Source organism: Chenopodium album, chromosome 6 (genome assembly GCF_948465745.1).
Source record: "Chenopodium album chromosome 6, dcCheAlbu1.1, whole genome shotgun sequence".
NCBI classification, from domain to species: Eukaryota; Viridiplantae; Streptophyta; class Magnoliopsida; order Caryophyllales; family Amaranthaceae; genus Chenopodium; species Chenopodium album.
In genome coordinates, this window is record NC_137839.1 from 4,943,839 (window position 1) to 5,015,927 (window position 72,089).

The 72,089-nt window shown below is 32.2% G+C and overlaps 3 protein-coding genes, 1 long non-coding RNA gene and 2 pseudogenes across 5 annotated transcripts; 1 reads left to right on the plus strand and 5 right to left on the minus strand.

Annotated features, from left to right (window-relative positions):
- Positions 1-1,020: 1,020 nt before the first annotated feature.
- Positions 1,021-2,358, plus strand: LOC145634377 (uncharacterized). Its single transcript, XR_014113408.1, has 2 exons — positions 1,021-1,424; positions 1,859-2,358. It is a non-coding gene; the product is annotated as an uncharacterized LOC145634377 (long non-coding RNA).
- A 1,625-nt stretch (positions 2,359-3,983) lies between these two features.
- On the minus strand, positions 3,984-7,649 carry LOC145634378 (actin-related protein 6-like). The gene is made up of 7 exons (XM_081685795.1): positions 6,863-7,649; positions 5,687-5,906; positions 5,549-5,612; positions 5,045-5,129; positions 4,879-4,929; positions 4,715-4,777; positions 3,984-4,632 (listed from the first exon to the last, which is right to left on the minus strand). The coding sequence occupies exons 1-7, from the start codon at positions 7,561-7,563 to the stop codon at positions 4,503-4,505; spliced, it is 1,314 nt and encodes a 437-aa protein (XP_081541921.1). The 5' UTR covers positions 7,564-7,649; the 3' UTR covers positions 3,984-4,502.
- A 1,056-nt stretch (positions 7,650-8,705) lies between these two features.
- Positions 8,706-10,436, minus strand: LOC145634379 (putative clathrin assembly protein At4g32285 pseudogene; annotated as a pseudogene).
- Positions 10,437-12,982: 2,546 nt separating this feature from the next.
- LOC145637730 (25S ribosomal RNA) lies at positions 12,983-14,473 on the minus strand (annotated as a pseudogene).
- Positions 14,474-27,693: 13,220 nt separating this feature from the next.
- LOC145635672 (topless-related protein 4-like) lies at positions 27,694-38,746 on the minus strand. 2 transcript variants are annotated; one of them, XM_081686999.1, is made up of 26 exons: positions 38,608-38,746; positions 38,271-38,471; positions 36,953-37,132; positions 36,741-36,854; positions 36,479-36,637; positions 36,175-36,358; positions 35,965-36,091; positions 35,218-35,324; positions 34,218-34,383; positions 34,025-34,134; positions 33,863-33,932; positions 33,560-33,633; positions 33,361-33,456; positions 33,195-33,290; positions 32,355-32,482; positions 32,017-32,251; positions 31,756-31,914; positions 31,547-31,639; positions 31,286-31,432; positions 30,607-30,717; positions 30,351-30,530; positions 29,557-29,685; positions 29,345-29,440; positions 28,795-28,983; positions 28,548-28,714; positions 27,694-28,450 (listed from the first exon to the last, which is right to left on the minus strand). In XM_081686999.1, exons 2-26 carry the CDS (start codon positions 38,348-38,350, stop codon positions 28,252-28,254), a joined length of 3,396 nt encoding a protein of 1,131 aa, XP_081543125.1. In that variant the 5' UTR covers positions 38,351-38,471; positions 38,608-38,746; the 3' UTR covers positions 27,694-28,251. The 2 variants fall into 2 exon arrangements, with proteins under 2 accessions (XP_081543125.1, XP_081543124.1); XM_081686998.1 differs by having other exon boundaries at positions 35,218-35,333.
- Positions 38,747-56,320: 17,574 nt separating this feature from the next.
- LOC145635673 (uncharacterized) lies at positions 56,321-65,545 on the minus strand. The gene is made up of 5 exons (XM_081687000.1): positions 64,944-65,545; positions 64,425-64,678; positions 64,211-64,292; positions 63,436-63,468; positions 56,321-57,897 (listed from the first exon to the last, which is right to left on the minus strand). Exons 1-5 carry the CDS (start codon positions 65,312-65,314, stop codon positions 56,892-56,894), a joined length of 1,746 nt encoding a protein of 581 aa, XP_081543126.1. The 5' UTR covers positions 65,315-65,545; the 3' UTR covers positions 56,321-56,891.
- Positions 65,546-72,089: the final 6,544 nt, after the last annotated feature.

Below are 72,089 nucleotides of genomic sequence, written 5' to 3' on the forward strand. Positions count from 1 at the left end.
TATGGTACAATTAAACAAGTTGCAAAGTAATTACCTAATAAATGGATATGATATATTGTGACACGTCGACGCGAGTAGAATGCAGTAGAACCAATTTTTTTTTTTTTTTTTTTTTTTAAAGATTTTATGGGTTGAATAATGATTGGAATTTGGGACAAGTAAAATGAAATGGAGATTGAGATCGGATATTTTTTTTTTTTAATCGGGTAATCAATTTATATAGAGCAAGTTGTTACTACATGCCACCTCAGGTGGATGATTCACATCACTAGAAAATTTAGATTTTTTTTTCTACCTTTACCTATCTACTTGCATTTTGTACCACACTAGATTATAACAAATTTATTGTATACTAGTAACAAAACTAAGAACACAACCAAATCATATATGAAGTATTTTGTAATAGTGTCGGAGAATATTACGAGTATTCCTTCCATCCCAATTTACTAGTAGGCACAAACTTATTTACAAGTAGATCAGAGTGAACAAAATTAAACTAAAATGAGAACGAGATGATTGTATGTAACTTAGGCTAAGACCTCATTGGTATAATTAACAACTTCTTAATTTATCCGTACATGCATAACGTATAATTACAAATATATGGAAATGGAGGGAGTAGGTACTTAAACCAAAATCGAAAAAGAGAGGGAAGCAAGATAAGAGAAAAGGAGGGAAACCCATGAATTTAATAAAAAGCCATTAAGCAGTATCATGTTTTTGCTCTTTGATTTGCCAAGCAAGCAGAAATAATAATGGCAATCACAATAAATAGAACACCCCTGCAAAATATTTATTACAACCATCCAATATATTCACATTATTTACTACTTATGCAGTCTTATATTTTAAATTTATATCCATATAACATATTTTCAAATTTTCAAAAAATTTAGCAATTATATATATTTATGGTACAAGTCAGAAAATCACGTAAAAAAGAAGTATCTCTGCATGTATTTTAGTTTGAAAAATGAATATAAATTAGGTTAATAAGTTTAGTTTGAAAAGCGTGAACATTTCTTGCTAGTAGAGGTGTTTTTCTGTGAACTCATTTTCTCTTTTGCTATACTTTCATGTGAACTTGAGTTAACCAACTTTTTTTTATGTGTGATTTGCTTCAATTGTCACCACTTCTTCACTTCATAATAAATCCCTTTATATATATTCAATCTCTATTCTTCACTTTCTATTGTCACAACCATACATCAAGCTACATACTATATATGTACGTACATAAAAGTGAATCGAATTGATTAACGTTTGAGTAAAAGAGACTACGTAACAAGTACAAGATCGAGTAGAACAAGATTATTGAAGAAAGAAGATCATGAAGAGATCGATTGCTCTAGTAGTTCTTCTCATCGTTCTCCTTGTTTTGCCAAATATCACCGTTTCTAGACACATCACTAGACCTCGTTTCTGTAAGTATATACAACGCTAATTTAATGTTTTATACAATAACCTATACTTACATATATATAGTTGTTATATAACTCATTTGAATTGTACTATATAATGTAATTATTATGAAGCATGGTATTTTGTATGTGATTATATATAGTATGATCTTCTCCAATCATTACTTTGCATGTAAGCTGATTAAATTAGCTAATTCGATAAAAGTAAGTGTTACAAACTTCGAGTTAAATTAAAGTTCCCTAAATATAAAGGGTATATAAATTTAAAAGTGATATAGTTAATTATAGTACATATAGGTCAATAGGTCATGTTATTACATACGTACTTAACATAAATTTATATACTTAATTTCTACATACTACATACTTAGTATTAAAATAATATATTTATTATTACTAACGTACTTATATAATTTTTTTTTTCCCTGTCTAAACAGATCGCAACGGTCACCGAGCCGCACAAGGAAGAATGAGAGGCAACATGAACACAAGAGGTAGACCAGCAATGAAGCCTAGAGGGCCAGGACCCGACACCGTTGAAATCGCTGGCTCGAGCTTGCCCGATTGCTCTCATGCTTGTGGTTCATGCTCACCATGTAGGCTAGTTATGGTGAGCTTTGTATGTGCATCTAGAGAAGAAGCCGAGACATGTCCAATGGCTTATAAATGTATGTGTAAAAATAAGTCATATCCAGTTCCTTAAAATTAATCTTTGTAGTATTTTTGTAAGAGCTAAATCTAAATTCTTGTCAAGCACTAGCTAGCTACTAGTTTAATGTAACATAGTTTATTCTCATTTTTATTTATTTTCTTTTATTGATTATATAGTTCTCTCTTTTAGTAGGCCATTGATGCTACAAAATTTTGTTTGCAACTTGTTGTATGTAAGTTGTAAGGGAAACATTATGTCAATGGTAGCATAAAATTTTGTATGCAACTTTACTTTGTTCCTTAAATAATTTCTCATGTATTTTAGACATAAATGTTGCACCGATGTTTAAAAAAAAAAAAAAGAAGTCAATGTTAATTAATAAACAAACATGGGTAAAGGCTACACATACAATTGTTGTATGTGGGCCCTACATACAACCACAACTTGTCATGTTTTTATTGGCTAAAATTATGGGTCCAAGTTCCATTTTAACGTGTATTGGAAATTAAACAACTTTGTCACAAATTTAAATAGCATGTAATTACAATCAATATTATATTATTATTAGTATTGAATTCAATACAAATAAGATACTCATACATAATACGCAATTAATATGGTTGATATGGTCCAAAACCAATTTATACAACCCTCGTCATCATGCGCTCAATTCATCAATTTTGGAGAAATTTTACAAAATTTGTTCAAAAGTCGTGGATCTTAGACTTTAATTTTAAATGATTTTAGACTTTTTGGACACAAAATAGGAAAGAGGCTAGAGTGCATCCATGGGCGGATCTAGGGGGGGTTCAAGGGGGTTCATTCAGATTTTTTGAAAAAAAATTATAAGTTTTGATAATTTTTTTTTTTTAAAAAAAAAAGAAAAAAAAAAAGGTTAAAACAAATTTTTGTGAAGTAAATAAACAAATATGTAACTCTGGCACATTGGTAAGGGAGTGACTAATAGAGTAGTGAGGTTCCTCTTGGTCATGGGTTCGAGACCAGCCACCCTCATTTTTTTTGCTTTTTTTTTTTTTTTTTTTTTTTTTTTTTTTTTTTTTTTTTTGCTCTTGTATTTGGTGAATTAAGCATGAAGAAATATTATGAGTTCTTTATTTTACTTGCTTCATACTTATCTAATATTATTATTGTTTTTATCCTTTAGTACATATTAGTTTCAACAGTCTCCTTATTTCTCTACTCCTCTTAATTATTAAATCTTTATTTGTTTGTAAATTAGTGATAATTAGATTAATTATTGATTTGTTTAATTAGTTTTGATATATTGTTGACGTACAAATTGAATTTAGAAACTTAGAATTAAAATTTTTACTTGGTCTTTTAATTGATAATTAGAAAAAAAAAAAAAAAAATCATTGTCAAATTTGTGTTTATTGGGGACTTAGGATTTTTGTTTTTCGTGTAATATTCATTTTTTGCAATATAATTATAGATTTATCATTTATAGAAGTAGTAATGTTTTAGCACGCTTTCAAAGTATAAAACTCGAAGAATGCTTTTGTAGGGTTTTTTTTTTTTTTTTTTATTTATTATTTTGTAACTGTTTAATCCATCCATTTGTAATAAAAAATTTGAACTTATATATTGAATATTTAATTAATATATGAGCATCGTTTGTTTTTTAAAATTCCAAACCCACAGTTCGGAATTCATGGATACGCCACTGAGTGCATCCCTTAGACTCCACAAGACCTTGGTTGCCCATTTGGGGAGCTGGAAGCCTGGAACCGTCTTTGCAAGCCCCACAAGACTTCAAAATTGTTGTTGATTTTTATTAATCTTTAATTTTTAAAGTCATTATACTACCTTCGATTTTTATTATTTGCAACTTTAGGGTATTATTTGTGAAATATAAATTATTCCAAAGTTGCAAATAATTAAAAAAACAAGCTTTCATGATCCCAAAGAACACTCCACACCTTCAATTTTTGAAATTGGTCTACAAGTGTTAATTAGCCTTTAATTTTTAGACTATTTTAGACATTTTCAAGCCCAGAAAGAAAAGAAGTCACACTTTCCAACCAAAACTCTATGTCTAAACAAGACTATACATATGGCTTTCCAACCAAAACTTTATATACAGTATAAGATAATACATTAATACCCATAACTGAACATTAAACCTCTTCTACATCACCAAAAAAAAATGTATTCTATTTAAGAATTTAACCTCTTTTCAACTTTTTTTTCCCGACGTTTTCGAACCCCGAAAGGAAAGCAAGCTTGGAGCAAAGTCATACGTATAGATTTTTTTTCTAGTGAGAGAACTAAATGATTAATACAATATGACAGATCTATTTTAAGTTATCTAAAATTCGTTTCTATAGGGACCAAGCTAAGAAGATGTTGGGAAGTGGAGTTAGGCCGTGGAGGCCGGGCCTCTCCAGTCACCCTTAGTTCACTTTACTTCACTGGAAGAACCTTCTACTACAACGTGCAGATCCTTGCTCCTCATATTCGGCTTTGGTGGCACACATTGTCTCAAAATCAGGACTAGATGCCAGAAGTGAACCACCTCGCCAAACACCTAATATGGGACTGGATAAGAAGAATGCTATCAGTTAAGTATAATTCAGGCATATTAGTGCTAGGAGATTGTTAAAAATAGAAAGAAAATTACTCTTCTTGAGTGGTTATCTTCACTTGGTAATCATCAGGGACTAATGGTCGAAGCTCCTGTTCCCTACAACGAAATGAAAGAAAAAATCTTCAACATAAATAACTGGCTGTGTTCAATCTATTATGGATAATATAAGAGGCATGGTTCAAGGAGGCAAAGCTTACAATCTCTCAGCAAAATGAGGGAATAAAGTGCTTCCACCAGTCAAAATGATACTGAAACACAGCATTGAAAAGCAAAGTTCATAAAATGCAGTAAAATACAGTAAACAAAATACAATATTCAGAATATTTAACAAAACAAAGAGCTTTGCAGAACTTCGGTGACAACCTTTCATATAATACAGGGTGGAGAAGAGGATTACAAGAGTTAACAGAACGAACAATACACTCCGCTAATCCAGCTTGATTCATCCCTGCAAGAACAGTTGACAATTAATGTTCTGTTCCTACAATCAAGTTTTCATATTCAAAAACCAAAAAGCATGAGGGCTTGAAACTTAAGACCTGAGACCCATCCTTAATCATTGTAAGTTATAACACACGCATACTACCCAATTCCAAATTATCATCATATAAACAACAATGATTCCTTTGAACATAAATAATATAAAAAGACAACCCTATCTCTTCAAAATTGCATTTCATTCTCTCTTACAAGCATTAAATTGATCAAAACCAATTCTTTTAACCATTTCTTGAAATAAAAAAGGGATTGAGCTTGCAAACGATCCTTCAACCATTTGTCAACAATACAATAAGTACATACTTCAGGACAAACCATTGAAATGCCTTATGTCAGTTTTTTTCAAAGTAATATGAAAGGTATACAAACCTAAATCTGCAGGGCGGAAAATCATCTCTGGGACAAGGAAGCGCTCATTGGTCAAGTTAAACTCCTGCAACCAGCAAATAGATTGTAAGCAAGGGATTAAAATTTTTAGACACGACCGAACTGAGATTATTCCTTTACATTTTTAGTTGGATCAACTTTTTTTCTGTCCTCAGGATCCTCCTCTGCATCATCCGAGGGATCTATAGCCTTTTCCTTATTAGGCATAGAGTTTGGTTCCCCGTCATACAGAGTTTGATACCTCTGTGCTTCATTCACATCTTTTACAAATCCTTTTGTATGGATGATTCCATCAGGAAGGACATATGTACATTTAAAAAGGTTGTCCTTGCCAGACTTCCTAAAAAAACAATCAATTTGGTAAGTCATACAAACTACGGAGTATTACATAGCATCAGAGAAAAATTCACAATCAAGAAGATATACAGAAAGATTGAGCAAAAAGAAACCAAGATTATATATTCTCCCATATTGCAAGATCAACATGTTGCCCGAGGTATGTACTAAATTAAGCTTAATTGTAGACGACAAAAATAAGGAATTAAGACATTTATCTGAAAGAAAGTTTTAATGTCAGTCTTTAGCCACAGGAAATCCCATAGTTCCACACAAACTTGATGTCTGAATCATATCAACATAATTCCATCAAAAGTCAAGAAGCTAATGCTTTATGGAATCTGCAAGCTATCCAACCGTAATGCACGATCCTATGCACAATGTAGCTAATTGATCACCATTGTCACTAATGAACACAGCACAGTTAACAACAAACTAATCTGACTTCCTCCTTACTCACCCTTCAACACTTGCAAGTCACAATCATCTCACGAACTCATTAGACCGAAAAACTAATTATACACCCAGCATTATCCACCAGCTAGAAACAGAAAAAACATCCCTATTCTAAAACACCAACCTTCCTCAACCCACTCGAGCAAAAGCAAAACCGAGCAATCGAAGCAATTGTCATTAAAGAGGCAAATATGAAATATCACTCCACCCAACAAAACCCATTTCATTTTTTCTTCCACTAACATTCAAATTCATTTCATCAGCATTTCTACCCAGAAAAAAAAAAACTTTTGCCTTTAACAATTTCTAACTCTAACAAATAAATCCACAAACCCCAGTATTTATCATGTCATCACAAATTCATAGCATTAGAAATTAAGTAATCACATACCATCAACATTGTATAGCTCTACAAATTAAACAATAAACAACAACAACAATGTACACGAAACGACACCGTTGCTCGAAAACTGAAAAAAGGGAATTTAATTTGAATAAACTGACCTAGCAATCTGTAAGTCGCGAGGAACATCAAGAGAAACAAAGCAAAGCTTCTCCTTAACATCATCCATAATCAAAGTTTCATCCATAACATTAATCGTACGATAAGAAACCAATTCCTTCAAATAATTAGTCAAAACTTTACCCCCTAAATCAAGCCTCTTAACCCCATAATTAAGCGTAAAATTCTGGAAAACAGGAGCACAATGAGTGAAAGAAAACCCACAATCAACAACAAGACTACACTGGGTCTTCGAAACGACACCGTTTGGGTTCCTACTCGCTTCATACAAATGAACCAAAGAAGGCGAATCAGAAACATACAAAGACCTGAAATTGAAGTCCTCAAAGACGAGCTCAAAGAGGGGTGATGACGTGGAGGAGAGAGAAAAGAGGGGGTGGGTGAGAAGAAGGGAGGACACGTGGGGGGATGGGAGAGGAAGAGAGCGGAAGAGGTGGGCCCAGATGTCGCGTTGAAGGTCGGGGTTGAGGAGGTAGCCGCGATCAATGGGGCGGCGAAGAGAGAGAGAGGTGGGGTCGGAGGAGAGGATTTCGTCAGAAGTGAGGAGTTTTTTTGAGGAGGAGAGAGAAAATGGTGGTTTTGCGGTGGAGTTTGGGGTGATTAAGGTGGGATTCCGGTCACCTCCGACGCCGATTTTTATGGTTCCGCCGCCGTTGTCGAGGACTATTACGGTTGATGACATTGTCAATAATGAAGATGTTTCCAAGGGTTTTTTTCAGGGGTTTTGCTTTTCTTTCATGGGGTTTTCCCGCGTTGGTTGCTAATCTATAACTTAGTACGAGTACCCAGGAATGACACGTGTTACTTGATATATGTCTCGGTTTGACTTTTACACTTGTTAGTACTCATAGTCTGTACATGTTCAAATCGACAATGGCTGTGTTTGGTCATTACTTCGTAACTAGTAGCTACACGTAATTGATAATACCTGTTTTGACTAGCTGGTTGTATAAACTGGTTGCTAATGTACTCCGTATAACACATGGCTTTCTTCCAAAGTTGAGATTATTTAAAGCGAATACATTTAAGTTGGGATTATTTTTACCGGTTTTTCCTAATACAAGTACTAAAGAATGATACTTGACGCTTAATGTACTACCTCCGTTACAGATTATGTGCAACGATTAGACATTTTCCCTCTCTACTTTATGTCAAATCGTTGCACATAACATGTAACGGAGGTAGTATTTCTCGATTAGACTTTCACACTAATTAGTACTCATAAATCATACTTGTCAGTCTAGTAGATTTTGTACATTTGCATCTTTTACTTGGTACGGACTACGGAGTAACATAAAATGAAAACACAAAGTTATAGATTCCCAGCTTGAATTTCATGTAGCATGTTTGTCTATGAATGGTACTTGTAGATAAATTATCAAAGTTCTCGAATTGATTTATTGAGTATCATTGCTCTCATATACCAGTAACTAAACTTTTGACTTAATACAGTTCGGAGTATTTTTTAAAAGAGTGCCAAAACAACAATATCATCTCTTATATGCAGACAGGATAGAATGATGCACTAATTGAAGTAAACAAATGACATGCAAATGGCACTTTGCTACTACATTGCAGTTTCTGAAAAAGATATTACATCATGTTTTATTTCATTTCTATAGAGTATACAAAGATCAAATCTGTACTAGTGCCGTGTTTCCCTTAACTGTATCGCAACTGTAAGTATGAATTCATCTCAACTATGATTAGACTATCTGTATGGTATAAGAAGTATGTATGTACTAGACAAAAAAAGAGGCATTTTTTTGTGTTCAAGCACTCTCTTTAAAGGCAGTATTTCTTACATTACACCAAGGGTTAGACTTAAAGCAGCCCCAAGTCATTGGACGATGTCAAATGAGGCATCCTTTCCTGCAGACGAGTAGCATTGTCTGTGGTGGATCCACTAAGCACACGACTGACTTGACCTTGCATCCCATTAGCCTCATACTCCTGCCAAATCTTCTGTTCTTGTTGCAGCAATTGGAACTTATTCTCCAGCTCCACTATCTGAACATAAGCAGGAGGCGGAACTGCTAGAGAAGCTGTGAATGGATCCTGATTTACCATATGAACTGACCCTTCTGTACTCGGTAATGCCAAAACCGTAGTCCTTCTCTCCTCATGCCAAGGCAATGCGAGGCTGCTAGCACTCCCACCAGTAAACTGCTTTACTGCACCCTGATCATACATGTCATTTAGCATAACAGCATCAAAACTGTCACCAAAATTAACCTTTTGCTCAGTCAGATTACCAGCTGAAGCCACCAAAACCATCTGCCAGTCTTCATTATTGGAATTAGCAGCTGAAGTTTCCCAATCTGAAGCAATGTGTGATTCAACAATATCAGAAAATTCTTCCCACGGGTTTATAACTATGTCGTTTTGATCCTCGTGGATCAAAGACAATGCCATACATTCGCCTTTCTCCTCAGCCGATGATGCATCACTATTGACCTTCACGATCACCATATCTTTTCCTATGGCATCAGAATCCTGAACATAACCATTCATAGCATTTACATTGTTCTCTGACACCTTATTCATCAGTTCTGCCATCTTCGAACTACTCTTCTTGAAATTCTTCGTTTCATTCATCCTTTTCTTGACAAACTCCTCCATTGACCTTAGAAGTTCTTCACTAATGCTCTCAACCTCAGGATACTCATCAGACGGCTTATCAAACCCGACACCCTTACACCAACCATAGAACTCAGCAAGATCATCAAACTGCTTCGCGACAGTAGCATAAGTCCCATAAGTCTTAACAGAATTAAGATACTCCATCTCCCAGAAACAATCTGACAAGAATGACAGACCACCAGATACATCTTCATACAGAACAAAACTGTCCTCAATCACAGGAGTAAGAGCAAGAAACAGTAGCTCTCTATACTTCCCATTAACGCACCTCGAACATCGAATGTTAAGCACTCGTTGAAGACACCTTTGCAACCTCTCCATCCTACTCAACACCTTCTCAAGTAGTAACTCATCCCTCAAGTGATTTTCCTCCATTTTCTTCTCCCTTTCCTCCATTCTCCTCAAATCATCAGAAGAATTCACTTTTCTTCTCAGCCACATTTCGTCGAACACCATGAGCTCAACTTTCTTTACAAGAAACATCCCAAAATTCCTCACAAAATCAGAGTAATCCCCAGAATTTGAATGCGCTTCATCTCTAAAAACACACATATTACTCAACATTCTACCACTAGCATTAGCGCAAGCAATCTCCTTCACAAAATTCCTCCCACCATCAACAATCAATCGATAAACAAGAATTAAACACTTCAACGCAACAATCCAATCATGGGTTTTCTCAATTCGCTTCGAAATCAAACACACACATTCTTTAACAAGATCTCTTGAAATCATTGTTTTACGCAAGATTTCAGTAAAGTATCTGATTTTGGGGATATGGGTGTCGTGATTTGTTGCTTTGACGATCAAGATATCAAGTTCTGGATCAACATTGTTCGCCATTTTTGCAATACTGATGCTTGTTCGATCCTTTACTACTCCAATTGCTTTACGAAATGAAGTGGGTGCCATTGAAATTTCTTGTTTGATGAAAAAAAATTATGGGGTTTGGGTTATTTTGATTGAGGAAGAAAGGGTTTTTGGAATTTTTTTTACAGAAATTTGAAACAGAGGAAACAGATAGAGCGCGGCAAATGATGCATAAGAAAGAGGAATTGTAATTGGCCAAATTGGTCTCTTTCTTGGACACTCTTGGAATATATACGAGAGCCATGGGTCAATTTAAGTAGAGGTGTCAATGTGGATGTCTGAGTCGGTTGCATTGAGGTCGAGTCGAATCTAATTTCAAATTTAAGTCATTCTAAAGTATTGCATCAATGCAACTCGAAATTTAAAACAAATGTTTTTTGGGTTGGTTCAGGTTTTGACATCTAATTTTAAGGTACAACTACTTGATTTTAGACTTCAACAAAATTAACTATGAATGTGTTTTTATGCAAAAATATGAGTAAATTATGGATGTGTTTAATTAGGAGGTTTTTGGAGAAAAGAAATGTTTAATCGTTTTAAAATTTTATTTGGAGTGTTTTATTGAAGAGATGTTTAAAATATTTTATTTGATCCAAAAATCGGCCCGGAGTTTTTTGAAAGATTTTATAGTGTTAACTACAAAGTATTCCTTCTGTTTTTAAATACTTGTTCTATTTATTTATGCGCGGAGTTTTAAGAGAAATTAGAGAAAATAATAAAATATGGGGATAGTGGAATAGGTGGAATGATAAAAAAAATTGTAAAAAGCAAAAGTAGTGGAAAGAATTGAAGGAGAGAAAATATGAAATTAATAAAAAATGATTTATGTTGGGTCTACTAAGAGAAATGAATTAAATATTGTAAAAACTTTCCAAATAAGGAAATGGAGCAAGTATTTAAAAATAACCCAAAAACGGAAAGTGGAGTAAGTATTTAAAAACGGAAGGAGTAACAATTATTTACCAAACAATATGACGGACACAGCTCATACCCATTTTTTTTCCCAAAAAATAATTTTTGTGGGCCTTGAAAATGGAAAATACCGGGGGGGGGATGCAATAATTGGAAAAAAACAGGGAAAGTTGCTGAAACAATCCCAGAAGATGGGGAAAGGGTTTGAAATAGTAGGGGATGGGTTTTTGACACTTTGATACATCTCATATTACCCTTATTGCGCATTTTTCGAGGTTTGGGATTGTTTTTGACCGGGAATGTGTCAATTGACCCCTGAACATGGTAGGTGAATGAGGGACAGTTTGTGTTAATTAATGATGGAATATGAGATAAGATATACTTTTAATATTTAGATTACAAACATGAATAGTAGTATGATTATTATCTATAAATTATCAATCAACACATCACATCACATCAACCAACACACATGTAAATAGTAGTATGATTATCCATGCTTACACCATAAAATGTGTTCTTTTCCAATTCTAAGCCATAATGTCAAGTCACTATCACAATTATGACATCACTTAATATTATGATTATATGACACCAATTTCCTTACAGATTATTATACTCTTATGATATCACTATTGTCAAGTCATATCATATTATAACACCACATCATTATATATAAAATTACATAATATGACATCATTATTGCCAAGTCATATCACTTCAATATACTTCTATGACATCATTATAATCAAGCAACATCACATAATACTTATATGACATCATTATATTTTAAAATTTCATGAATTTAAAAATAGAAACCGAACTCATTATTGGTACTTTATAGACATCTTTATAGGTGTGTTATGATTTCAAACCACCTTATATGACCACAGGAGTCACCCCACGCATTTAGTTCATTTTTTGAAAAAAAAAATTCAAAAATTGACCTGAATTCGTGTATTATACCCTTCAATTTCGGACAAAATTTCACTATTTTGGACCCGAAAAAAAAATTTGTCAAAATGCTTCCCATGGACTCTAATACACCCCAGGAGTCCATTTGGGTGGGTAAAACCATCTAATATGCTTTCAAACTGTCAATTTACTCGTTTACAACTTGCACCAATGTCATAAACTCGAGGCTACCACGGACATTTATGACAATATATAATGATCATATATGGTTCCAAACAACATTATATGACCCCGAGATGGATCTCGTACATTTCCGTGGATTTTTGACACCAGGTCTAGACACCTCCTAATTAAATTGCTCCGATTTCATGTATTATAGACTTCAAATTTGGCTTCCGTACATCATTTTTTTCACCCAGAAAATTATGCATCTAGGTACTTCCATTGGTTCCTAAAGGACCTTGGGATTCATGGATAATGCCCAGAAACATCTCATTCATCCTTAATCATTATGTATTAAGGCAATAACGACATACCCTCAAACGACAAAATTAAACTAGTTGTTTATATGCCTTGTCCTTGGGTGCACATGTTTTGTGCACATGCCACGCGCCCCCTTGCACCATCCCACATCCCACATCCCAACACTTCGGCTGTGTGACTTGTCTCAATCTAGTACTTAGCATTTTTTAGCATATAAGAAGCACCGTTAACCTCGTTTTTCAAAATATCGGTCTTTTTAGGGAATAAGGTAGGAGGACGAATCGAAGAGACATAGGGCTGAATCTCAATGGATCGTGGTAGCAAGACCACTCTACCACTTACAATACCCCATCTCATATTTAAGTTGTTTGCAAAGGATTCAACCCGCCGCTCGGTGGAAATTATGCTTCAAGAAACTTTCACGGGGCGCATCCATCGCATGAGCTTAGCCTACGACACGTGCCCTTGGGGACGAAGCCACGATTATAGGACAGCAATCAGGCCGGCTAGCGTATGCGTCGCTTCTAGCCCGGATTCCGACTTAGAAGACAAGTCATAATCCAGCACACGGTAGCTTCGCGCCACTAGTTTTTCAACCAAGCGCGATGACCAATTGTGTGAATCAACGGTTCCTCTCTACTAGTTTGAATTACCATTGCGATACTGTCATCAGTATGGTAAAACTAACTATATCATAACGGTCTACAACCCAGCTCACGTTCCCTATTGGTGGGTGAATAATCCAACACTTGGTGAATTCTACTTCACAATGATAGGAAGAGCTGACATTGAAGGATCAAAAAGCAATGTCGCTATGAACGCATGGCTGCTACAAGCCAGTTATCCCTATGGTAACTTTTCTTACACCTTTAGCTTTAAATTCAAAAGGTCTAAAGGATAGTTTAGGCCGCGCTTTCACGATTCGTATTCGTACAAAAAATCAGAATCAAACGAGCTTTACCCTTATTTTCCACACGAGATTTTGTTCTGGTTGAGCTCATCTTAGGACACCCGCGTTATCTTTTAACAGATGTGCCACCCCATTCAAACTCCCCACCTGACAATGTCTTTCGCCCGGATCGGCCCGCAAAGCGAACCTTACGTCTGAAAGGAAGAGTGTTGCCCCACTTTCGACTCACGGAGTAAGTAAAATAACGTTAAAAGTAGTGGTATTTCACTTGCGATGAAGCTGTCACTTATCCTACACCTCTCAAGTCATTTGACAAATTTGGACTAGAGTTAAGCTCAACAGGGTCTTCTTTCCCCGCTGATTAAGCCAAGCCCGCCTTGGTGGTGGTTTCGCTGGATAGTAGACAGGGACAGTGGGAATCTCGTTAATCCATTCATGTGTGTCACTATTTAGATGACAAGGCATTTGGCTACTTTAAGAGAGTCATAGTTACTCCCGCCGTTTACCTGCACTTGGTTGAATTACTTCACTTTGACATTCAGAGCACTAGACAGAAATCACATAGCATTAACATCCGCAGAGACCATCGCAATGCTTTGTTTCAATTAAACAGTTGGATCCTTGTCCGTACTAGTTCTGAGTTGATTGTTCGACACCCGGAGAAGGCCCCCGAAGAGACCATTCCCAATCTGTCCCCAAGCCGGCACGTGACGATCCGATGTCGCCATGGAAGAATCTCGAGCAATCCGTCGACAACCGACGGGTTCGGAACTGGGATCCCTGTGCCTAGCCCTCAGAGCCAATCCTTTTTCCCGAAGGTACGAATCCATTCAACTTCCTTTGCCTACATTGTTCCATCGACCAGGGTTGTTCACAGGTAAACAGTAGTCTCTTTTTCTCTAATACTAATTCTTGTCTTTATGTCTCAAGGTAAATTTAATTCCATCTTTCGCCTTCTTTGGTTATCTTATTAAAAATGGTTACACATACTCGAAAAAATGGTTAAATTTTGTCCTTATTTTCTTAGGTTATACTAGAGGTGATCAACATTGGCCCGGCCCGCTAGTCCAGCCCGATCCGCCCTGAAAATAGGGCGGGTTTGGACAAGCATAAAAACGCATTTTACGGATTTGGCACGAGAAATTGTGTTAAGGCCCGGCTCGGCCCAATTTTTTATTACCTCTAGTTTATACACACGTACTCTACCTTATCTTCTAAATAAATGTTCATTTATCTTATTATTAATTACGACATTGTGAAAGAGCTAGATAACCCGCATCTTGTTTTCGTATAAACGTAAGGTTGACTCGAGGGTGAATTTTATTTGTATTTTTTTGCTCACTTATTCGACCAATATTTTCTTATATTCGTAGTAGTATTGTTTCTTACTATTATTTTGGCATGCAAGAATTATGAAGAATAACGCACAAAAAATATGCTCAACTTCTTATGATAACAAACTAGATTGCACTCTTGCTACTTGTGGAGAAAATTGCTGGAAAAATAAAAATCATACAAGGGTTTATGCATCGAAACTCCAACGAGAAGTGATCGATAAATAGAGATGTTATTGTAACTCTCCTTGTTGATCTTAGGCCCTATTCTCTTCACCTCAAATATTAATTAAAAATAATTTCAGTTCAGTAAAAATAAGTTCAGTTCAGTAAAATTAATTTCAGTTTAGTAAAAATAATTTCAGTTCAGTAAAAATAAGTTCAGTTCAGTTAAATTCAGTTTTCTTAAAGAAGAATTATAATAGAAAATCAGTAAAAAAAATAATTTCAGTTCAACAATAATAATTTCAGTTCAGTAAAATTAATTTAAGTTCAGTAAAAATAATTTAAGTTCAGCAAATATAATTTTATTTCAGTAAAAATAATATTAGTTCAGCAAAAATAAGGTGAAGAGAACGGGGCCTTATACACGGAGTAATATATGTTATACTTATACATACTCGGTAATACTGAGTACTATATATGTTACGACTCTTATGAAACTTTAAATAAATTGCATACACTTTTGACTCTAATGAGCCTTTAAGAAAATCACCTACACTCATAATGTACACTTATTTACATCCTTAATGAAGTACGATTTCTATGGTTGGCAATTTTTTCCCTAGCCTATTCTTATATGCAGTTAAGTAACAAAAATACTAAGTATAAACTTACTTTATTATTTCTAATCCATTCTTTATATTTTGAAATAAACAAATAGTCATTAAGAAGGAAATAATACAAGTAAAAAAATAAACATTCTTAAACTAAACTTTTTATAATGTGAATGATTATTTTCAATAAATAAACAAAAGTTAAAACCTAAGCATTATATAACTTAATGTTAGGAAAAAATAATGGTTAGAACTATTTAACTAAACAAATTAAACACCGTAACATATTTGCAAATTGAACTTCTTCCATTCTACCATCACACTCATTTCCCTCTCCGAGAAGTATCCCTTTGTTTTTAGATGTATCCATTTCTTTTACATTATTTAACTATTCTCGATTTAGAGAAACAGTTAATATGACTGATTATTACAGATAGTCTATAATAACTTAATGCTAAAAATAAAAAAAATTAAACACACCCATTTTTTTCTCCTACAAAATCTTCCTTTCTTTTACATTATTATATTCATATATTCTCAATATAGAGAAACAAAGCTGTCAAAAAAAAAAAAAAATACAGAAACAAATTATATGGTTAATTATAGATAAGATAGCCATATATTCCCACAAGTATATATAAGCCAAGTCATTAACAATTTTATTCACAACTAAAATTTTGATTTCTCAAGTCATTCCGAATAAGATCATATTAAAATAAAAACTTATTTGATAAACAATCTTATATTTTTTCAACATGGCAGGAAGGTCAACAATGGTCTCTTTTTCTCTAATACTAATGCTTGTCTTTATGTCTCAAGGTAATTTAATTCTAAATTCCACAATTTTATATATACAACGTCCATATATATAGAAATAATAGAATTATTACATATCTCCATCTAAATTATATAGAGTACATAATGTTTTTGAGTAGTAGTAGGGTACAAACAGATTCACCTCACAAATCCTTCTTTCACCTTCTTTAATTATTCTCATGCAAAATGGCTAAATTTTGTCTTTATTTTCCAAGGTTTATATATATACTATATATTTGTTTCAAAAAAAATATATATACTATATATATACCCTTCTTCTAAATAAATATTCATTTAATTTTATTATTAACTACGACATTATGAAAGAAATTTTCATAATTTTGAGTACAAGTAAATCTAGGTTTACTCGAACAAGTGTGAGTATTATATGTATTTTTTTGCTCATTTATTCGACCAATACTTCTTATAAGTTATATTTGTAATAGAATTGCTTCTTACTATTATTTTGGCATGCAGCAATTGTGAAGAATAACGCACAAAGAATATGCTCAACTCCTTATGATAACAGACTAGATTGCACTCTTCCTGTTTGTGGAGAAAATTGCTGGAAAAATAAAAATCATGCAAGGGGTGTATGCATCGAAACTCCAACAGGAAGTGATAAATATAGATGTTATTGTAACGCTCCTTGTTAATCTTATAGTTTTGTATACGGGAATTATGTAATATACTCCATAATACGGAGTGGGGAGTACTACATTATGAGCCTTTAAATAAAATGTATGCACTCTCGGCTCTTATGAGCCTTTAAATAAATTGCATGCACTTATAATGTATAATAATTTACATCCTTAATGAAGTATGATTTTTATATATGGTTGACAATTTTTTCCGTGTCCTCTTCTTATGCATCAAAGTAAAAAAATTACTGATAGAGTATAAACTTAGGGCTTGTTCTCTTACGTTGAAATTCAGTTCAGTTCAGTTCAGTTCAGTTCAGTTCAGTTCAGCTCCTAATTTCCTTCTCTTATAAAATATTCAGTTCAGTTCAGTTCAGTTCAGTCAAGTCAATGAGAACAGACCCTTACATTATTTCTTATCCACCCTTTATATTTTACCAATAATTACAACCAATGTATGTGTATGTTACTTTTTGTGAATCTTTTAGCGTATATATTCCCTTGGTGATGAGAAGTACGAGTAGTAAAGTAAGGGAATTGGAATTAGCCTTAGCATTGGAAAACCATGCATGACATATTAACATGGGAAAAATTGCCCGCAATAATCCGACCTTTTGGCCGTTCGCTTAAAATAATCCCACCTATGGATTATTTTTAAATAATCCCACCTTTACCCCCCCCCCCTCTTTTTTATTGGTCCCAACCGGTCAATTAACTTGTTATAGCAAGTTACTTGACACGTGTCGCCATCTGATTAGTCTAAAAATTAAAAAAAACAAATAATTAATTTTAGAAACCACCCACCAGCCAAACCACCATCTCTACCACCGATCCCGGCGCGCTGACCCCCCTGCCACCGTTCCCGGCGCGCCGACCTCACCTGCCACCCTCCCATGAACCACCGTCGAACCCCCTCCCCTGAACCACTTCGAACGCCTTCCTCCTTCACGAAATCTCCCCCTTGAACCACCCTCAAACCCTCACGAAACCAGGATTGCCTCCCTTTGAACCACCGTCGAACCCCCTGCCTCCCTCACGAAACTAGGCGCGTGAACCCCCTTCTCCTCAACCACCCTCGAACCTCCTCCCTCCGTCACGAAATCCGGTGAACCTCCTCCCTCCATCAAATCAGGTGCCGCTGAACCTCCTCCCTCCGTCACGAAACCACGACTTCGGTCCCCCTTGCCTCGATTTCTGCCGCTCAGCCCACCGCTCTCCTTCCCCCGTCACGCGAGCTCCGTTCTGATGGTATATATGGTGGATCGGAGGAGGTGGATTGGTGGAGTATTGTGGTGGCTGGGGCTGGTGGAGTATTGTGGATCGGAGGAGGTGGCTGCTCCTTTTTTTTTTTTTTTTAAATTCATTTTTTTAATTTAAAATTTTAAACAAATTGTATGGTGACACGTGTCTTTTAAATCCAAAAAAAAAAATTACCTTTGTAACAAGTAACCGGTAACTTGGGACCATTGGGAGAAGATCGGGGGTAAAGGTGGGATTATTTAAAAATAATCCAAAGGTGGGATTAATTTTAGCGGACGGCCCAAAGGTGGGATTATTCCGGACAATTTTTCCTATTAACATGTGTATGTTGCTCGAGTTTAGTTACAATTTTTTTGAACTCTTAAGTGTTAGACTTAGGGCCTGTTCCAATTGACTGAACTCGGCTGAACTGAACTGAACTAAACTGAACTTATTAATTAGTGATTTCTAACTACGGATTAGTGATCTTTGATTATTTATTGATTATTTATTACTATACATATGTGTATATACAAATGTACATATTATTATTATTAATAATAATATTATTATTATTATTATTAATATTAATTTTGATTATTATTATTATTATTTATTGATTATTTTTAGTATTATTATTATTATTAGTATTAGTATTTCAATTATTATTGTTATTATTATTATTATTATTTATTGATGATTATTATTATTATTATTATTTATTACTTATTGATTATTATTATTATTATTATTATTATTATTATTATTGTTAATATTATTATTATTATTATTGTTGTTGTTGTTGTTGTTGTTGTTGTTGTTGTTGTAAAGAGAACAGGCCCTTAGCTAGCTAATGAATGAAGATACAAGGTGATTGTGGGAAGGACTAGGAAGGGTTATTCTTGTCATTTTGTCCACCATGAGATGAATTTTCATTTATCACACACAAATATATTGCTAATGCCATCAAACAAAAAGGCTTTATTATTATGAACAATTCTAAGAAACCAACCAATTCAAGCAAAGTCAACAAAATGTTTGTAATGGTGGTGAGTAACAAACACCAATACAGTGTATGTATTATGGTAATTAAGTAATGAATGGCCAAAATGGGTGGATTTAGGTTTGAAAATATATAATGAAAGATTTATATATTTATTTATTTTTACAAAACAATGAAGGGTTATATTCTTGACTATTAATACACAACAAATGAAATTCTGATATAGCCACATATTGATCAACCATACTCATTCTTGGAACTTTATAGCCATTTTAGTAGACTTGTTATGCTTCTAAACCAATGACCTTGAAGACCTAACATATACATTTACATCAATTCTGTAAAAATTCCTAAAATTGATTCAGAAAATATAGATTATAACCTTAAAATTTTGGTCATTTTTTTACTTTTCGGGTCCACAAAGGAAAAAGCTTGGGGTGGCTTTCCATGTACCACACGCGAATATGAGACCCCGAAAAACCATTAGGTTTTTTCTAAACAATTCAATTTATACCTTATAAAATGTCAATTTAGTCAATTATATATGCGCCTCCATCCTTTCGATCATTAACTCAATGTCACTTTGTTTTTTTTGTGACAGATTAGTGGCACCATTTGTTTCAAAATAACATTATATGATACCAACCAAAATACATCTTCATCATCACTTAAATTTTCAACATTGAACCCGAAAATTTTTGAAGATAGGAAAATTTCAAGTATTGAAGCCGAATACATAAGTGATGGTAGCATTAAGTTAACAATATATAAGGCATGCATGCACGCACATAACCAATTAATCTGTATATAGTTCAAAGGAAAGTAAACGGCTCTCTACATCCATCTCTTGCATGTAAGCCCTTTCCATCATTAAGCCAGAGTAATTGTCAAACAGGGCTATATTAAAGTTTATAACAAACTCTGAATTTAATTGAGTACATTTATGTACGAATCTCAATTTTAAAGTGTAGTCAATCTTGTCATGCATAACAGACATAACACATAAAAATGTTCCATTTTTCCCATATTGATAAACGTTGAGAGCATTAAACACTTTATAATTAAGACTACTACGTATATATTATGATGAAAACTCTTTGGACTTATGAAGACGTGAAGCATGAACCCTCTTCTAACGAATGCAGCCAAGAGTCCAAGACTCAATTAAAACATGCATGTGCATTTTAAGTCTTTTTAACCCTATATGCGTTGTTCCCTAGCTACTTCCCTTCATACAAAAGACATGTTAACCTAATTAATCTACCAACACTAAGCTTTTGGTACAATCATTAGCTTTCCCACCAAGACGTCATACCAATAGCACCATAAAAAAACACCGCAACTCTCCAACTTAACATTGAAAAGTATCATCGTCTCTTCTCTTTAACACTAACAAAAATTTTAAGCATTATCATTATTTGAGTAGTCCCGAATCCCTAGTGATTATACTTTCAAGAGAAATCTAAAGTGATTACACTTTCGAATAGAAAATATCTAAGCTTTCAAAATCAATCAATAACGATATACTAAAAGTAAAACTAGAAATGACATGTGTCATTTTCCATTAAATATCCCCCCACACTTTTTTTTTTTTCAAAATCTTTAAGAAAAACTATTATAACCCTATAATATATTTGTTTTCCAATTTGACAATCATATATATATTTATTCCATTACACTCAATTGGATTAATTATACATATATTCTACAATTATGTATTTATTCCATTACGATCATCTTAGATTAAGTAATTATTTACAAAATTCAAAAGAAATAGTATGTAATATTAACTAAAAATATATTATCATCTAAGATTCCTATAATACAACCATGTTTTTTTTCCTTTTATTTGTTTCAACTATACTATTTTTACAAAGTTTATTTCAATTTTTTTTTTTTTTAAAAAAAAAAACCCTCTTTATAACGATAATCGTACACTCTTTGATGGGATTTGAGCTAGTAAATAATAAGAATCTTTAGTGATTACACGTTCAAAAAAATTCTCTAGTGATCCCAAATTCAAAAAAGTTCTATAACTAGAGATTTCACTAATTTATGATTTAATCTTATAATAAAAATTTACAAATCTCATAATTTATACGATGTAAGAAAAAACTTTCATTTTAAACCTACTTCCTTCTATTATTGTTAGATCTCTCGCAGCGGAAATATAGCTTCTACGGAAACTAAATAATATGAAATCGATACTTAACAAATAAATAATATTTTGGGATAGACAAACAGTTACTACTATGAAAAAAATAATAAATGTAAGAAATAATATTTCTTAAACTAAACTTTTTATTATATGAATGATTAGTTTTTATTTATAAACATTACAAACAAAGCATTATATATAATAACTTAATGTAAAAAAAAATGGCTAAAACTATTTAACTAAACAAACACCATAACAGGTTTGCAAAATGAATTTCTTCCCTTGTGCTATTCTCAATTTAGAGAAACAATCAAACAAACGATATGGTTAATTGTAGATAGTCTATAATAACTTAGTGCTAAAAAAAAAAAAAAAAAAAAAAAAGGGTGGCTGAAACCGTTTTGCCATCACACTATTACATTATTGGAAAACCTCCTTTTCTATTACATTATTTATCTATTCTCCATTTAGAGAAACAAAGCTGTCAAAAAAAATAAATTAGAAAAACAAATTATATGATTAAATAGGTTAATTATAGATAGCCATATATTCCCACAAGTATATATAAGCCATTGTTCATTAACAATTTTTTTCACAACTAAAATTTTAATTTCTAAAGTCATTCTGATTAAGTCACATTAAATTTTTTATTTGAAAGACAGTCTTATTTTTTTAACATGGTGGGAAGGTCAACAATGGTCCCTTTTTTTCTTATACTAATGCTTGTCTTTATGTCTCAAGGTAAATTTAAATTCCATATTTAATGATTAATAGTATATACATATTTTAAAACTAAATTATATAGATTACGTAAAGTTTTGAGTAGAGATTCTCATCACAAATCCATCTTTCACCTTCTTCAATTATTCTCATGAAAAATGGCTACACATACCCTAAAAAATGGGTAAATTTTATCCTTATTTTCCTAGGTTTATACAGTAGTATACCCTTTTTCTAAATAAATGTTCATATAATCTTATTATACACAATACCCCAACTTGTTTCGAGTACACGTAAACCTAGGTTTACTCAACGGTGAATTTTATTTGTAGTTTTTTCTCATTAATTCGACCAATAATATTTCTTATATTCGTAGTAGTATTGTTTCTTACTATTATTTTGGCATGCAGGAATTGTGAAGAATGATGCACAAAGAATATGCTCAACTCCTTATGATAACAAACTAGACTGCACTCTTCCTGTTTGTGGAGAAAATTGCTGGAAAAATAAAAATCATGCAAGAGGTGTATGCATCGAAACTCCAACGGGAAGTGATAAATACAGATGTTATTGTAACTTTCCTTGTTGATCTTACAAATTACTTGTATTTTGTTACATACTCCATAATATGGAGTACTATGTTATGACTCTAATAAGAGCCTTTAAATAAATTGCATGCACCCATGCATGGCTCATAATGAGCTTTTTAATTAAATAAATCGCATGCACTCATAATGTATAATAATTTTTATCTTTAATGAAATTTGATTTTTTTGGTTGACAAATTTTTACATATCCTCTTCTTATGCACCAAAGTAACAAAACTACTCAGAGTATAAATTTTACTTTATTTCTAATTCATTCTTTATATTTTATCAATAATTACCACCAATGTATAAAAAAAAAAATTGTGAATTTTTTTACACATATATTCCCTAGCCTTAAAGATAAGAAGTAAAGTTTTATATACGGCTGACCTTATGCATCAAAGTAACAAAACTACTGAGAGTATAAGTTTTATATACGGTTGGCCGCACCGTATGGCCAGTCGCAATATAATTTTATTTTTTCTCTCTCTCTCTCTCTCTTCTCTATCTCCCATTCTCTTTCTTGTTTTCTTCTTCCCACCTAAACACACTCCTTTTATGAACTCTCCTCTATCTCTAACTCTCTCCTCTTTCTCTCTCCTATTTTCATCTTCTCTAGTTAGCCCACTCAAATTAAACAAGTTAAATGGAGCAGCGGTGGTAGGGGGTAAGGAAGCTCCTCGTACTCCGTCGCCAAAAAACAAGCTAGAGGTTTTAAGGCCAAATTTAGCCATGAAAACTCTAGATCTGGAGTTTTTATGGCTGAATTTGGCTTTTTTAGCCATATTTCAATTGAAATTCGAAGCTAATATTTATTTTGAGGTATTTGTTTAATTTAATATTTTTTTTAACAATTTTAATGGTTGTTAGTGGTACGGGAGTTGGTGGTGGTGTGGTGGATCGGAGTTTAAGGTTTTGAGGATGGCGGTTGAGAAAGGTTGGTGTTGGTGGTGGTTACGGTGGGTTTGGGTGTGGGTTAAAGGTTACTGCTAGGTCGGGGGCTACTAGGGGTTATCAGGTTGGTCAGGGGTTACTAGGTCGGTTAGGGGTTACTAGGTCGGTTAGGGGTTACTTGGGGTTACTAGGTCAGTTATGGGTTACTTGGGGTTACTAGGTCGGTCAGGGGTTACTAGCTAGGTCAGTCAGGGGTTACTAAGTCGTCGGGGTTACTTTGTCTGGGGGGTTAGTTACTAGAGGGGTTACTTAAGTGGGGTTACTAGAAGGGTTACTGATATGGCACCTTGCCGCACCGTGCGGCCAACCGCACCAAAAACGTGCCGATATATATATATATATATATATATATATATATATATATATATATATATATATATATATAAACCCTTTAGTAACGATAATCATACACTATTAGATGGGATTTAGGGCATGTTCACATTTACTTAATTTCAATTCAGCTTCAATCAGTTCAGTTCGATTCAGTCCAGCTCAGTTCAGTAAATGTGAACAGGCCCTTCAGCTAGTAAATAATAAAAATCGATCTTTAGTGATTACACGTTCAAAAAAAATTCTCTAGTGATCCCAGCCACAGTCAAAAAAGTTCTCTAACTAGAGATTTCAATAATTTATGATTTAATTCCATAATAAAAATTTACAAATCTAATATTTTATACGATGTAAGAAAAAACTTCCATTTTAAACCTACTTCCTTCTATTATTGTTAGATCTCTCGCAGCGGAAATATAGCTTCTACGGAGTACTAGATAATATGAAATTGATACGTAACAAATAAATAATATTTTGGGATAGACAAATAGCCACTATGAAGGAAATAATAAATGTATGAATGATTATATGAATAATTAGTTTTTATTATTTATATATAATAACTTAATGTTAAAAAAAATGGCTAAAACTATTTAACTAAACAAACACCATAACATGTTTGCAAAACGAACTTCTTCCCTTGTGCTATTCTCAATTTAGAGAAACAAACAATATGGTTCATTGTAGATAGTCTATAATAACTCAGTGCTAATTGCTAAATCTATTAACTATTACTAAAACAGAAGTTGCTGACGTCACCGTTGCTCACGTGTCGCTCTCTCAATAAAAATTTTCCCGCGCTAAATGCAATGACGATGTCATTTTTTTTTGTAGAGCTATCATATTTAAATTTTTTGAAATTTAAATATTGAAAGGTCATACATTACAACTAAAACCTATCAATTTATCGTAGGAAATTGAAACAATTTTAAATAGTACACTAATAAATGACCTCTTACATTGTACTATAACTTTTTTTTTTTTTTTGAAGTAATATTGAACTATAACTTAGACAATGTTGAACGGATACTATATCATAATTTTGATGAAAATAAAAAATTTTGAAATTACAAAATATACGTAATTCTTATTTATATTCACGCATAATAGCGATTTATTTTTAACATGTACAAATTAAAATTAGGCTTTACATAAACCGTGTATCGCACTAGTTCTAACCTGGTTAACATTAAAAAAAAATAATAAAAAAAAAAAATAAACAAAAAGAATGGCTGAAACCGTTTTTCCATCATACTATTACATTATTGGAAAATCTCCCTATTACATTATTTATCTATTCTCAATTTAGAGAAACAAAGCTGTCAAAAGAAAAAAATTAGAAAAAAATGATATGGTTAAATAGGTTAATTATAGATAGCCATATATTCCCACAATTATATATAAGCCATTGTTCATTAACAATTTTATTTACAACTAAAATTTTAATTTCTAAAGTCATTCTGATTAAGTCACCCATTAAATATTTTATTTGAAAGACAATCTTATTTTTTTTAACATGGTAGGAAGGTCAACAATGGTCCCTTTTTTTCTAATACTAATGCTTGTCTTTATGTCTCAAGGTAAATTTAAATTCCACGTTTAATAATTAATAGTATATACATATTTTAAAACTAAATTATATAGATTACGTAAAGTTTTGAGTAGAGATTCTCATCACAAATCCATCTTTCACCTTCTTTAATTATTCTCATGAAAAATGGCTACACATACCCTAAAAAATGGGTAAATTTTGTCCTTATTTTCCTAGGTTTATACAGTAGTATACCCTTTTTCTAAATAAATGTTCATATAATCTTATTATACACAATACCCCAACTTGTTTCGAGTACACATAAACCTAGGTTTACTCAACGGTGAATTTTATTAGTAGTTTTTTCTCATTAATTCGACCAATAATATTTCTTATATTCGTAGTAGTATTGTTTCTTACTATTATTTTGGCATGCAGGAATTGTGAAGAATGATGCACAAAGAATATGCTCAACTCCTTATGATAACAAACTAGACTGCACTCTTCCTGTTTGTGGAGAAAATTGCTGGAAAAATAAAAATCATGCAAGAGGTGTATGCATCGAAACTCCAACGGGAAGTGATAAATACAGATGTTATTGTAACTCTCCTTGTTGATCTTACACATTACTATATTTTGTTACATACTTTGTAATATGGAGTACTATGTTATGATGGCTCTAATAAGGGCCTTTAAATAAATTGCATGCACACATGGCTCATAATGAGCTTTTAAAAAAATAACATGCACTCATAATGTATAATAATTTTTATTCTTAATGAAATTTGAATTTTTTGGTTGACAAATTTTTACATATTCTCTTATTATGCATCAAAGTAACAAAACTAGTGAGAGTATAAACTTTACTTTATTTCTAATTCATTCTTTATATTTTACCAATAATTACCACCAATGTATAAAAAATTTGTGAACTTTTTTACACATATATTCCCTGGCCTTAAAGATAAGAAGTAAAGTAAGGGAATTTAGCCTTAGCGTTGGAAAACCATGCATTACGTTACATGTGTATGTTGCTCGAGCTTAGGTACATTTCTTTGGTGCTTAAAGAGCTCTTGGGGCCAGGGTCTCAATTCTTGAGGTGCTTGGGTCTCGACTCTAGAGGTGCTTGTTTTTCGGGTTCATGGCGTCTTAAGCCGGGAACATGGGCAAGGTGATTGTGGGAAAGGTGTGCTAGTGATAAGGGGCTAACCTTCTCAACCATGATAAGGGGATAATCAAAACGTAGCAGCATATTGATAAGTAATGAATGGCTAAATTCCTGTAATTGATCTGAAATGTGAATTATATCATTTAATTTTGGAAAATTTTTTATTTTTGGAATACATTAAGAAAAAGGGATTGGGGTGCTTCCCATGTATCTCTCGAGGGTCGAGGCCCCATGAAACCAGTATGATTATTTAAAACAGTTTGCTTTATCTTTAACATGTCAATTTAGTCAATTATGTATACACCTTTCATTAACTCAATGTCACTTTGCCTTTATATGGCCAATCATTGGCACCATTTGGTTCAAAACAACATTATATGACGTCAAAATTCATCTTCTATCATCACTTAAATTTTCAACATTGAATCTGAAAATTTCTAAAAATAGGCAAATTTCAAGAACCGAAGCCTTAAAATTTAACCAATTACAAAGTTTTCAAGATATAATGTTGAATACAAATGTGATGACATAGGATGCACCAAGGCATGCACATAATCAACTAAATTGATAGTTTAAAGACAAAGTAGACGACCCTACATCCATCTCTTGCATGTAAGTAATCCATTCCACAAGGTTTTCTCCATATTATTTCCACTAATTCTAATTACCATCTCTCACCTACAGAGTAATAGATATAGCTGATTTATACTCCATCTCGGCCACTCGGATAATGAAACGAGTCATCTAGATGCAAAGCATAGTAGTATACTTGCAAATAAATTCCTCGAGACGATTTGTTCAGTCAAAAAACAAGAGTAAATACGATATACAAGACTTAAAGAACTAAGATATTTCAAATCATTATGAATTACAGTACAATTCTACCTTTTCCTTGACAAACTAAGGTGCACTACATTTAGTGCTTTCCACGAACTCTAAACGACGCTAATAATATCCTACTAAAAAAAATTATTATAACGCTAATTTCATGATTTTTTTTTTCTGAAAAAAAATCAAGTTTCTTCTAATAAAAAAAAAGTTGGGGAGAAAAAGAAAAATCTTTCTGAGGTCCCTCCAAAATAAAAGAAAACACATGGGGTTAGTAATACAGAGTTGGTCCAAGACCATTCAAAGTGAAAAATGAAATGACACTTCTAAAAGCGTTAATCACTAATCACTAATTGTCTAAGAAAAGTTGGATGGTTGCCAATTCCTGTGCCTAATCCATGAGAGAATGATCTTCAAATTCTACGGCGGTAATACCTGGATCCTGCAGCTTCCCTCTGATTAAAAAAAATAAGTGCAGCGAAACCAGGAGCAAGGTGACTGACTGTACAGAAAGAACATAATTGGTTGATTAGCAAAAGACGGTCAAATCAATCATCTTTGTGGTTGATCTGTCCCGGCTGCTCCAGATGGATTGCTAGTTCCAGCGCCATTTTCTGCAGGAGGTGGGGTGCCCCATTGGCCTTCTGATTCTAGGGGCTCGAGAACACAAACACCACCATCGGTAAGTCCTAATGCAAATTGGTTGGCTTCTGTGGGATGTGCTGCGATGCAGAGTGGATACACTCTCATACTGTCAAAGCCACAGGAAATATTTGCTTGTTAAGGCTACTTCGAGACGATGCACAATACAAAAGTGTTTCACAATGTTAATAATTACGATACTGTACCTTGGATTAGGAGGTAGGTATGCATTAGGGTTAATTCGACATCTCAATCTAAGATTTGAAGCAGTGAGAATGCTGACACTCCCATCTTCAAAGCTTACATATATTGACAGGCTATCGCAGGAGTAGGTGGCATGCGTTATCGGGCCTCTTGCTTCGGGAGCAAACCACTGATGAAGGTATATAAACTAAAGGTCAATTTCAATGTTCGAAATGATTTATAAAAGATATGATCACAAGAAGAAAGTACCTGTTTAAGGCATTCAAGCTTAGGAGCCTCATATATAGCAATTTGTGTTTCATGCACAGCCAACAAATGTGTCTGATCTTGGTGAAATTGAACACGCGTATCTGAGAGGTGATTCGTAGATCGACCACTAGGGATTTGTAAAGGTTTACTTACCAACTTTTCCCATCCATCCATGCTCCAAACACATAGCTAAAAATTGAATGTAAGCAACCAGTTAAAAGGCTATCATAGGTACTATACGTCTATACTTACAAAGCTATTTAAAAAATGTACAGTGAACCCAAAAAAAAAAAAAAAAAAAAAAACAGTAGAAGATACAAAGATTGTTGTTAAAAACTCATAATGATTGCACCAAAATTACAGTCAACCAATGCTGTAGTTCAATTCTCAATTTGATAGATCCCCTTTTATTGTAACTATCAGTAGAAACAAATCAAGAGTTTACTTAGCAATTATGTAAGTGCAAGGTGCAACCCAACAACTAAGACCTTCGACATTTCATTTTCACTACTATTTCAGAAAAACTAGAAAACAACATAGCATTTGTTACCTGAGAATCAGCCCCTGAAGACACAAGCACATTTTGAACATTTGAGAATGCCAGGCCAGTGATTCTCTTTTGATGTCCTTTAAGTTTTGACTTGACCTGTACAGATAATACATCTAACATGTCAGCATTGTCATGTCATCAATATCTCTAACAAAAATTCTTTAGTTGGAAATACATATATATATAAAAACATCAGTAGCAAGGCTCAGGACCTCATCAACTCGAACGTTGTATATTTGAATGGTTGAATCTTCCATGCCAATAGCAATAATATTGTTGTCTTGAGGATGGAAAGCCAAAAATGTTGCTGCAGGTGGTGGGGGCATGAATGTTGTCATTGTCTGCATTATGGAAACCAAACATAAGGCATCATAATGGTTGGGTAAAAGCCGACCAAAATATACAAACTAAAAAGCACCAACGGGAACCAACCCCCTGCCCCAGTCTTCTGTTGCTGTCTAACCAAAAAAACGAAAGATTAAAGCACTTTGGCAACACACACATACAAATGCCGAAATCTATGTTACTTGGACTCGGATGAATTGTCAAATTAGACACGGGTGTCCTAGCATCGGACTCGCCCATTTTCTTGAAAAAAGTTGTGTTTTTAGTTAAAAAATGAAGTGTCCAAGTGTCGGTGTCCAACATGTGTTGTGTCGACACGGACATGTGAGGTAAATGAAAGAGTCCCGAGTAACATAGGCTGAAATTACTCATGAAGCAAAAGGATTTAAACAGATTAAATTTTAATACGATGCTCAATCTGTCATCAATAAAGAAAGAAAGTTGGCTGCACATTACATCAAAATCTCAAGGCCAAATTAATAAAGGCAATGCTAATAATGGACAACCTTGAGTTTGAGGAGTGTGATAAACTTCCCAAGCATAGAATACATAATTGTGCAAATTTTGAAAATGGCGTTCAAAAAAAGAGGGGGGAAAAAAAAAACTGTAAGGTGGAATTTGCGGGGGAGTTAAATGAATGAAAATTGAAACCACTGACTACCTTGAAAGTCATCATATTGAATAAAGAAATTTTTCCGCCTGAAGCTGACATAACATAAGAATCATTCTTTGAAAGTGCAAAGCAAGAAACTGTATCTTCAGGATTTGTGTCGCCCATATCATTTGTCATTAATATCCCACTCGAAGGTTGCCATAATTGAGGGGCAATACTTGCAGTCGCCTGTATGTAGATATGTTAACTCCGAGAAATAGTAGGATACATAGTGACAAATATAAATCTACCTTCAAGAAAATACCTTGCCAGTCGAATTTCTGTCATTCCTAGGCCATTTCCACAGTTTATGTACAGCATTCGCTGCCAGTGCCAGCATGGCAAATCCTGAATTCGTATAGATCAATCTAGAGATCTGAAATAATAGAAGAATGATAATCAATATATTATGATGTTTAACAAATAGAAGGCCTTGGACAGTGAGCAGGAACAACCAAATACTGCAGAAGATGCAAACCCCCGCATAATAAAAGCACAAGAGAAAAACAGTTTGGCTTAGAAAGGATCCGTATAAGAATTTAATTAAATTCCGATTAAGTAATGACTCATCAAAACTGTTCTAGCTATCGCATAAATGAAGAATATAAGTTTACCACATAGAAAGAAGAAAGAATGCTAGCTACATATCTATATATAGCTAAAGATGACTGGCAAGTTCTGAATGCAACTCCAACACAATTCAACCAGCTAACAAAAAGAGCAGCAGTTGTAAATAAAAGACTTGGGACATTCGTGAAGTCTGTATAATAGTATTCTGTAAATCCTATATGCAATGCCACAAAAATTGGCTTTAAGTGTCCAAACAAGGATCCAAGCATTAGACACGCAAGAAGATACATGAGAAAATTACCAGGCATTCACCCTAGAGATGAAGGCTTTGAGGAAATTTTATTAGGTCCGAACTAAAGAGTACAGTTACCTACCCTCATTGCTGATATACTATCAGGCAGTTTCAGTGATCGGCACTGAGAAGATTCATTAATCTCAGTCAGCTTCCATATCTTCGATTTATCTGCAGACTCATCAGGAAATTTTGGTTTCACATCAACTAGGCTTCGATTATCAGCATTCTGCATAAAATCAGAAGAGAATTATTGAAAAAACAAGAGTCTAATCCACAAAGTTATATAGGTGAGAATGGTGACAAAATTGAAACAAACAGAAATCTGAATCAAAACGAGTACCATAGCAACCATGGCTGGCACAGCAGCTGTTCGATCTGCAATACTGGCTCCCACTGCAGCATTTGCAGCAGGAAATACGCCCATTGTAGGTCCCTGAATATGCAAGTAATGTAACCATGTTGTCAGTTAAAAGCAGGAAACTTATTTCTAGCTCAAATAAAAGTAACAGGAACTCGGGAAGCATATTGACCCCTCTCCAGTAGACATACCTTGACAATCGCAGCAGAAGTAGAAGTATCAAATGGGCGATTTTCTACAGCACGAAGTTGCCTCATCCCATCTGTATTAGCTAAAATTTTTACACCATTGTCACTGGTTGAGACAGCCATCAACGTTCCCTCCTTGTTAAACCGAATACAAGGAGAAGCCTGGTATACAAAGCATAAACCAAGAAACATATAAGGATACCAAAATTCATAAATTTAGAGCCCATAGCTAAAGTTTTATAACAAAATAGTTCTAAAAATTACCGGCAACCCGCCACCAGCATCAGCTGTAGTTAAAATGTTAACACTATCCATATCCCAAAATTTGATAGTAAACTCATCTCCAGCAGCAAGGAACCTATTCTTTGTAGTATCAAAATGCACAACTCCCACTGAGCGCTTTCCCAGACTAACGTACGTACGCTTGACTGTTCCTTCACTTTCATTCCATTCGACAAGGAAGGATTCTCCTTCTTTGTTGGTCCCACAGGAGAATAATCTTCAAGAAAAAAATAATCAGGAAACAAAGAAGCAGAGTCAACCCCATTTTTTAAATTTACTATTTTAGTATATTACTTTGACAAAGGGAGTGCAATATTTACCTTGACCCATCTGCACTATAAGCCATCCTTGTTGACGAATGACCTGGCGCATCATAATCTACTCTTGAACCCACATTGTCATACAACCAAGCTTTTATTTTTCCATCCGTTGCAGTCGAGAAAATAAACTGACATGAGTGAAGCAACTTTTAGTTTCCACCAAGTAAATCAAGCAGCTGAAGCTCATTAATCTTTAGATGAAGCCACACAAAGCAGTATAACGATACAAGACATTTTATTGATAGATTCCTATTCAGGAGGCGACCAAGTGCAGTAATTTAAATACTTCCTCCGTTTTTTTTTTTTTTTTAATTACACCATTTGGGTTGGGCGCGGTATTTAGGAAAAATTGTAAAAGACGGAGTATGTCAAAAGTGTCCAATCGATCAGTTTGGCTCATGTCATGGGATGTGAAAAAGTTTTACACTAGCTGTGATTGGCCTACCGAAACCCTTCTCCTTTATCCAGGCTTTGGACTGGCAGCGGGAAAAGGTGGGGTAATAAGTTAATAATGGCTGTTATCACATGTGAACAAGGATAATTAGGGAATTTTGTGCACCCAAAAAAAAATGTAAAGAAATGGTGCAATTAAAATGTAAATTTCTCAGAGGGAAAATGGTGCAATTTAAATAAAAGGAGGAAGTATAACTTTACTGTAATGAGAACTCTAACAATCCATTACAACAACCACAACAACAAAGCCTTAGTCCAAAAATGATTTGGGGTAAAAATTGCTGCAGTAGCACATTGGCATATCTTCTGTGATAGATAACAGGGAATATCCATTACACAACAAAAAAATTAAAAAACTAAGGCAAATTCAACAATAAAATCAGATACCTGAATACTCTCCTTGTGATGGGGACATACTGAATAAACAGGTGATTCATGACCCTCGAATGTATACTGCTTAGCCCCAGTTACAGCATCCCATACCTGAACAAAATAAAATTCTAAGATTCCATTCCCAGTATAATCGACATTGAAAACAGAAAGCAAAACAAACCTTAATAAGTCTATCGTCTCCACATGTAACAATAGACAATTGTTTGTTTGGATAAGAAAAGGCAAGATCATTAACGTTGCCAACGTGGGCCTCGATCTGTATAGACAGAAACACACTTCATTGGCAAATTGCAACCATATAAAAGCCTCAGAAGCAAGGATGTACGGACTTGAATACTACTACTGATAACAACACAAACCTCTAAGTGGTTTCTCAGATCATTGGGGCCATGGTAGGAATATATATGTACAATATGTTTTGAGTATGCAACACCTGCATTCAGGGAAAAGCAAATATATGCATTAAACTCATACCAACCACCAGCAATATCACAGTCAACAAAAGAGGGAATAGCGCCCACCTCCCCCCCCCCCCCCCCCCCCCCTCCCCCCAAACACACACACAAATAAATAAATTTTTAAAAAATATCAGAAGTATGATGCCAAATATGAAAGAATTCAAATCAACAAAAAAAACATAGGTATCAGCAATAGCAGAATACCAAAAAGGGTTCCATCAGGACTCCACATGACACGATTAATGGATGCAGAGTAATCACTGGCCAAAGAAGCCTGTCACAAAGAATATCAGTGTTAGCATTAGCACATAGTGAAGATTTGAACATCAAATAACATGCTCAACAAGGCCTTTTAGAAAAACTAACCTGCAGAGGCATAGAACATGTACCAAGTTCCCACACCTTAAAATTTCTAAACGCAATTCTTTCCCTGCTCACTAATTCCCACACCATGACATCACCCATATTCGTCCCCACTGAAACAACAAAACAGATTAATCTCAATTACTGTAAGAGTGCAACAAAGGTCAGCAAAAGAGGATTCCAGCAAAGGCGCAACCTAGGAGCAAAATTTGCTGCGATGGATGGAAGTCAAGACTCTTGACAGTAGAACCTTGGCTCAAACACATGACAACATCTCTTGGCAAGTCAAGAGATGAATATGAACTTTGACCATGGCTTTGGTTGTATGCAACTGGAAGAATGTTGACAGGAAGATTGTTGACCTGTTCACAAGTCCAACAAAAAAAACAATAAACCAAAAGGAATTCTCGTATCCAAAACTTTTCCAAGTAGAACTAGTCTATAAATAAAAATTATATAAAATGCATTAAAGAATTCAAAGCCACTAAGCTCAAATGCGAATATAATTTTTACTCCATTCGCATGTATATGATGCTGAACCTCTGACAAAACTTAAATGACATCCATAATATCTACTAGTAATATATAATGATTCTTTAAATTATTAGCCACAAATGTAATAAAATAATCAATTAGAAAATAGCCATATATTGTTGAAATGATAGACGCCTCAGCTAAACACTATAGCATTGCATACAGAACCAACCATCACTCTCTTCAGTAACATACTAACATTAACGGTTACTCCATTACCAGCACACTGTTAATCCTTTGTTATTAACTTAAGTTAAAAAAATTCAAATGTGAAAACACTAGAACTTACTTTGACAACCAAATTAAGGTCAGTTCATCAATTGTGCACAAATATCATGGTGTTCCTCATTTCAGAAGCGAGTCATTCGAGACTCAAAAAAAAATTATTAGAAACATCTCTCCTTATCCTTATACTACAGAAATTTTTACCTTTAGGTTCTTTAAACTTTCAAACTTCAAGTTATTGATAATCACCTTTGATCTCTACCCATCTTAGTCAACATGTCATCAAAGTCAAATAATATACGCTTTAAAGGCATAAATATCTGCATAACAAGTCTGTGTCTAGCTCAAAGAAGTAGTGGTGGTGTCTGTGGCCATTTCAATATTTCAACATTTCTATTCTTTCAAAGAGGATAAGAATGGAAGTAAGCTACACATACTTCTTCTGGCGCTCCAAAAGGTCTTGGTCTCTTCAACACATGTTCAGAATCTGCTGTTTGGTAATCCATAGCTGCATTGTTGTTAGGAGGAGTCCGCGGACGCTTTACTATAGCAGCTTCATGTGCAATAAAATTTTGCATTAGAATAAGATAAAATTAGCTGACGTGGCACTTAACACTTTGATTGAAAGATTTAACATCATTAATTAAAGACATGGTTAAATGGTGTATACAGGGAAGAGGTTGAAGAACAATTAATGGAGTTATATGGTGCAGAGATTTTAAAAAAAATTATGGTAATCTTTTTCGAATTTACAGATGCAGTACAGGGAAGAGAAATTGACGCAGAAGATTAGTGGGTTGCTTTTAGCGGTAGGCTGTAATTACAAAATCTAACTGACATTCTTCAAAAATGTTACGGAGTATTTACATATTATAGATTCGAATTGATTCTTGCTCTCTAGCAATTTCCTTGAAAATATGATATTTCGATGGTTGCTTTTAACGGTAGGCTAATTGATATTCTTCAAAATAGTTATTTGTTTTATAATTTCTAATTGATTCTCGCTCTTTAGCAATTTCCTTGAAAATATGGTATTTAGATGCAATAATTAAGCCATATGTTGTTTTCACAGACAATGAGAAACTTTGATCCCCTTTAGAAAAATCTATCATACAATACAATATTATCTAGAATATAATATAACGGTAACACTGTCATATAGGCAACTTTTTTTGTACAAATACCTGGATTGTTAGGAACACCTAAACCCATGGGCCCAGCTGAAACAGCAGGGTGAGGTACAGGAGGAGATGGATTTGCCATCCATCCAGCAAGTGATGTTGGAAGAGGAGCTGGAGCAGCCTGGAATGGCTGCAATTTTCAAAATACAACATCTGACTGACATTCTTCTATTTCCCAAGCAAAGATGAAGAGGAAAATCTTAATTAACTTACTCCATGAGCTCCAAGTGGAGGAAAAGCTCCAGCCTTCGGAACAGGACCAGCATTCATCAATGGATTAGTCACAGGTGACGGTGCACGTGCGCCATTAGGAGGTCCACATGTATGGTCCACAAACAGAGTTTTTATGTCAGGATTAGGCTTGGGATTCTTGCATAGCTGGTGTTGCCAATTCAAACTGCAAGTGCCATAGTATAAATTGTCAGCACAACTTCCAATTCCCAACCAAACCAAACAATTTTGCCTCCAAAAAAAAAAAATAAAAAAAAATAAATAAATAAATAAATAAATTGCTGACCTCTGATTGATAAGAGTCCTTAATCTTGAATTCCTCAAGGTTGGGAATTGAAGCTTATCACGAAACAATGGGTTGGCTTCTATCAACTTCTTAAGTTCAGCAAGCATTATGCCCCTAGCTGACTTAGTATCACCATATTTTGACAGTTGCTCATTTTCTCTGCATTATTCACCAACAAACCCAATTCGGTGATGTTGTAATAAAACAGAAGGGAGGGGGGGGGGGGGGGGGGGGAGCCTTCAAGTACATTGCTAGCGCATACCTAAAATTATCCAAGGTTAATAAAAGAGTTATTTCCTTGAAGAGCTCTTCATTAAAAGCTGAAAAAACCTTTAGATCCTTGACAAGAATTTCTACAGCTTTCGCACGATCTCGCCTGCAATTAAGATACCAAATTAAGACCAGTAACATAAAAGCTCACTTCAATAAACATAACCAAAGATAACATTACACCTAATGGCCACAGACACTCACTTATCCAGGGCTTCAAGGTACTTCTGCTTCCTGATTTCGAAAAAGATCTTCATGGAGTATCTATTATCATCGACTTTGGTGAAACCAGACAAGTACTTCTCTGCCTCGTCCCACTCTCCACCAGTCACCAATTCTTCAAAATACCTCATGTTAAAAAAGAACCCTGATTCTTGCTCCAATCTGTACCAATACATTCACAATATAACAGCTGACCATGATCAAAAAATACATTACAGCCTCAATTAAAAGCAAAATTGCAAAATTAAAAGCTACACTTCAGACATTTCTATTGCCAAATAAGTAATGCAGCTACATTTCTTACAGACATATACTACTAACTTTAACTGGCGTACCCAAGTGTCGTCTAAGGTCATTAATGCAAAAAATTGACCTCAGATCCTTTTGCCTTATTAACCCTTCAAACATTCTACTCCAACTACCATTGTAATTGGGTTATTTTACGGGTCTTCATATTTGGATGGTAAAAAACATTAAAAATAATACTTAGTTTCAATCAAATGTACAATTTTCCATGATTAATGCAGCTACAAATGCAAGGTCAAGGAAAGGTACCAAAATGGTCATAATAATTAACTTCAACCAATCCATCCCCACCTCCCCAAGTTATAAAGGTCTCAAATGTCCTGTTTAACAAGCTTAAATCTCACATATAAAAGTCGGAACCAATGTTACATAGTACGCAATTCAATTCAATCCAATTCGATTCAATTCAATCCAATTCGATTCAATTCAATTCAATTCATAAATTACGGGATGCAAGAACGAAAATGCAAAAATCCGGAACATATCTCCACAAATTTACTATGTAAGGGTTTCAATCTCCAATTCAAAAGTTTATTAACTTCACACCCAACCACATTCAACAATCAATGAGAAAATTTAGACAGAAAATTTAGACTCTTATTAATTTGCCACTCTTTATAAGTCACATTTAATACAATAAGAATGAAATTATCAAGTACAATTAATTATAATTCTCTTAAATTTTCAGCAACCTAACACAACAGCACTACTACCAAACAAAGCAAATGTCGCAAAAAAAACAAAAGAATTTTTTTTTTTTTTCATTTAATCAAATACCAAGTCATTATGACGTCAGAAATTACCCATTTTTTTCGCTTTAATTAATTTTATCCACATCACACAAAAGCCAAAAGTTAACCATACTAAAAGAGGAACCATTTATAATTACAACAAATTAATCATAACAACAACAATAAAAATCAAAATTTCTCATTTTTAATTAAAAATTAACAAATAAAATAAAAATAATAATTAAAAAAAGAAATTAAATTACCTGTGAACACTATCCTTAAATTTCTCCTCCTCCAGAAACTGAAGTATGAGAAAAACAAGCTCTCTGCTTAACGACGTCATTTTCCTTCAATTTATTTAATTTTTTTTTATTACAAAAAAAAAATTAAAAAATGAAGAAAAAATCCTTTCTCCAATTTTTCACCACCAAATCTCAGATCGATTCCAGAAAATCACCAAATCCCTAATTTTTCAACAAAAACAAAATTAACACTAATTAATAAAATAAAACCTAAAAATCTCATAACAATCCAGAAAAACAAAATAAAAATTCGAAAAAATAAAATTGAAGATTAATTTAATAAGAAAAAAGCAAGTACCTCGAACTCGAAGAAGAAGTAGATCAGTTTTTTCTCTCTCTTTCTTTCAATTTTCTCTCTCTTCTTTGTTTTCGCTGAGCTTTCTCTCTCCTCAGATGGAGTTTTCTGGGGGTCAGAGAAGAAAGATGGGGCATTTATATAGAGTGAAATGGAGGAGAGAGAAAAATACCCTAAAAATAAAAAGGAAATTAAAATTATTTTTAAATTAAATTGAATTTTTTTAGAAAGCGAAGAAAACAAAGGGAAACCCAGACAAAATAAATACTCATTTTCTCTTTTATTTTATCGTGTTGTGATTTTTTCGGGAAATGAGATGGTATTTTGAGAATTTGAGATTGGTTTTATTGATAAGGAGGTTTTGATAAGTGAATTTGCTTATTATCTCGGTGATTGATAAGTAGGTGTGATTTTCATTGGGACTTTTTATAGAGACGTTACGGATTTTCCAAAGGCGCGTGATTTACGCGCTTTGTTAATGGGAGTTAGGTTGGACTTGGACAACTACCCCTTGAAAGTGACATTTCTCTTTTCTTTATTAAATTTTTTTTAAAAAAAAAATATGCTTTCTCTTTCCAATATGTGATGTGTCTTTAAGGTTAAGTAGTATTGTAGTACACCGTAACAGGTACATTACACAATTAGAATATTATTAGCGATGTCATAAATTTAGAGTGTTTAATTTTTGTATTGAAAATTTAGATATCTTAAAAGATGATTGTAAGTGTCGAATGACTACTACAATATTATTTAATCAAATCACCCCTCTCTATTCCATTCAAAAAAAAAAATAAAAGTCTTTTAGTACACCGTAATAGGTACATTACACAATTAGAATATTATTAGCGTAGATGTTGACTAAGGATATGTTCTCTTCAGGTTAATTTCAATTCAGTTTCTAATTTCCTTTTTTCATAACAATTCAATTCAGTTCAGTTCCTAATTTTCTTCTCTCATAAACAATTCATTTTAGTTTAGTTTAGCTCAGCTCAGTTCATTAAGTCAAAACATACCCTAACTTAGTTGTTAAAGGTGTAGTCGTGTTCAGTAACCGCGAAGTATTTAATGGCTTTCTAAATAGTATCAAGGTGAGTACCTCGTGATCACTAATTGGAGTATTAGTCTTTGTATAACCAGATACAATATTAAATATGATAAAAATTATCACAAGGAAATTCAAGACTTAATTGATATAGAATGTAGTTACAATCCATGCATTATTTTACGGAGTTATTGTCATGTGTACATGAGAAAGATGACACAACTATTACACAGTTAGAATATTACGGAGTATTAGTGAAGATGTTCGCTAGCTTAGTTGATAAAGGTGTTATCGTGTTCTGTAACTGCGAAGTATTTTGTGGCTTTCTAAACACCAAAGTAAGTTAAGTTCCTCGTGATCACAAATTGCAGTATTAGTCTTTGTATTGTTAGATACAATATTAAATATTGAAATACAAATTATCACGAGGAAACTCAGGACTTAATTAATATAGAATCTAGTTATAATCCATGCATCATTTTACGGTGTTATTGTCGCACATTCATGACAGATAGGACACAACTGTTACAAAGGAAATTTTGGTATAAGTTTTTTTTTTCTCGTGTCATTTAGTATAGATACAATTGGTTAAACACAAATATTGATCAAATGAGTTCATACAAAACTCAAACCAGACCATACCTGAACATGTTAGATCTCCTTATTTTCAAATATCGTTGTATTTGTAAAAAAAAAATAAAAAATTTGAAATGTATTGATTAAGACAAGTATAACAATATCACACATGATATAGAGTAATGTTTTTTCTTATAAATCTACGTGGTCAAAATTCAATCAAATTACACAATTAGATCATATTAGAAAAAATCAGATCTAACCAGGCCCGACTTCAAAAGAATCTAGATTAAAGTACCTTATTTCTATTCAAGTAAGGAGAGCAAAATCGTCTTTTGTTATTATTAAGTTGAAATATATGTAACTATATGAGATCTTGTTACATTTGTTTCCGTACAAAATTTTAAAATATATTTTACTCCCTCCATTTTTAAATACTTGCTTCACTTTCTTTTTTCGGCCGTTTTTAAATACTTGTTCTATTACCTTATTTGAAAAGTTTTTACAATATTTAACTCATTTTCTCACCTAGTGGACCCAACAAATATCATATTTTATTAAATTTCATGTTCTCTCTCCTTCAATTTCTCAACTACTTTTGCTTTTTACAATTCTTTATTCTTCCACCAACCTCACTATCTCCATATTTTATAACTTTCTCCAATTTCTCCTAAAACTCCGCACATGGAGAAATAGAGCAGGTATTTAAAAACGGAGAGAGTATTAATTTTAACAAAATACTTCTTCCGTTCTATTAATATTGCAACAATGGACTTTTTGCACTATTCATCACTCTTGTTTGACCTTATAATATAGATTTATACGCTAAGTAAAATATAGTCATGTGGGATCTTATTGGATTTGTCTCATAAAATACTTTCACAATATCAACTTTTATAATTTTTACTCTTACACAATTATAGATATTTAACATATAAAATGTGTTTTGGGATGCGTAATTTCCTCCTTGTTGCAATATTAATAGAACGGAGGAAGTATAATTTATGATATTATTAATACGGGGTATAAAATACTCGAATACATTTAAAAGCGTGAAACTCCAAACGCTACTATAGATATTTATAAAAAATAATAAAAAAAATAATAAAAAATAAAAATAAAAATAAAAAAAAAAACTCCAAACATACTATTGATATTTATAAAAAATAATAAAATAATAAAATAAAATAAAATAAAATAAAATAAAACTCCAAACACTATTATTGATATTTAAGTTGATGTGGTGTACAAAATTAGACAACAAAAGTTAGTGAAATTGATTGATTATGTGGAGTTTACAGTAGAACAGTACAGTACTTGTAAAATAAAGGAATTTAATTTAAATTTTATTTGTTTTGAATATTAGTTTGTTGGGTGGAGGATAGTGACAAATGCCAGACCAAATGTAAAAGAGTTTGTTGATTAATCGTTGGATTTTTCACATGCTGTGGGGAAAGTAATAATTCCATTTTATTTTATTTTATTACGAGTATTTTCTTTTACTCCGTATTTATTTTATTTTTAAATAAAATTACTTTTATTTTTATTTTTCCCCCCTCTTGCCTTTTCTGGAAGTGGGATATTGTGAAAGTGTCGGTTGGTGATTGGGTATTGAGCTTTAGTGCTTAAACGATAGACCAAATGCATGTATAAAACGTGGCGTTGCTTTAGAGGACATTTCGTGAGTAAATGAGAAAAAACAAAAACAAAAACAATATATATATATATATATATATATATATATATACTCTGTCTTCCGGATTTTTTAAAAAATTAGATGACGTGTATGTTCATATTTACTGAACTGAACTGAACTAAACTAAACTAAACTTATTGGAACTGAACTGAACTGAACTGAAATGAATATTGTATGGGATAAGAAAATTAGGAGCTGAACTGATTGGAGCTGAACTAAACTGAACTAAACTAAACTAAACTAAACTAAGCTGAAATGAATATTTTATGAGATAGGGAAATTAGGAGTTGAACTGAACTGAACTGATTGAAGCTGAACTGAACTGAATTGATTGGAGCTGAACCGAGTTACTGAGTTGACCTGAACAGAAATTAAGTAAATGTGAACAAGCCCGAAATACCGTATTGAATCATCATCTCTCATAAATTAAACAATTAACCTACTTCCAAGCAAATGTAGTTGGTGGAATTCGAAGTTGTGACCTCAAAGTCACGAGGTGAATAGTTTGATTCTCCGTAATCCGTATTATATATGTGTATTCCAATATTCATACAAACTATATACTTGTATCACACATACAATGTATATTGAATTCGATCTTATAGACTTATCTAAATATTTAATTGTATTGTTTAATACGGAGTTAATATAAAGTTTTCATTGTTTTTATTGATATATACGGAGTAATTAAAAAATTAATGATCATCAATTGTTAGTTTAATCAAATTATTGCCATTAACTTCAAAGGACATGAATACCTTTTATAAAACATGCACGTGTGAGTAATTATTGGATGTATAACCCTAAATACGGTGATAAATTTTGTGTGAATGGTAGATTAGCAAATTGATGCATGATAAAAGAACATCAATGGGGAAAAAAAAATCAAGTTTTATTATTTTGGTTGTAAAATTAAATAGTTTACAGAGTTCAGTTAAGCTCCAATCATTTCACTTCAGCTTCCAAATTCCTTGTCACATAAAATATTCATTTCAGCTCAATTCGGGGCTTGTTCTCATTGACTGAACTGAATATTTTATAAGATAATGAAATTAGGAGCTGAATTGAACTGAACTGAATTTCAACGTATGAGAACAGGCCCTCAGTTAAGTTCAGTTCAGTTCAGCTCCAATCAGTTCTTAAGTTTAGTTCAGCTTAACTTCAATCAGTTCAGTTTTAGTTCAGTAAATGTGAACAGGTCATTAGGTTCTAACAAGTTCATATTAGTTAATCAATTAGTATCAGATAAATTTGGATATGTAATTACTGTATGTATGAATAATTTGGATAAAGCTAGATTTCACATTGACACTGGCTATTATTAAAAGCATCGCTCTTGATAACAAGCTAGCTCTACACAAATTATTATCCATGTAGTACGTTTCTTACTTCTTAATAATATTCAAAACTTAAGATAAAATGTGATATACTACATCACTATTCAATAGGCGTACAATTAAAGTCTCACTTTACCCAAATGAACACACCATTTTTTTAGGAGCATCAAGTTTTTTTCCTAACATTTGCATGCCTTTTTCTAAAACCTATTTGCTAATTTAAGCCGTGCAAATTTGAATAATTTTATTTGTTTGACTACTTTTTCTTCTAAAGTAGTTTGACATGTTTGCCCACGTACTTGACGAATAATCTTCATCTTCATAAACTTATTTGGAAGATCACTATCATACGTTGACTTTTTAAATAATTTTTTTTTAAAAAAAAAAAATAATCTTGAGAACCTCTAGTAGTGCTTCGAAAAATAAGTTACCATTCAAATTAAAGTACCACACGGCAAAATCTAGTGGCCTATAATAACTTAACATATATGCATGCACCATTTTAAAATAACATAGTACAGAGTACTTGTGCTTAACTAAATTAAATTCTATAGGAGTGAGCACTGTGTACTAGACTCTGAGCCTGTTCACATTTAGGGCATGTTCTCATACGTTGAAATTCAGTTCAGTTCAGTTCACCTCCTAATTTCCTTCTATTATAAAATATTCAGTTCAGTTCAGTTCAGCTCAGTTCAGTCAATGAGAACAGACCCTTATTGAACTGAGCTGAATTGAACTGAACTAAACTGATTGGAGCTGAATTGAACTAAACTGATTGGAGCTGAACCTGAACTGAACTGAAATTAAGTAAATGTGAATAGACCCTCATTTTTAATCTATTTCTTCATTTTATTTTTATTACTACTCGACTACTTTATATGAAACTAGTTTTTGCCTCGTGCAATGTATGGACTCGTAATAATAAAACTTGTTAATAATAGTCAATTAAAATGAAATGACTTATATAACATTTTAAAAAAAGAACTTATAATCATTAACCTTTTTTATATTGTGATTCTTTGAGAGGGAAAAAAATGAAAGAAAAAGCAAAAAGTTTTTGACTGTTTTTTTTTTTAATTTTATTTTTTATTATGAATATGACACATGTACTTCTAGAAAAACTTTGATGATTACTTAAGTATAGACTTAATTTTACAATTTATTTGACAAAATTATATCCATTACATTTTAAAAATTGTTTTAAACATAACAGATCTTCCTTAAAGTAGTGTTAAACTTAATTACTCTCTCAAATTTTTTCTCAAATTTTTTATTTTATTTTTAAGTGAAAGCTGATACCTTATTAATTAATTTGGTGACAACTAATACAAATATCTCCATTCACGTATATAAAAATTTTGAAAGATGACACATAACATTATTATTAATAATAAAGCTTTAGGTTCTATTAGTTCAGGTGTCATGCATCTATGTATAAATAAATTACAATGCATCCATTTAATATAATATATACCAATCGAGCAATCATGCTTGAACAATCACTTAATTTCACAAAAAATTAAGAAATAAAAATAATAATAACAAAGGAAAAATGACTACCTTAAATTTTTATTTTTTTTAAAACATAAAACAAAGTTTAATAGTCTAGCTTTAGAATGTCACTATCAATACTTTAGCTTCTTGTGTCTAATTTGACTCTTTGTTAAAAAAAGGAAATAAAGCAAGGTTTGCAATTTATTCCACTCACCTACCATTAGACATATAAGAAATAGCGTTTATTAGTAGTTTAATTCTTAATTTAGCATCTACATCAATTTCCCCAAAAACAATTGTATATTAGCAATTACTTCGTACCATAAGGGTGTAAAAAAAGAATGATATTATTTTGGTATTGAATTGATAATTTTTTATAATATGATAGTCTCGACTTTCGATTGTTTCTATTTTTTTTTGTTCCACCCGTTCACTCTTAGGACTAATCCGAATTTAGAGATCATTTCTTAACGGTTAGGTTCCAATCCCCTCACAATTGTTACATATTGTTGTCCCCCTAGATATACATATCCTCGAGATAAATAAGAATATTGTACTTATTTCTTTACACTAGGTTTTAATTACACATAAGTAAGTCTGTACTTCCAACATACAAATATACTTCTTTTATGATTTTATCTACGGAGTATAAAAGTTATCTCGGTTGATCATTTATGTGAAACAATCACAGTTTAATTAATATGAAGAACTTCGTCGGAATGAACAACACACATGCAATAGTTAAATTAGTTTAATATTGGAATCTCGATTGAACCAAAGGCACCGAGTTACTCTAAGTGCGACTATACCATAATTAATCATCTCTTAATTTTTTTTAAAAAAAAGATATATGCAGTCCTATAAACTAAAAACGGAAAGAATTAACAATAAATAAAGATATATTACACCAATTTAGGCTCTGTTTACTTCACCTTAGCTTATTTTTGCTGAACTGAAATTATTTTTACAAAAAAAAAATTATATTTGCTGAATTTAAATTATTTTTACCAAACTTATATTATTTTTACCGAACTGAAATTATTTTTTACTTAATATTTTTTTAAGGTGAACTAAATAGAGCCTTAGTCGTGAATTATCGATAAATTCCCAACTTAACACTAAAAAAGAAAGTATATTAAATTCTTATATGCATCCTCAACCCTAAGGACTGCATATAGCATTACCCTTTAAAAAATGCTTGTAATGACTTCTTTTACTCCAAGTGCGACTATCCCATTAATCATCTCTAGTTTTTAAAAAATGCTTTTGCACATTATCAATTTAATATAAGGGTCGTTAATTTTCCAATGATTATACTACTCTATAAAGACTTTTTTTTTTTTTTTAATCTTGTTACATACTTCTTCCGTTACTAAATAATTGCACCTTAAAAAAATATTTGACATGAACTATTCTAAGTGCATGTTCAATTCAACTTAATTTCAGTTCAATTGAGTTCAGTTCAGTTCAATTCAGCTCCTAATTTTCTTCTCTCATAAAATATTCATTTCATCTTAGTTCAGTTTAATTTAGCTCAAATCAATGCAGTTCAGCTCAGTTAGAACAAGCCCTAAGTCTTAAGTGAACTTTGATTTTAATATTTAAAATTATTATGGTAATTGAGAATTGGAGAAAAATATATCAAACAAGAGTATTAGATTAAGACAATGCCTCCCATAAGCTAAGTAAATAACTCTCTCTCTTTTTATTTTATTTATAAGACTAAGGAACTGTTATTTTTGGCTTAAGTTCATTTCAGTTCAGTTAAATTCCTAATTACCTTCTCCAGGCCATTACCTTCAGTTCAGACAAGACTCCACATAATTTCTGCATTTATGAAGGAAAGTCTTAACAAAGTCTTAAATGGAGTCTTGAAAACTCAAGACCCAACTTAAGACTCATTTAATACTTTATACATTGTATTTAGCCTATATACGTATATCAAAGCATAACTTTTTTATTTCCTGAAAAACATTACGAGTATCGTTAACAATAATTTGATTTAATTTTATTGAAATGTAAAGTGTAAATTTAAATGCAATTGACGGTTTTATTTATATTTCTTTATAAAATTGTTTGTTGTATTTTAATATAAAAAAATATTCCTTTATTTGCTACTCGTATTTATTTTTTTTTATTGTATTTTAATCCAAAGTATTCTATTATTTGCTATAATTTTCATCAACAAATTTAACTTAAAAAAATGTAAATTTTACGGCTATGGTATTGTGTGTGTTTATATATATATATAAAATTCATGTAATTTCATTATTATTTATAATTCTATATCTAGTGGTTTGATATTATTTTTTAGCTATATAAGATATGTAACTTACGACACTATTACAAATTATACTATTAAAACATTAAATGAAGTATATAAAAAGAAAATAAAAATAGTATGTATATTTAATAAATCTTAAATGAGTCTAAGGAATGAAAATATAAATTTAGTTGAATCTTAAAGAGTCTTAATATAATTATAAAATATTAAATACTAGTTTTGTGTCCGTGCAATGCCCGGGTTATTTATTGAATTTTAAGATAAATTTTTAATCAATATGTCAATTTTTAAAATATATCATTGATACAAAATTAGTTAGGAATTGATGTGTTTTTGTGACAATTTAAACTATTTAGTAGACATTCAATTAATGACTAATAATAATAATATTGGTGAAAAATATTTCTTAACCCGTAACCTGAAATAATGACCCTGTTTGAAATGACTGGTGACCAGACTCGATTGACAGTGACAGGTCTACACTTAGTAATAAAATTATATTAGATTATGAAGTATATATTATTCAAATTGATTAGAATATATTATAAATAATAGATGTGGTGCATTTTGAACTAATTCCTTCGTTCCAAAAAATATTATGATACAAAAAATAAATTTATATGATAATTTATGAGAGTTATAAATTAATTATTTTTTGAATAAAATAATAATTCAATTTGTACATATGAAATATTGGTACTTTATCGAAAATAAAATTCTAAATTAACAATTTTATCCTAAAATTATATCCAAATTTGACTGAAAATAGAATTATAAACTAATTTTTTATCCTATAAATTGAATTCTATATAATTTTATCCTACGTGGCGTGACACATGGCGAAAAGTTAAAACGCCAAGTGTCGTCGTCTCGTCGCCTGACTAAAAGTTTAGCTTTATATATTAATAATTTTATCCTACATGGCGTGACACTTGGCGAAAAGTTAAAACGCCAAGTGTCGTCGTCTCGTCGCCTGGCTAAAAGTTTAGCTTTATATATATTAGTTATATGATTATTAAAATATGATGTGGCATGGGGAAAAAATCTTAAGACGAGACTGGGCTAATCTTGCTCTAAGAAAAGAAATTTCAAACAATGTACTTGCATACTTAGCACATCCTATTAGATAAGATATACGATAAGTTTTGAGATTTGAGAGTTAAGACCAATATATGATAAGTTTTGAGATTTGAGAGTTAAGACCATGTAATCATGTAGAATATAGATATATATAAACTATAAACTTTAGTACAAGACGAATTTAACAACAAATTCAAATAAACTTGATGAATAGAGTACAAAGTACGGAGTATAAAAGTAAACACATAACCAATGAGTTGTGCACTTGTACCCTTAATTTGATCATAGATTTGATATTATTGGTTGCAATTTTCTTTTTTAAAAGGAGGAAAAAAACGTTACTCCGTAAGAGAGCAAAAAGATGCTGATCCATCACATTCTTAAAACCTAAACACTACGAAAATTGCGTGCATCAGACGTTTTTTTTTAAAAAAAAATTAATGGATAAAGGCTTGCCAAGTCGAAAAATAAAAAATGATAAAAATAAAATAAAATTAAATTAAATTAAATTAAAAATAAAATTAAAACATTTAAAAAAGAAAGAAAAAAGTTCCAATTTATCGGAAAGCAACTGATAATTCAAGTTTTTAAAAACTTCTCAAATCTCAAAAGTCCTTTCACTCTTAATCTCTCATATTTATCATCTCACGATATTATTTTGATAAAAACTTCCTTTTTCTCATCTCAAACTTAACAATATTTTAAGTTTTATATAAAAAAAAATTAAATAAAAAGGAAGCTACAAATGTCAAGTCACACTGACGCAAGACGTTTTAGACGGTTCTTTCATCAGAAAACCTTCAAACTTTATTCAAAGGAAAAAAAAAAATAATAATAAAAATAAAATTGTTTTTAATTATTTTTATTTAATTTTTGTTTGAATTATAATAAGGGAAATAGCATGAATATGTAGAATGTGGACGCTACTATTATCATAGATTTAATAAAATAAATATATAAAAATAAATATGAAAATAAAGTTAAAATACTTGATAAAGAAATTTGGAGGTGCAAGTGCAACGTGAGGCTCAACCCATCACATGTTATCCACCTGGTTGCTATCTTGCTTACATGTACAAAACAACCCTCCAAACATATTAATCATTCACATTTAAATATTTCGACTTCTAGTGGATATGTAACAACTTCGATAGATCTCTTATGCAACGGGTGTATAAACAAGCATTATGTCATGTTTAGTGGTACACGTTATGTAAACATCTTTAATAAATTTAGGGTGTGTTCTATTCATAAGAATTAACACAATATATCTCTTTTAATTATTTGTCTTTATATGAACAAAATGTGATGGTAATTTGAAATTCGATAACTTTTATCGAGTCTTGTATTTAAATCTATCAATATTAAACAAGTTATTTAGGTACCATATGTATATATCGACCTTTAGACATTAGATAGACATTAAAAGATTTCATTTTTGCAATAATGAATCTAGTAATGAGTGGCAATATAAGGACAATATTGACGTATATAATTGAAGGTTGACAATATTAGTAATAATTGAAAGGGAAAGATTAGTTGTAGGACTAATAATACCAATATTGTGACTTTATCCCCCTACCTACATTGTAGGCTTTGTAACATACTTATTGATATTAATTTTCATGAAAGATCAATTTTCATTTGTAATATAAGTAAACACAATTAAACAAAGATACACGCCGAACAAGTTATGTATGATGTGACACTATGCATGTCATTGTTAAAGTAAAGGGTCCATCTATGTAATAAATCGAAATTTTTTCGTAAAATACAGATTGGAGAGATTTCGTGAAACACTGTATAATAAAATTTAATAGAGATATAAATGTAAAAGATTTTAAAGTATAGATGATATGTAGAATTTAATGTATTCACATACAATGAAAAGTAAGTATATTATTGGTAGTATTATATTATTGCCTACCCTATACCTTAATTGACTACGGTTTTAGTTGAATCATGAAATAGTGGAGTGATTATAGCCAAGTGCATTTTAACACAAACATTATTTTTGAAAGTACAATGAATTTATTGCATATCGTATAAAGAATCATATCAATTGTAAAAGGTAATATATCATTAATTCATACTCAAAAGACACATGGAAAATATTACCTCCGTTACATATTATTTGCAACGATTAGACATTTTTCCTTTATACTTTATGTTAAATCGTTGTAAATAATATGTAACGAAAGCAGTAGATTAAAATTTTAGCTAGTATACTGATCCAAATATCTCCATTATCAATTGCATTATTGGATGTAAGATGATTCGACTTTCAATATCTACATATATGGATGGAAATCATAACTTTCTAAGTACTCAAAATCATGAATTGAATGACATCAAATTTAAAAAATTCTACATTATAATTATACTATACGTATAAATGTATAGAAATACATACTATATGATTGTACTCAGTACAAGTGTTCATAACGTAAAGGACGACGTGTATTCATGCTATGATGACTTATATTTATCTGAGTGACATTACGAGGCTTAAGTTCATCTGAGTGTAAAATAGACAAGTACAGTTATACATGTACATCTTATTTGGATGGTTACAAATAAGTGACAATTATAAAAACCATAAATGAGAACCGAAAGAGGGAACAATCTTAAGCGGTCCAGTTGCCACCTAGACTATAGGTAACACGTCACCAACTTTGAATGCCTTGACAAATATCATATCATATCATAATCTTGCATTGAGATTCCTTTCAAGGTATAATTAGCATTGGAAAAATCATCGTAAGTTCTTTTTGGCATAGAAATACCTTTATAGAATAACCAAAGTCTTATTAATTAAAAAAAAAAAAAAGGAATAACCAATGTCTCCATTTTTACCATGTGGAGCAACGAATCTGAAATTGATATGATGAACAATAGAATATTATCACTCAAATATGTGAGACTTTATGAAGTTTTTTTTTTTTTTTTTTATTTTTTTTTATTATTATTATTATTTTTTTTTTTTTATATATATATAAAATTAGGGGGCCGGGACATAATCGTTCCATATGATAAACGCATACTACTATATTTCTTTGCTGGGAATTAATATTTATATCTAGGCAAAATTGATCGCAACATTCCGAATTATGGCTTGGGTGCACTGAGCACCCTAAACTATACGTAGTAGCCAAATCTCCATCAACTGTGGTGTTAGGTGCGATGCGTGTGAGCGTGTCTTAAATGAAAATTTCTGACCACTTATTTTATCGAAGAAGGTGAATCTACGTGTACTAAAAGGATGGAAGACTACATAAATGTTATAAAGAGCGAAGATTCACCTCCTCTCGGTGAAGTAAGTTGTCGGAAATTTTTATATATGGAACGCGCCACACTTAACACCATAGTTGGTAGTGTTTTGGTTATCATGCAAAGTTCAGGGTGCTCAATGTACCTAAGCCATATTTGAGGGTGTTGCGACCAATTTTGCCTTAAAATACATGGGTAATGATATATATATGTAGCCCTTAGGGCTATGTATAAGCATTAAATATCCTTTCTAAAATGGAAATAAGTTGGGAATTCATGACAATATCACTCCTAAGGCCTTGTTCACTTCACCTTTAAAGATAAGTTCAGCTCAGTAAAAATAATTTCAGTTCAGTACAAATCAGTAAACGTAAAGAAGAAATATAATACAAAATCAGTAAAAATAATTATAATTCAAAAAAAATAAGTTATGTTCAGTAAATTAATTTTAGTTTAGTAAAAATAATTTAAGTTCAGCAAAAATAATTTCAGTTCAGTAAAAAAAAAAAAAAATTTAGTTCAACAAAATTAATTTAAGGTGAAGTAAACGGGGCCTAAATCAGTATAATTAATGTTAATTTCTCTTTTTGGCTTCTGATACATAGCCATTAGGCTTGTTATCATTTTCCTATATATAAACAATCAATTCTCTTAAGATGTCAATTAATCAATTAGTTAATATTGATGTTAGGTTAACGTATTAAAAAATACAAATTTTTGTATGCGGCTGGCCACATGGTGCGGCAAGGGTTACTTGTAAGATGTTACTGGTTTTGTCAGGGGTTATTTGTAGGTGTTACTTGTATTCTGGAGTTACTTGTATGGGTGTTATTGGTTTTGGTCGGGGTTACTTGCAGGGTGTTACTGGTTTTGTCAGGGTTACTTGTAGGTGTTACTTGTATTATAGGGTTACTTGTATGGGTGTTACTGGTAATAGTCGAGGTTACTTGTAGGATGTTACTAGTTTTGTCAGGTGTTACTTGTATTCTGGGGTTACTTGTATGGGTGTTACTGGTTTTGGTCATCGGGGTTGTTACTTGTAGGGTGTTACTGGTTTTGTCAGGGGTTACTTGTAGGTGTTACTTGTATTATAGGGTTACTTGTATGGGTGTTACTGGTTTTGATCAGGTGTTACTGGTTTGGTATGAGATTTTGGTCTGGAGTTACTTGTAGGGGTTACTTAGAATACAAGTAACCCCACGATACAAGTAACCCATACAAGTAACCCCACGATACAAGTAACCCATACAAGTAACCTCATAATACAAGTAACCCTAAAATACAAGTAACCCGTGCCGCACCATGTGGCTTGCCGCACTGAAAAACCTCTGGATAAAAAATCTAGCCACTACCAAAAATTGAATATTGTATAAGTTAGGATGTACGATATGACTAATAATTTATAAGCGGATAATTAAAGTAATTAAGTAATTCGTCACACGATTTGGAATAAGTAAATCATTATATTTGATTTTACCAATAAGTATATATGTGCCATTACCAGTAATTATTCATCAAAACTACAAGATAATGAGGTTTGGGTTCTAGAAATCTATAGTAATTTTCCTTTTAATTACGAATTTAAAACATTGTCGAATCACAATCAGTGCCAATATCCCTTTAAAGTAAAAGAAAAGAAAAAGTTTGTAAAAGGTGTAGTAGGGAAACAAGGATGGAAAAGAAAAGATGTTCTTCGGATTCTTAGATCCACCAATTATTTATTGTTATACTATTGTTTGTACAAATGCATTATAATATGATCCACAATCCGTATTTAAATAATTACATATTATCTTCGTTTCATAATGCTCTAATTAATATACTACGGAGTACCAATTAAAGTTTACACCCTTACTAATGCATTACCATGAACACTAACGTTATAAGTTTTATAATAATTAAACATAAAATTTACAAAAAAAAGGTCCATATTGCAAGTAATTTATGTATTTGAGAATTAAACTTATTATTAGAAACTATTTTAAAATTTGTTCTCAAATTTTTTTAGCTTATGTTGAGATCATATGTGAAAATGCACATTGCAAGTTATTGTACACTACTGGAGAAATGACATTTGCAGTGTATCCATCTATTATTCACTAATACGAACTTATTTTGGTTGTAAATTAAATTTTCTGATCTAAAAATCCTTATTTGAATTAGTTTGTCCTTAAATTATCTTACCTCGCGAAGAGATGAATTCATACTCAAACGTACCAGATTTAATTTTTATTATCCACTAGATAAACACATCGTTTAATCAGAATTATTATGGATTGTAACCTCTAAAACATTCTTTAAAGATGTACTAATTTGAAGAGAGTAATTAATACTATCAAACTCCTATATTTATATAGTATAATCCATGTTATGAAATGTACACTCTAATTGAGGCCTTGCATGGCTAGAGTATCAGCAAGTGAGTTTGATTCTCGGCTTTTGTAATCTATTGAAAGACCATTCCATCTTGTTCGAATAGCTTTACTATAGGACAACGTTACACGCACCTTTCCAAATAATACATGTGATGATTATCACACATTAATATAAGGGTTTGTTCACATTTACTTAATTTCAATTCACTTTCGTTCATTTCAGCTCCAATCAGTTCAGCTCCTAATTTCCCTCTCTCATAAAATATTCATTTCAGCTTAGTTCAGTTCAGTTCAGCTCCAATTAGTTCAGTTTAGTTCAATAAATGTGAACAGGCCCTAAGAATAAATAAGGCTAAGGGGCGGCTTTTGTTATTACAATGTGGTTTTAAGGTAAAAATTTACAGGCCTTATCAAGCGGATTTTTCTTATTAATGATAGGTGTAGTTTAAACTTGCTTTCGTTAAACAAACACTCTAATAATACACCGTAGTAAAATTAGAGACCTTAAACAGTTAAAGCTTATTTTCTTCGAAAACCCTAAATTTCAGATAAACAAAAATCGAATTTACGAGTGCGATTGGATAAGGAAAAATGTATGTACATAAAACATTATTGTAGGCTCAAAATAGTTGGTGAGCTCCACACAAGTCCAAGTAGAATGGGCCAGTTTGGCTTATATTGTTGTTTTGCATGCTTGTGAGTTGTGACTGAGATTGAAATACAAGTAATAATGATCCATCCATCTATCTAGGCTTGTTTCATTAAATTCACTACTCGTAGTTGGTTTTGATTGATTGTTAATCTTATCATCATCTTCTTCTCCAGTATCACTAATACAATCTATTGTGGGGTTTTGTGTGGGACCCTTCAAAGTGCATTCATTTTTTAAATCTAACTTCATATACCAATATTACATACTGTAGTCAACATCCATGTCAAATTGCCAACCACTAATGCAATTTTGAGGTACACAAACAATTTTAAAAGAACAAGTACTACTACAGCATATAGTACGGTTCCTATTTTAAAAGTTTGCATTGTGAGATCAAACTCCACTAAAGGTATTCCATTTCTGAAGCACCTATTCCGCTAATTTAAGTTGGAAAGACCTGTGAGAGGTTCCGGCTTTGAATTTGACGTATTTTGTTTTAATTTTTTTTTTTTAGGACATATTTTGTTTTAATATATTTCCAATAATTTCATTAATTTGACAAATATATTTGCCATCAATAAATAGTAAAACCTTGTAAATATTAAGAGTATATATATTTTTTAAAGCAAATATTAAGAATATATTAATACGAAGTACATAAGGTGGGAGACATAAGTACCTTACGAAGTAAGTGTTAAGAATTTTAGATACTTTAGAGAAACTCTATACATGTACGTAGGGTTTCGCTTGCAAATTTTAAAAGTCTCTAGATTGATTATTATTGGAGCTAAAAAATACAAATAGTTTTACAACTTTGCTTGTGAAAAAATAAATAAATTATCAGATGGGAGATTGATAATTAACAAAAGATAAATTTACTACTAACTAACCATCTGACACAATTTAGCTACGAGTACAAAGAGAATTAGTTAGAAATTTTATATGGTATAAAAACTACTCCGTAATTTGTATGTGGCATGAAAACTAATTTGACAATTAAGTTGCCGTGGGAGATGCTCTAAATTACTTCATAATTATTTTAAGCCTACCGTTTCAAAGTCATTACAAATTTACAAGGTGTTAAGACGTTTGGTCAGAATTTGTGTACACGAATACCAGACTCTAGTAGATAATATTGGTGGTTCAATTTATAAATCGATATTGGATAAGTTTTCCATGTCTTGAGATCATTAATTTATTGGATAATCTATTGATGGGATTAATCTAGTAATACTTGACTTTGGATACAATTTGGCAGTATTTAAATGGTCTCTTGGTTGCATATAGTACAAGGTATGCTAGCACCTTCGAAATCATTGTCAACCCAATTCCCTTGTTGGTCCGATAAGGGGTGAATTACATCACAAGACTAATAAAAAAAAAACACTTAAGAGCCATCTAACAATTACGGAGTAATAAATTATTATTGAATCACGCGGATTATAAGTTGAGTAGGGGCTACGTGAGGGAAACACTCGTATAAGTTACTTTCTTGATAATTTTTATTGAATATTACGGAGTAAAGTTACTATATACTACGTATATACAAGTTATTTTCTTAATAATTTTATTGAATATTACGGAGTAAAGTAACTAATAGTTAACCATATAGCCTCGAAAATTCCATCTGGAAGCATCCGGTCAAGGTCAGCAGGAACCATGTCTTACACAACTTGCTATATCTGTTACTAACACACCAGAATACTCAATTATTACATACAGTACTTACCAATAAGCTTGAGGTTTCTGAGATTTTGAGGTCAAATGACTTGAAATTCAGCACCAAAATCATCAGCTCAAAAAACAGATGTAATGTGTCAACAATTTCACTAGATATTAAACAGCAGAACATCTTAGCATACCGATCACTTGTTAACAATTTCACTAGATATTAAACAGAGGTACGAGTATATATAATATCGAGCTTTATTTTCTCAAGAATACAATTCAAATACAATCAATTTCTTGTACAAATGTTGTCATAGAGAAGAAATGAAAGAATTAATATTGTAAAAAACAAATACGATCCTACTCTCATGAGGGTACAGCATATATTCGTACTCTCAAATCAATCAAAACATTCCGTATAAATGAAAATACCAACCCAATTTTAGTCCTGCCATAATAACAAGGCTTCAGCAGGTCCTTGCTTCTATATCAATAAACGCCGTTAGAGGTGATCAAGCTTAACTCAACCAGCTCGCCCTGATGTCCTGAGCTAAGCCACAACAGGCCGGCTTTTTTGGACTAAGGCCTTGGTCCATCATCACCTGATTTACCTCCATATACTGTCAGCCCTCTGCCTGAAATCAAGCTGTTCGCATTAGTACTGTAAGACGATCTTTCATGTTGCTGTACTATTTTTGCACTTAGCAGGCTTGCAGCTATTCTTACTTCAATGCTAATGCTACTTCTAAAACACCATTACACTTGACATTTCCAAGGATTTTCAGAGCCAGAATATCAAATAAGTAACAAAATTTATTCTTGTTCTCTGACACAGCCACCAGGAAGCAGAAACTTGTATTTATCAGTGTTTTCAATCAGATAGGCAGGAAGGTGAACCGCAGAAGCAGAACGTGGAATCGATCCCATCTTCTTGATTAGCTCCTTGAAGCTGTACTCTTCAGGAAGCATGTCAAAGAGGTTGTCTCCTTTACAAATGAGTTTCTGAATTCTTCTATGATCTAAAAACTCTTTCTTCTTAACACGATCAGCATGGCTATAAGCTGTCATCTTAAACACAAAATCCTGGAGGTACCTAAAGCAGAAGCTACAATGCCAACCGGCATCTGAAAGAATAATGTTTGACATCCGGGAATGCCTGTAATGTGTTAATGGACCGTAAATGTGGGCTGAAGCCCGCCAGTTGCTGTAGTCCACTGGGAACTCGAACGAGTACATGTAGTGCTTCAGCTCGAGGTGCAATACAGGAGGGATCTCATCACACCATTGAAGGAGTTTTATGGTGTGTGGACTAGGAATTTCATCTGCATCTGACATAACAAGGATGTCACCAAACTGAATACCTGCCTGTCGAATTAAGCGATTCATAGCCATCCGATGCTCACTCTCAAGCTTGAAGGGGTTTTTGTGGGACTCTGGGCTTCTAATATGCCCTGGCAAGAAACCATAGGCAATCTGACTCTCGGCAAAGGCAAAACGAGCACGATTTGAAGCAAAGTACAGAGGCTTAGGGATGCCAGTGAAGGTTGTGTTGGATTCTATGAGTACAAATTTAGTTATGTAGGGCTTGAGCTCGTGCCACCTAATCTCAACCAAGTCTAGCTCGTTGCTAAAGATGATAGCATCAAATACACGTCGAGGTTCAGAGCGGACTGACCATCCATGAAGGTGACATAAATGATCCATAGAAACATTTTCTGCATAGAAGTGAGGGATACGGGAAAATGGTGGAGGTGGTTTGTCCCAAAGAGGACGGAAAAAATAGGCGATTTTCTGGCAATTGGTAAAAATTCCAACCAAACAAGTGGATAAAAAGAGGGCAAGGATGAGTATGATAAAAACAAATTTAGGTGAAGATCGCCTAGAAAGGCGTAGAGGTTGAAGGGGCATTATTTATTGAGAGGAAAGCTAGAGGTTGAAGCAGGTTCCATAGTTCTTTGCACTAATATTTGTGCCTTTGTGTATCACTCTCATCTGCATAGAATACAGCAGAAGATAATTTGATCTATTGCACTTCCAAGAAAATTTTCAGACAGCTTTGGCATAAAAAGGGAAAAGAAAACACTCTTACCTCCATTAACAAGCAATCTGGTCACTTTCCTATTGCTGGAAGCTATCCAGTCAATCGATCAGCAGTCGATGGTAAACGCATCACTGATAATGCTTGTTCTCCGATTGTAGCAAACCAAAGAAAAAAATTTACCCCAAATGTATGCAGCTCATGTCTGATGACCTATAAAACAGACATAGTAACTTCATCAACTTCTTATGCTGAGGCCTGAGGACATTTTGTCAAGAAGAAAATTATGCTGCCAATTTGGGTATAAGGAAATTTTTCGTAAAGTAGCCGAATTTGATACCTAGGAACGCACCCAGTTACGAGCCCTCAAGTTCATGTAACATAGTCTAGGATGCAAAACAAGAAGGTGCTTAAAGCTTTTACCATTAACTCCTTTGATGGGGTAACATAAGGGGAGTGAGGCAAATAATAGAGGACTGCTCCTGGAAAGTGTATCTACAGTTTGGAGATGCACCAAACTAAAAATGAGCTCTTTCCAAGATACACCAACCAACAAATTGGGATATCATAGCTTCCTGAATAAAGTATGCTGGTGTCAGCCACCTTCAAATAATTAACCCTCGAGGCTTTGATAAGAGGAATGGCACCAAAGATCCAAATCAAGTGAAACCTCAGGAAATTTAGGTCTCTTGAAGCCTCAATGTAGCATTCAGAGCCGAAAGACTTTAAACGTGTGCAATCACATATGAGTTCATCAAGTAAAATTGGAAATAGGACTTTTAAAGAGTTGGGTTTTAGACTGTATGTATTATACTCCATATATACAAATCGTTGAGAATTATTCTCTTAAATAGAACGTTGTCAGCTGCCTGGCTATTCTTCTTGCACTTAATTTGCATTGTACAGAAGTAGAAGCACCAGCTGATTATTGTGACCTATCTAACAGTAAGTGTTCATCTCCCCTACCTCTAAAAAGCAAAGATTATAACTTGCAACTATAAACCAAAGACTATAAGGCATTTATGCAAAATATTCTGTATCTATTAACTTGCTAGTTGCTAATATTGCCATCTATCAGCAGTGCAAACGCATCTTCTGGGTCATAATGTAGATCCCAAAAAAAAAAAAAAAAAAAAAAAAAACAGTAACATCTCCCTCAAAAACAACTAGAAACTCAGATACTGCCTTTGTAAATGCTAAATGGTACAACTACTACTCCATACTCACTAAGGAGATTCACATAGTGTGAATTTATTGTTACAAAGTTGGAAATTTAAAGTGAGCACATCATTAATGACATGATATGCCAATGACGGGAAACTCCAAGTTGATAACTGTGACATCGGAGTCTATCCTAATATCCCATACTGCCTCCCATAAACTGAAAATCCAACCCAAAATTCCCCCCTTACCAATCCCAAGATAAGAAAAACAACCCGAAAATGCCCCCCACAAAACCTTATACGTCCCCAAAATGCCTCCCTACATGTCCCCATGATACTGTAAACCCCTAAAATGCCACCGAAATGCCTCCCTATATAACTCTCCTGTTAGAGGTTCCGGCCCAGTAGGACCCTTCTTACCTAACAATACAAACAAAAAAAAGTCCTCAATATACCGTAAACCCCTAAAATGCCCCCCTACACATCCCAAGATACCCTATACGTCCCAAAATGCCTCCCTACAAGTCCCCAAGACACCTTAAGCAACCCTAAAATGCTCCCATACATGTACCCAAGGTACCCTATAGTTATACATCCCCAAAATGCCTCATACAATTCCCCAAGATACCCAAAACGACCCAAAAAGGCGAAAATGCCCCCTACAAGTCCCCAAGATACTGCGCCCGTAACATGCATTTAAGCATACCACATTCATAAACTAGTATTGCTTTCTTGCTAGGATTTAGACCTACCTGAGAACCTGACATAACTAATCATCCAATTGCCCTGAACTTCGATACAATCAATGACCTAAACCAAACTCAAATTTCCCATATTTGGAATCCATTAAAGTTCAGCAAAAACCTATACATTTCCAATAAGTTTGCTCATTTCTGAAGCTAGGAATCATCCTTAAACTTTCCCAAATTTTCAAGTAACCTTAGTAAGTACGGAGTATCTCATACTTTGTTAAAAACAGGGGAAAAAACTATTTTTTTTTTCCTTCTGAATTTGATTTTCCTAATTAAAGAGCATATTATACAAATCTTTGATCAAATTTGTACAAAAGTTAGCTCAGGCAACCCCCAAACACAAGAAATAAGCTCAAAGATTCAATCTTTCAATTTTAACCCAGTAATGAGGTTAAATTTCAGCAAGATTATGAAATTAATAATTCATCAAGATTTGCATTTATAACATCAAATAATACAAATTCAAGCGGCAAAATTAAATAATAATAAAAAAAAAAACCCATAACATTTAAATCCATAATTTTTTTTAATGGAAAGTCAACTTTCTATATTTGAATTACAATATCAATAAATAAATAACATTAAGTTGCATAAATAAAAGAAAATAAATAATTTACCTGGTAGTATTATTAAAAAAAATGGAAATAATTAGCTGGAGATTTGCCCAGGTAGAGGGGAAATGAGGAGAGAGAAAATGGGAGCAGCTTAATAATGGTGAACAAGTCAGATTAATTTCTTGTTTGTTCTTTTCTTCGTCAATCTTCTATCAAAATTAAACCTTAACTATGTTGCACGTGGCACGTTATTAGAGAATGAGTTCTTTCATGGTACGAATTATGTTTGAATATGCTTATTTGTAGATTATTAAGCTTAATTTAGGGTGCTAATTTTTGTTTGTTCATCTCAATGTTGGTATAATAAGAATAAAATGATTAATGCTAATAAAAGTAATACTCCGTTCGCTTATATTTACATTACGTGATTACGTTACGGTTTTATAACATTACTTTGTATTTCTTTGTACTATTATTTATTGAAATTATGTAAGTATAGATTCATCTTGCAGCTATAGTATTATTGCCGAGTATTGATTTTCAAACTGTAATGAGCTTAAATATATATTATTGAACCATTTACACAATGCATTGACACATATAATCAGGGCATGTTCTCATACGTTTATTTTCAGTTCAGTTCAGTTCACTTCAGCTCCTAATTTTCTTCTCTTATAAAATATTCATTTCAGTTCAATTCAGCTGTATTCAGTCTATGAGAACGGACCCTTAGTTATAACTTATTAGACTCCTAATCTTCATTAAATGAACAATCGAACATGACATCTTATCTAGATTAAGATTTATTGTGTGTCTATGCAATATGCATTCCAAATATTAAAATATGACTTATTGTGATAGGTTTTGTCTAAAATTTTGTTAATTTGTTTAGAAGGTGCAAGTCACGGGCAAAGTGAAATTGTTTTGACACTAATTTATGTTTGAAATATAGACTAATAAAGCCATCTTTATAAGGTTAGAAGTCGCCACTAAATTAGTATTGGTGTTCATGTCAAAGATCTGGCCCAACAAGCCCATCAGCCCATTTACGAATATCGTCCCAAGAAGCCCACAGCCTAACTGAATCATTTTTATGGGCCTTGGTAAGTTGTGAAACAATTTTTTAGTGTACATGCATGTAAAATAATAATTTTTTTTTTTTTTTTAAAAAAAAGAAATGAAAGAAAGAATGAAAGAAAATAGACGTAACAAGTAAATAATACTTCGTGTTAACGATATTTGATCTCGAGTCACATCATTAATTTGTGTAAAATTTTGTTGACGTTTATAGAAAGTGAATACATTTTTGTTGTAATATTCTAGAGAAAACGAGATTAAAGGTCCATATTACAAATCTTTAAAAAAAAACCCTATTTAATTTTTAGTTTCGTTAAAGGATAAGAGCCCCTCCAATACGAAATCGAAAACGCAACAAAACTAAAAGAATTTACAATTAATTAAAGTTAAACACGTAATCTCAAGGTAATTACTAGTACTAATAACATGAGTACTATTGTTAAACATTAGTACTCAATTACCAATAGAAAAAAGTGAATATTTTTTACCGCAACAAAATTCAAACCTCCAATGCTGAAGAAAGTTTGATCTCATCAACATAGAACTTGTTCCTCACCAACTGACAAGAGTTGGTTCATCTTTCTCATCAACATATAATTTGATATCGTCAACATAAAGTTTGAGTTTTTTTCAAATTCGAGTTGAAATATCTTATCCATCCTTCTCTCTTCGAAACTTTTAACATCATATCATGTCACGAATTAGTCGGACAAGTTGAAAGACTAATACACTGTACAAAAAAAAATTAAACATTAAATTTAAAATATAAACATTAGCGAATTAAGGGTATGTTCTGTTTAGCTTAATTTCAGTTTTGTTCGGTTCAATTCTAATTAGTTCAATTCAGGTCAGTTCAGTTCCTAATCTCCTTTTCTCATAAACAGTTCATTTTAGCTCAGTTTAGTTCAGCTCTAATCAGTTCAATTCAGTTAAGTTGTTTTCAGTAAATCGGAACAGGTCATTATAATGTTTATAACGACCAAACATAGGGATTTGAAGTCTAACTTAAGGTGCGTTGTTTCTCGTTTTCAGATTAACTTACTAGACTTGTTTGTTTTGATTTAACCTAGTGTTTACACTTAATTAATTGAGCTTCATTTTTATTTATTTTTTATCAAGTAAAGAGAATGTACCCTTCGTCCCTTAGTGATAATTAACGGGATTGAGCAAAAAGAAAAAATTCAACCGATATTGTCCAATTATGTGATGTTTCATGGTGCAGACCAATATATTCATATTAAAATCATGTCTTCTACAACTACAATTTTACATGAGAATGTTAGGGCCCCGCTCAATTCTAGGTGATCTTAGGAACGATTCTCATCACCCTTTATGGCTCTCAAAAATAATAAATAAATAAATAAATAAAATAAACAACTACAATTTTTTTTGGGTGTTTTACAACTATAAATTAAAGTCACATGGCCACCAATTGATAAATAAATGAATTCATTGATCATAAAATTATACAATAATTATTTATAACTTGATTTTAGGAAAATAGTAGGCAATCTCAAACTTTCAATAATACTAATAAGCAAAATTATGATGCTAATTCGAGTGATTACATTTACACCCAAAAGACAAAAGATAACATTAAGTTGTTTAACTATATTACAATGCAATCGTTTAGAGTAAGATAACAACCACATTATGAAGTTCAAAATTACTCCAAACAATTGCTTGAGTAAGCTACTAATATAATTACTCTATATATTTCACCATGAATCCATGATGATGTTCTTCTACTAAGATCATTCATCCCCTCTCCTAAGCTTGAGTCGTTGGACTGATTCAATGAACGTCCTGTAGAATAAAAAATGATTTTTACATTAGAACTCATTAATCTAATAACGCGACAAATTTACAAGATTAAGGAATTTAAATTTTGACATAATCCGTTTTCACACACAAAAAAGGCATTTAATATCCCTAAAATACCCGAAGACTTTTACATGAGAAGGTAAATAAAGGTAGAATAGTACAATACTCCGTATATAGTAATTATTTCACAAAGTTACTACACTTCGTATCTATAGATTCATCAGTATTGTACGTATAACTCGTGTAAATAATTAAAAGACTAGTGACATTAGTGTGTGTAGTTTTACTTGTTTAAGAGATTACTAAAACAATGTAAAGTTGTACAATATGAGATTATAGTAATCATTGAAATGAGGATTATGTCCATGAACTAACCAACCAAATTCAATCATACCTAGGCTCTTTGATAGGGTGCAATGAACAGATACAATGCATAGACATATCAGGAGTATTCATTCATTTTCTTTTCTAATTTCAGCAACCTTATTAAAATGGAGTAATCATTCGTGCGATTTTATAATATATTATTTTTTATTAATCATTCATTCGGACATACATCTTAGCTTACTATTATATCTGTACGTGTATATATTTTATTCGTTCTCCGTTCATGATTATCACATATTTATTACTCTTAGTTGAGATTATACTATTAACGTGATCATTACTCTTGTTATAAAATCGAGTGATCAATCAATTAAATAATGGATTTGAAAAAATATACCTCCATGGTACATCTCCAGCAAGAAGCCAATCACCATCCGCATCTTGGTAAGTAAGCTTGTAATTATCCATATTATCCTGCCCTGATTTAGGAAAAAAACAAAGACAAATTAATAAATTAATCCAACAACTTTCTTAATTAAAATTATTTAATTTATTAGGTACAGTAGATAAAACATGTGAAAAAAATGTTTTCTAAAAACAATTTTTTTTACCTTTGCCAAACATGGTAAGCAAGCTACAAATGAGAGCATCATAAGATTGGTAAAGCTTCAAATCAATCTTCCTTGTAATGAAAAACCCTTCAATTTGCACCTTAACAAACATCGACCGTGATCCGCCACAACCACCGCCTCTTCCACCGTTCTCCATAGCCGGAATATTCCCTCCGTGGCGGCGTTGCTCGAGGTGAACACTCTTTCTATAAGCCTTGATTGGTGGCCACCCCACAATGCAATCACCTTCATTTCTACAAAAAATTTCCAATACCCATTAGTCAAAATACCATAAAAATTGTTCTATTATCAATACACCTAAAAATGTCACAATTTTTTAGCATTAAAATCAATGTTGTATTGTTTAACTAATGGTCGATTCAACTAACTGTCAGACTGTCTGATACAAGAATTTACGCAAACCAATAAATTATTGACAAAGTCATCCAAAACCCACATGTTAAATTTCACATACATATAAAGTAAAAATAATAAATAAAAAATAATAGGTGTACTTACTTGTTAATGGTGAAAGAAGTGGAATTGCATAGCCTTTTAGGTAGTTGATGATCATCTTCATTAGGGTGTTTATCCCAAAGCAAAAGAGGCAAAGTTTCAGGCATTGAAACAATTAAACTTCCCACTTCATTAATTTCTCCAAACCCTCTTTTTTTCTTCATTATTTGGAAAAACCCATCATTAATTTCTTCTTCTTCTCCATAATTATCATCATTAACACTACTTTGGCAAGAGAAAGAACTTGAATTAGAATTATCCTCTTCGTAAACATGCTTACCCTTGCAATTAACATAGCTAATTAAATCCAATTCTTTCAAAATTGGGATTTTTGGAGGAGCATTTGACAAAGTAAGACCTAATTCAAGCTCCATTTTTTGTGATTAATCCTCTAATCAAAGATAACCCAGATGTTAAAATTGCTCAAATTTGTCAAAGATCTAATCTTTTCAACTTTTTTCAATCCAATTTACCAACTTTGGGATTGTACTCTGTTTGGATTACTCTGTTTTTATGTGGGTGTATATATATATAAAGGAATTGGAGGAGAAAGAGAGAATATAGCTGACAAAGTGAAATCAAAATTGAAGTGTGGGGACATATAGACAAGAAAATTGAGAAAAATGCAAATAAATAATAATTAAAAAAATAATTAAATTATAAAGAAAAAAGAAAAAAAAAAAAGAGGCAACACAGTTGTTCCAAAGTGTCTGAATCAATGTTAGGCTTTTGGCCGACCCACTTACTAAGCTTGTTCCCTAAACACATCGTTTTGGTGCCGACATTGTCGCTTTCTTCATTAAATTTTGCGCTTTTTCCTTCTCTTTGTTTTACCTTTTAAACATCAAACACTTTCAATATTAGTGCGTGTGGCTTACAAGCTTTAGTCTTTATATGGTAAATGAGAATTTTCTTTTAATTTTTTTGGCAATTATGCTATGAAATGTGTGGGCAAAGATGAGGAAAAAGATTGAATGGGTTACATCCATGGTCCTTACATTGAATTATGGAGGAAATTTTTGTCAAAGTTGAAGAAAAAAAACGCCTTCGTGCAATGCATTTTGTTTCATCTGATAAGTTTCGTGTCTTGTAAGTTCCGTGATTGTCGATATAGATGGATCATCGTGCGAATATGGTGCTTGCTTTGGGTCCAGTAAGCGAAGAGAATGAGCTCGGTTACTTTTAGAATTAGTGTAACACGTATCTTTTAAAAATAGTTCTTTAATTATCACTTTAAGTTTTATGATGGTAATTTTCCTTATTTTGAATGACGTAAGTATCTTTCGGAATTTGAATATGAAAAATTAAAGTGATTAATACGACAAATTTCTAAATATTAGTGGTAGCATATATTTATTGCTTATTCATCTAATATCTACACACAACTACTCCTAAAGAAAGAACCTCTAAAAGGAAGATAGTGCTATATATGTGAGCTCCTTTAATACATTTATTAAAAGGAAAATTAATTTGAGGTACATGGGGTTGTTGCAAAATTCTAAATCAATGACCTTAATTTTAGGTAATACTACTTTGGATACCTTAGATTCATACGACAATATTTATTTTTTGTAGGGAAAAGATTCATACAACAGTTTAATTTGGGTATTTTCATCTATTTTCATTTATTTGTTCTGTTTGATTGTTACATGAATTAATGAACTTCATACTGTGGATTTGCAATGTTATTTTTTTTTTTTTCAACTTTTTTTCCTTAAAGTAGACTTAGGGCCTGTTCTCTTACGTTGAAATTCTGTTCAGTTCGGTTCAGTTCAACTCAGTTCAATTCAGCTCAGTTTAGTTCAGTTCAGTTCAGCTCCTAATTTCCTTCTCTTATAAAATATTCAGTTTAGTTCAGTTCAATTCAGTTCAGCTCGGTTCATTTCAGTACAGTTCATTTCAGTTCAGCTCAGCTCAATTCAGTTCAGTTCAGTTCAGTTCAGTTCAGTTCGGTTCGGTTCAGTTCAGCTGAGTTCAGTCAATGAGAACATGCCCTTAATTCGGTGGCTCATATTTGTCCAAATTGATCCAAGGATATAAACACAATTGATCGAATTACTTAACACTCCGTATTGATAAATAATCATGCATCACATGTCACACCTACACATTGAGAATTTGAACTCTCAATGACACAATGAATATCATTGAACTTGGCCAAAGTGTTTTTCATCTAAATTAATTAAACAATCAAACATAAAAGTGAATTTGTTCTACATATACATATCCAAATGAAATCACATTAGCTATGAGAATATCCATAAATAAATAAATAAATAAAAAGGCTATAATACGAGGCCATGTATTATAAATTTATTACCCTTAATTATATCTATTTTGAATATTAAATAAGTACAGTTGATGACTTAATGAAGTCGATGTACGATTAAATACAGAAGTATAATCATACATTGGCTTAGTTGATCAATATATACTCCGTATTGTATAAATAATTTATCTATTGATGTGTTTTTTAAAAAAAAATTATCTATTCATATAAAACTAGAAAGTCTAAAAACTCAATTTTGAAACAAAATCAGTTTGAAGATTGTCGAAAGTTTGACGCCTTCAATTTGCTCCTTAGTTCTAACATATATAGTAAACATATTATATACCTTTTTATAGTACTGTACATATTTTAATCCTAATAACCATGATCCACCCCACGAAATCAATTTTGTTAGTCTCTGCGGCATGCATGGAGCATACACACACATGAATTTTGGCGTGGATCAATAAATACTTTTGTCATGTATCATAGATTCATCACCGATTACATACTTCCTCGGTATTTTTTAGTTACAATATTATTTATTTTTTATATAATCAGTTACAATATTTAGTCGAGTTTTACATTTGTCAATACATATCTTACATCATTAACACATAGATTATGAATTTTTGAATAAGATGAATTTAATTAACTTAATTTCACATCCATGACATGATATTTTCTAACATACGCATATGGTTCAAAAAAACATGATACACATTGCGCTCGGGAGTTGGGATGCATCTCTAGCTACAATCCTAATACTTTTCAACTGGATCGGACCCTGAAACTTGTGAATTGAAATTAGTCCAAAATCATGGATTACGGCTTTTAATTTTAGTTTTTTTTTTTTTTTTTTAATTAAAATGGAAAGAGGTCAAAGTGTTTTTTCATGGATCCCACGACACCTAGGAGGCCATTTGATAAGTGGTCGGAATCATGCACTATGCCTTTAAAAAACACAATTAGAGAAGGATGTAAAATATCAAACATTAGATTAAAAATAATTAGAGACATTATATATTAATAAACCAAAGAAAGTTGATAGCACGCTCTATAGTGTAGCGTATAAGATGCATGCATGCAAAGGTATAGTGTTGTCCAAAGATTGAACTATAAAAAACCTCGAGAATTAAAGGTTAGTTTAAGATGAAAGAGTAGTGTTTAGATTTTTAAAATAAAAGATAGAATTATTTTTGGGCACCACATTACTTGTTTGCATTATAAATCCGAGACATACATGTCGTTCTTGATTTCAGTCCATTTTATTTATATCATTTTTGCAACATTAACTGAACCAACCTCTGTTTTTTGTGTGTTTTTGCCTCGCCATTACACGGTTACACTAATATTCATATATTCCATGCCCCCCACCCCTATCATCATACTGTATAGTACTATTACGGTACAGTAAGACGATTTTACGTTACATATAATTTTAAGATAATCAAGTTACGTCCTTAGTTAGGTCTATAAAAGTATCTATTGCCTACTGGCATAAAGAGGGGTTGTTCTCTTTATATTATTTTCAGTTCAGTTCATTTTATTTTCTTAATTTCCTTCTCTTATAAAATATTCAGCTCACTTCAGCTCAGTTTAGTTTAGTTTAGTTCAATCAAATTGTAATATATAAGTCGGTAACAATGTCAAAGTCATTAAAATTGATTCCCTTCCCTTCACGATCACTATATCATCGCTGGAGGGGGTAATTCAGCTTTAAGACATGTTCTAATTGACTAAACTGAACTGAAAATAATCTAAAAAGAACAGATCTTAAGTGGCTTAAAATCAATAATGCTCAAGCTACAAACCCGACTTGAATCGCGAATTTAACCTCTTACTTTTGTTAATGTGATTGCATGTTCGTTGTTGTTTTTGTGCTAAAATGTCATCAAAATGTTACTCTAAAATTAACCTTTACTTAGGATCATTACAAGAATCCGTGCTTTTACCAAAACAGTTGATTAAATTGCACTTAGACACGTAGTTAAAATGGTAAAAACACAAGTTCATGAGGTATGTGATTAGGCAAAAATAAGGAAGATTCCATGTAATTATCTAAATACATCGTAATAGTAGTCGTACAATACGTTGTTTGTCCTTTTAAAGATGATTCATAGGACTTGAACACCTTTGATTTAAGGGAAAACTTTGATATTTTCCATGCATTGGATTTGAATGACACTTGGTATTTTGATAGGAGGAGAGAGAATTTTAGAGAACACAATTTTAGGTCTCGTCATGTTTTGATTAACCAAATAATTCTACTCTACGCAAACCTCTAAAATTATTTTTTTATTTTTTATTTTTAAATAGAACCTCTAAAATTATTTGTTTTCCTAACATTACGTGCACCATGACTTATTTATTTTACTCCGTTTTGTTTTTTTTTTTCAACGTTTTTTAATTCATCATTTTTTTTTGAAAAATAAATTCATCATTTTAAATCAATAATATCTCTTATTGTATTTGTAATTGTATTAATAAAAAGATATGGAGTATAGTAATTAGTATATATGTGATTCTTTTAAGACGAATTAAACAAAACTCTATATATAACTGTATTTTTTATTGTATTTGTAAAAAATTAAGAATAGTTCCTCAAATTGTGCATAGTTGTAGCACTCCAAGCAAGAACATATAAAGGGAAATGAAATAAAGGAGTGTTTTATTTAAATTTTAATTTTAATTTATCTAGGAATTAGTACTGTTTACTTTTTTTTAGCTTTGATTTTTAGTGCATGATTAATTGAATGTGTACATTAAAAATCACATTCGCACGAGTTTATGATGGGTTACTAAACAAAATTATGGAAAAGACAATATGTCACCTAACTCCAAACATGTCTAGAATATGTGGATCTTAGGATATAATATTAAAATGAGACTACAAGATTAAGGTAATCCAAAATTTTAATTATTATTTAAAAATTAGTTAAGGTATTTTGAAGGCAAATCATATTTCATGTCGGATAAGGGTTTGGAATTTGGGGCATGCAAATAAGAATTGAAGTCCTATGTTGACTAATTAAATTTCATGTGTAGAAGTAGTTCCAAGATCACATCTGATTACATCACTTACGTCATGTAATTAGATTATTTTTTGATGGCTTTCCAAACTTCTTTCAATTAGATATGATAGATAGATGTTGTAATAGGATTATGGTTTGTTACTTTATAATTAATAAGTTGGAATTTAGTTGGATGACTATGGGCGATGTATTATATAAATACGCCATGTAACGAAAAATGATTAGTATAATAAATTAATAAGACTTTTGATTTATAAAATAATAATACATTCTTAATATTTTTGCAACTATACTATCTTATACAAGCCTATATATATATATATATATATATATATATATATTCATATCTACTACATAACCAAACTGAGATAAGAATTGTACCTTCCAACCTTGAGGTTAGGGGTTTTGTTAGAGATATGATATCATATCTCTAACAGGCGGGTTTAATCCATACTCCGTACTAAAGAGCAAAGACGCTTTGATCTCTTATCGCTCACTCTCAAAGTGTCCTAACCAGCAAATACCGAATTATAAAAACCGTGAAAATTGAGGTATAATTAAGGTCATTCTCTTAGCTATATGTTAGTTTCATGTGTATTTGTCCTAATTGTTAAAATTGAGTAAATATAATATCGATTTAAAATTAAATTTTGTTTACACCATTATAGATTCAACAAACGCAAAATAAATAAATGTTATCAACATTGTTGTCATGACAGATTACATCATCAAATTTCCTTCTGGTATATATGGAGGACCATTTGATTTTAACTTAAGGATCTCAAGTTCACAACATACTTGTATTATTTGATTTTAACTTAAGGAAGGTCACGTGACATGCACCCGGCAAGCCCACGGGGAGTATGGACCGCTGAATATAGGTGGGCCGACCACTATCCGATTAAGCCCAATAAACGATACGGGTATTTGCTTTAGACTTTTAATTGGAGTTGGGGTGGTCCAATTACAACTCATGCTTGGGTCAAATACCCACGTGTGCTCCCATACCTTGATTATGAATGATGATGATGATCAAAATGTCTCACTATATCATAAATTAATGGCAATCCTTTTTGTTCCATTCTCACATAATTAATAGGACAAACAACTTAACAGAGAGAATTAGAGGAGAGTTAGAGATAGCTTAAGTGATTAGAGCTCTCTTCTCGATTCCAGGTAATCGATTATCATCCTGCTCTTGTGGCTCTCTAAACATTTAAAATAAATAAATAAATAAAGAATAAGAGAGAGTAGCTTATACGATAAGCACATTAGTTTGATAGATTAATAGAACAAATCATGTAATACATCCTTCTAGCACTTTGAACATTTTATATGAAAAGTAGGCTAAATTATTATATTACTCATACATAAATGTATCTTTATCGGGATGATTGTTAAGAAAACTACAAAAAGTATATATTACCGATCTATTATCTAAGCTCCTTAAAGTTGGTTACTCATACATAAATAAGATTCGTGAAAGAATGAATACAAAATATCATGGCGTATCATACATTCACAATTTCACATACATAGAGGATAAGTGTGTTCAATTTATCTTATATATCTAGTTTTATAAATAAACGATACAAGTGTGAGAAAAACCTACTATTGTTTGATCTAAGAAGTACTCATAAAGTCATATAAACACATTGAGTTGAAATCTTGGAAAATTGTAAAGTTTGTTAATTGGGATTAGTGGTCACTAGCTTAGTCAGTGGTCATCAGGTCACCCTAGTACTCGTAGTGGATAACAACAACATAAATAAAATTCCACCACAAACACAAACATAAAACATAAACATGGTAGTAAAAGAAGAGTGGATATGAAGTGATTAATCT

Excerpts from the sequence above, each read along its gene's own strand:
- LOC145634378 (XM_081685795.1), bottom strand. The coding sequence starts at position 7,563 with ATGTCATCAACCGTAATAGTCCTCGACAACGGCGGCGGAACCATAAAA. Across the intron at positions 5,130-5,548 it reads TTTCCGCCCTGCAGATTTAG|GGATGAATCAAGCTGGATTA; the intron begins GTTTGTATACCT and ends CTGTTCTTGCAG. Across the intron at positions 4,930-5,044 it reads CACCCTGTATTATATGAAAG|TATCATTTTGACTGGTGGAA; the intron begins GTTGTCACCGAA and ends GCTGTGTTTCAG.
- LOC145635672 (XM_081686998.1), bottom strand. The coding sequence starts at position 38,350 with ATGACGTCGTTAAGCAGAGAGCTTGTTTTTCTCATACTTCAGTTTCTG. Across the intron at positions 37,133-38,270 it reads TTTAAGGATAGTGTTCACAG|ATTGGAGCAAGAATCAGGGT; the intron begins GTAATTTAATTT and ends GTATTGGTACAG. Across the intron at positions 33,634-33,862 it reads TCCTGATGGAACCCTTTTTG|GTGTTGCATACTCAAAACAT; the intron begins GTATTCTGCTAT and ends CCCTGAATGCAG.
- LOC145635673 (XM_081687000.1), bottom strand. The coding sequence starts at position 65,314 with ATGGAGCTTGAATTAGGTCTTACTTTGTCAAATGCTCCTCCAAAAATC. Across the intron at positions 64,679-64,943 it reads ACTTCTTTCACCATTAACAA|AAATGAAGGTGATTGCATTG; the intron begins GTAAGTACACCT and ends AATTTTTTGTAG. Across the intron at positions 63,469-64,210 it reads GCTGGAGATGTACCATGGAG|GACGTTCATTGAATCAGTCC; the intron begins GTATATTTTTTC and ends TTTATTCTACAG.